Below are 72,089 nucleotides of genomic sequence, written 5' to 3' on the forward strand. Positions count from 1 at the left end.
GAATGAGGTGTCTGATTGGAGTAACTGTGCTGGAAAGATAAAAAGGCATCCCCTGCTGAGACCGAGGGCCACGTTGTTGGTGCAAGCTTAAAAGTGCTGAAACGTCAATAAACCAAAGGTTGCCCTAGGAAGTGAGTGACTTCAAAGTTCTCAGCTAGAAGAGATAGAGAAGCAGTGCATCAGCAGCTGTGCGGGGGGCCTAAAGGGCTAAGTAGAACAGTGTGTACAGAAATGCAGCCATTTATAAAGACGATGGTTTAAAAGTCATTATTCTGGAATGCATAATTGTGGCATCTGAATTACAGCATTGAGACTTAAAACTCCACCAGTCAGATATCCTGCTCAAACATGTGAGGGTGATATCCTGGTTAAATGAATCATCAAACTCCGCCGTCTTTCCCAGAAACCGTAATCATCCACCATTAACATTTGTCCTGGTTGGATATCCTGGTATAAATCCTCAGGATATCCTGATGATTCTTCCTTTCTGGTTCCTGAAGCTCAAGGAACATCTTGTGAACTTTACTCCCCAGCAGCTCTGACGGATTGTGGCGTCCTGGTCGTCTGCTCAGCTGTTATCTTACAACCTTTCTGGCTTTTTGACGGAGAGGATGGACCATCTGTTTCTCAGCTCAGCCTTTCATCTGACAAACGTTAGAACACCTCTGCAATCTCCTCAGACAGGAGAACTTGCGCTTATCTGTTACTTCCAAAGGGGGTTGAAGATAAGGCTTATTTGGGAGGATTCTGTAAGCCTCAGATAATGATGATGATGAGGATGATGATTATTTTCACATGTGTAGCAACAGCCAGTTGAAAGAAATTAGCTTAAGTAACTTATACTAATGAGAAATTGCTATCAATAATTGATTTGTTAGAATTCTGCAAGGTTCCTACACTGGAAAACTCCTTGCATATAAATTGTGAAATGTATATCTCCTCTTCTTTCTATTTAAAACCCAAACATTTGTACTTACCTGTAGAGATAGACATTTACGTTTAAATCGAATACACCACTACTCTGAAAGTTACAGGTCATATCACTAATCGTTATATGATAGGATCCCACAGCGGAGCCACAGATTTAAAAGATTATCTCGGATCCTAATCTTTAATCCTCTGAGATTAACATTGGCATAAGAATTGGGCAGGTTGCTTAAGCCATTTCCTGTGGGGTTCATACTAGGACTGAAAGCAGCTTGAACATCTGCTGGCTATTCAGTGCTTCCTGTCCAGCTCTAAGAGCTTTAGGAAACACTTCCTGAACTTCAGACCTGGGTAGAGCTCAACAAACCAGATGTTGAGTTGAAGGAAGAGTGAGTTCTTTATGGACACATGGGGAAGCAGACAGTTATGAGAGCAATCGCACATTTGCTCAAATCCAAGCTTACAGACAGTATTAATAGAATGTCCTAATAAAATTGAAGAGATTAATAATTGCTTTAAAAACTTTTGCTGTAGTAATAGTTTGCTTTCCAGTCAGATGATACAATAAAATGATACCATCATACAAGCTTGGTTCTGGTCTGATGGAATAAAACGGTCTAATTTCTGATGCATCATAGATTTACTGATGTTTTCTACAATTAGTTTAGCATAGTTTTGGAAGGAGTCTCTAGTATCAATGCTTTGTATCAGCCAGAGGTTGAAGTTTTCCAACACAGGGAAGTTGCTTTTTTTTTTTTTTTGTCTTATTAACTTCAGGTCATAGAGAATAAAGTGTCTGGGATTAAAGGAATTAAGGATTAAAGGAATAGACTTGTATCCAAGACGTTCCACAGCATTAAATATCACAATAAATGAATAAAAACTGATTTTATTTTTATTCGTTATGAATGGAAAAGTTAACTTTCTTTAAACTCAGTTGTTATCAGCTCAGCTTATCAGCTGCCTTTGTGTTGTTGTTTTTTTCCCCTTTTTTTTCTGAAAAGCAGTTCAAAAAACGGACACGCTTTGACGCTGAATTTATCGTGTGGTTTCATGCATGTGATTTCTTAGCCTTGACAACTTGTTTTCCACACTGCACCATCTTCTTGACACGCAAGGCATTCTCTTAATGTGTTTGTGAATGCCAGTGTGTGTGTGTGTGTGTGTGTGTGTGTGCTGTCTGCGTATTTAGACAACCTGACCACAGCATGGAGTAGTTCTGTGGACAATGTGGTGTAAAGAAAGCGTGAAAGAGAGGATTAAGCACCAGCAAGCAGGATGTGTACTGAGATGGGTGATGGGCCTTAGGGTTTCTGCATTTACTGTCCTTCACACACACACACACACTTTCTTCCAAAAAAATCATGCTTTTAGAGTTGACTTTTCTCCTTAAATCTGGTGAAGCTTACTCAAGAGACCTAGCTCCATTCGTATTCATGAGGTTAAGGGTTTCGGCTGTCTCTATTCATATGTACAGTAAGCAGAAGGAGGAAGAGTCCCTTCCCTCCCCATTCACAAGCTGTCTAACCCTCATAGAAGCACAATTAGACAGAAAATCTCACTTCAGTGCTCTGGAGTTAAGTCTCCATAAGCCAATGTCTTCTCAAAAGCACACAAAAGACCTGAAACCAACCCAAAAACTAGTTTGTACTGGAAAAGGTGGATGCATTTGCTGTCTTTTTTTTGCTCATTATTTGCATAGGAAGGAATTTCACAGCGGTACACATGCATTTCTGATTTATCTAAAATTCACCTTTTTAATCATCGCTCGGTTATTTACAGAGGCCGAGAATTGCAAAGCAAAAACAGCAAAACTGAAAAAACAATAACAAAATCTGAAAACAAAATAACAAAACCAAAATCACAATAACAAATCAGAAAACAAAATAAATCATAAAACAAAATAACAAGTCAGAAAACAAAATAAATCAGAAAACAAAATAAATCAGAAAACAAAATAAAACAGAAAACAAAATAAAACAGAAAACAAAATAAATCAGAAAACAAAATAAAACAGAAAACAAAATAAAACAGACAACAAAATAGCAAACCAGAAAACAAAATAAATTGGAAGACAGAATAACAAATTTAAAGAGAGAAGATGCATCATAGTCACTTCCAGCTGCAGTGTCTGGTTTTAACTACACAATAAACACGATGATGCATGGTATTACACATTACTTCACGAAAGAAACAAGAGGGGGGAAATATATATGGAACAGAAAGCCTTTCACTGATGTGAGAAACACTGGAGGTCAACAATCAACAATAGAAGTGTTTTCTTTCAGACAAAAACCTCTAGAGTTTATAGAAAACAGCATTTGTGCCCAATGTAACTGAACGGTACCTTTTTAACCTACCAAATGTTATTTTTTGCATCAAGTCAAGTAGCTCTTTATTGTCATTTCAACCATATATAGCTTATTTCTCCAGGACCACAACATAGAGCTAAGGGCTTAAAGTAAGCCAGCATAAAGTACATAGTGTGCAACCTAGTGCAAACAGACACTACAATACAAAACACTACAGGACAGATACACGAAATAGCTTCGACCAGTATACATTCTGTATATTATACAATGCATTGTGCAAAAATAAGAGGACTGTAAACAAAGAGGGTTCTTGTAAACATATACACTTATGTAGTAGCAGCAGTTGGTGGCAGCGTTGAAGTGTGGTGTGCAAAAACAGCAAATGAATGAATGTGCAAGACAGCGTGTAAACAGGTTTAATATGGGTGGTGCTGTAGACATGGATGATATTGAATGAGTGTTTGAGTGTGTGTTTGAGTTCGGTACAGTTCAGTTCACAGTTTAGTTGAGTGTGTGTGTGTGTGTGTGTGTGTGTGGAGTGAGACATGGCTTTAACCTGATGAAGAGTAAACTCCCAAGAACATCTTTGTCACTCTGATGAGAAAAGCTTTTTACGCAGATGTGCTCTAAAAAAACGGGATGCAGATGAACCAATCCACACACACATACACACACACACACACACAGGACAAAGACTTCATTTTCTTGTTACTTTGATCTTCAGGAACTTCAGATCATGCATTCGAACATGTGACTTAGGCAAAATGTGGTCAATTAACAGGATTTCAGTAAAATACCACGTAACTGAACTGTACCCAACTCACACACACATACATGCACACACACACACACACACACATATTCTTATGAGGACCTTTGGCCCTTTTAAGTTTTTAAATAACATTTTTTTTATTTAAAAAAAGAAAGAAATAAAATACCAGGGTCACCACTAGGTCAAAACTGTCCTACATATCATATGAATCTTATCCTTATAAGGACATTAGTTATGGTTCCCATCGAGATACATTCTTCCATTGTACCCAAACAGACACAATACCATAGACATAACGATGTCTGAGGAGAAAGTGCACCTAATGTAACAGAGTAGAAGATGAGAAAGAGGAAACACAAACACACAGAGAAAGAAGGTGCTGGTATAAAGGGGTATCTCTGTCTGAGCAATAACTCGGTGATTTGTGACACAGCCTAAAGGGCTGCCATTTGGTTGGGGATTACCTCATCCTCAATGGAAACCCTAGAGCATTTCCAACCTCCCCCGATCCCTCCTTACCTACCCCTGGTTCAATTAGCACCACCCCTGGGTAGCTGCTTTCCCTTTCTCTTTCTCCTGTCTTACTATATTACATCTAACAAGAATAATCCTTGAGAAAGGTTTCGAAAAGACCTTCCTGTATGTGTTTAGCCTGCAACCCTGATATAACGGTGTGTCTTGTATGAACTGTATGTGTATATATTTGTGAAGGCTGCTTAGCACCAAACTAATCCGAAATCAGTGCTGCATTGTGGGGTTGATCCATCATATTGTGTGCGTCTGCTATTTGTGTACACACTGCAGTTCATTCCTCCAATTTTTCATTTAGGAATGAATGACACGTCATACTTCGTCTACTTTTATAGCTACATTTAATGTTGCCGAGCATCCACGAGGCAGGTTTCTTGTTACAACTAATATAACAGATGGAAACAAAACTTATTTCACATGCCTTTCTTTTCATTCCTTTTTTGAAATTTAATATTATTTAATTATTTTTTATTTATTTATTTTTATTTAGATACCAGAATGCACAGAAAGTACTAAAAAGGTGGAAATCATGCAGACTATTACTGGATACTCCTTCTATAAATGTTAAATAAAAGAAATTTCTTACATCACTGATTAATTATCCATGATGATCCCAAATTTGAAAAGAACCATGATTATTAGTAGCAAGAAACTTGGTCTCTTGTTTTATTGCCTGACAAATATTTGTACCCAAACAATCTGGTGGCATTCCTGAGGCGAGCTGCATTCTTAATGGGTTTGGAGTTAAAGGCTTAACAGTTTGAGCATTTTGCTGCATCTTAACTAAAAGGTTCGGCTGAACAGACGTGTAGACTTTTGGGCTTGTCATGTGTATTCCTTAGAAATGTTATTCAGGTTTGTTGCATGCATGTCTGTGCATGTGTTAGCAGGCGTCCACTGTCAGTTAACATTCCCACATGTCCTCTCAAGCCCATTTCCTTGTTTATAAGCAGTAATAACCTGCAGACTATTAACATGGGTGTTGCAACCGTTTTGTGTCGCGCTGAAGCAGCGTTAAACCTGCATTTAGTTGCTTGTAAGTAAGAACGCTCCAAGATATTTGGACGACTTTTCATGGTGTGTGGCATGTCTTTGTTTATTACAATACCTCCTCCAGTCCATTCATGTGCTGTCAGTGCAGATGTCAAGCATCTGCAGAGATGAAGAGGTGAATATAATTCATGGGAAAATAATAATCCTGTTTTCTACTCTAGATTTCCTTTTATGAAATCTTGAATTGTTGTATTCTGGTTTATTTTTAGACAGATGAAGTGTTTTGGGGGTTTATTTTGACACTGAATCAGATCAAGGAGTCGGAGAATCATGTAAATGAATCACTCAGGTGAACAAAAGTCCCTCAAACACCGGTCAATAAAAGCCCAAAGCCAGAATAGGAACTCTTATGATTATGGGTATCCTGAATCATTTCCAAGCTCTAAACTCAGAGGACAAAAAATACGATTTAGCATACTACTATAGGAAAATAATCAATCAATGGGATTGCTCAACAGTTACTCTTACCAGCCCAAACAGGATTATTTCCCTTTGGCACACTGACAGCATTCTCATGTTTGATTCCGCTTTATTCTTCAACTACACTGTTTTATTTTCTTAGGAATGACACGTCGTAATTTGTATCCGTTTTTAGTTACGTTTCATGTTGTGGAATGTCTTGCGAATCGAGTTTTTCCAATTATCTCTTCTATTATGGCAGCTGGAAGCGGTCGTTCTCCCTCCAGATTGTTTTGTGTTTGTCCTAAAGGCTCGCCTCCCATAAATGCAAAATTACAGAAAACTTCCTTCCTGTCAATATGCAAACATTTTTCGAATCAGCATAAGAACATTAGAGCAGTGTTCAACAGCGCTGGGAAAGGATACAGCACTAATCAAGAGAGGCGAAAGGGTTCAGAGCGCATCTAATAATGATGTATGTGTGATGATCCAGCCACAAGCAAGGTCAAGTCCACTGGCCTCAACCAGACTTCAAAGAAACACAGCTGGATCCTTCCTCCTCCTCTCTGTGCCCTCATTCTCCTTCATTTTTCTCCTCTTTTCCCTACTAGTCCATTTGTTCTTCCTCACATTCGGCCCATTTCTAAGCCCCTTTCTCAACAGGGTCAAGGGTCGCTGTAGCCAGACAGGGTAGGTCACACCCGAAACTTCATATGACCAATAAAAACGAGCATGTGACTGTGTGGATCGTCTTTGAAGTCTTGTTTTGGTTGTCGCTGATGCACAAAAAGAGCCTGTGTTGTTTTTAGCTTCATTTAAAACCAGAGAATCACAATTCTGAAATCATTATTCTGGCCAAATAAAATTTCCCTTGAAAGGAGTTTGATTCATGTGTTTCCCAGCATCTGGTTCTTCAGAATTACAAGCACTCATTAGTTGTATATAATAAATTGTTCAGCTAATTAATTTGGCAAAATCCCTTCCTGAGATTCGTCATCATTTTGGCTTTCCAAATCGATCCATCCACCTGCAAGCTGACTTAAACTGACATACCAAGTTCATTATATCACACAAACTCTTTCCCACAGCTTTATTTAATTCCTTTTTAGTCATTTTAGTGTTTACAATAATCCTTTATGAGTGGGGAGAGGACTTACTGCACAGTCTGTAGCCATGAGGAGAGGGAGAGGATCATGTAGACCTGTAGCTTGTAAGTAAAAGTTGATGAAATTTAGAGACAGTGTGTCACAGACTTAATCCTCTTAAAGCCCTGTCTGACAGAGATGAAAAGAGGCCCGGGAGATCATGTGGGCTCCATCTGTGTGCATGTGTTTATAGAAAAGGCTCTGATTCAAGTACAATACTTATTAAAAGTGCTGTAATTGTAAACATATTAGCGATTCTCATTCTTTTTTACGCTTATCTCTCTATTCCAAATAAACACCCACACACACCTAGCCAGCATCATGCGCAAATTATGTCTATGTTTTTTACTAATTGACTGAGATGATGCTGCTCTTAATATTCCACGTTTTATAGCTTGGAATCTGCTGATTATTAGTCAGTCATGTGTTCCTGGCTAAATGACTCCCCCAGAGAAAGGAAGTTATGTTGATTAAAGCTGCATGAAGCTGAAGTTAAGCTGAATTTGAATTTGGATCGCGTGGTGCAAGATTAAATAAATCATCACAGAGCGGATGCTGTTTTATAATACTGATGTGTGTAAATCAATTTCTAAGCTTAATGTGTGCAGACGTATTCCTAATAAGCAAAAAAAAAATGCTGTTGTTGAGACATAAATTGTGCACATCTTGTGTTCTACCTGGAAGAAATCACTAGATAGGGCAAGCAGGATTTGTAGATTTTGTACTCAGGTGACTTTATTTATAGTTACCTGGTGGACATGGTATGACAACATCGATGACCTATAAACCCTAGATTCAATTCCAACTTGTAGCTCAAATGCTACAATTTGTTGATGCTGATCACAAGAGGATAAGGAACTGTTCTTTTCCCTTAGTTCAAGTTAACACATTTAACTAGCTCACTGTCTATACGTTGCCTTGCACTTTAGTAAATAGGGCATGTGTCAGCGCTTCCACTTGCTCAGCGAGCTAGGCTTGAATTTATGATTTGTCCACCCCTGCTAATACTCTTCTGTCATTCTGCCAAGGCAAACTTTTACAACGTGGTCTGGTTTGTAATCTCGCTTGTGCACATGTGCTTTATTAGTCTACTCATGTAGTGCAGATAAGGATGATCAGTAAGAGTAGGGATGTCATCTGTGGCACAATGTATGTGGGTTATTTGTCTGCTTAAGTCTTTGGGTAAGGCACTGTAAAAAAAAAATAAAATAAATCAATGATCTCTTATAGAAAGTGTCAAGGAACATAGGAGTTAAACTACATATATGTGATTTACTTATTTATTAACCATTTCTTCTAGGTGGCTTTAACATTGGACGAAAGGGTAAAGAGGGTGCTTGTTAGTATTCCTGGTATTTCAGACATTCTGCACTAAAAAATGTCAGCTTCCTTCTTCTCCGAGAATATGTTAAAGTTAATGCTAGGTTGTCAATATGATTTCAGCCCCATGATGAGCAATATGGCTTGTGTCGTGAAGCATTGTGCCTTCCCATTACACAAAAGGTCACTCATGAGTTTCTGATAGATCAATACCTAATCAGTTCTCCCTCCCAATGAAGAACATCTCAAGTAATTTGAACATTAAATAATGTTTATTTGCAAGGAGATTATGATGCATAGCAAAAAATCAGATGTGAAAAATAATCACACACAAGTGGCTTCCGAGAAATACAAGGTATCTTCTTACTAGGTGACTTTTTTGGTAATTTTAAAGATGGCTAAAAGAAATATCAGCAGAACATTTACAATATACAGAAGAAAAACATGTTTGGTGCTTCATTTTTTTGTATTCATTTGTCAATAAGAGTAGTCTTTGGTGCATGGGCAAATTCTTAAAAGCGGTTACATAAAGCTCAGGCATAAACATTTGAACACTTTGGCTAAATAAATTGTACATGGGAATTTGTTTTAAAATGGAGTGCCTTGCATAAAGATACATAACGTAGCATAGCATAAGATCAGTCTCTTTCCTAAGGACTTGCACAGACAATACAAACATGTAGAGTCTTGGAACTATTTAAAAGATGTGAGAATACTGTAAACTTCTGACCAGTGGAAGGAAGCTTGAGGACTATACGAGGGTCATGACTTTAAGTGAAGCTGGTTGAAAGCGGCGGATCTTCTTCTTCAGTGCTCGGGATGCTTTGATGCGACATGAAGCTGGTTCAGGACGAAGGTGTTGTTGGGCTGTGGGACCCACAGTAGCTTCAGCCCACACCAGACCTCCTTCGTCGTCGTCTTCCTCGTAGAAATCATCTTCGTCCAGCGACAGGCTGCTGTCCGAGTCAGAACCGGTTTGAGATTCCTGGCTTGACTCACTGTCTCCGAAGCGGTTGGTGGTGTAGTCGCTTAGCTCTCCCTCGCTGCTCTCCACAATGGTGGAGTGGAAGAGTGAGGCACACTCGGCCGAGTATTCCGACTCACACCTGGGTGGGTAGTGGGCAGACATAGGTGCCGGGGGATATTTCAAGTTGAGATTGCTAAAGTAAGAAGATGAGGACAGAGAGGGATGGAGTGGACGATGAAGACCACCCCAGTGGCCCGAGCGGGGTCTAGTGCTTAAACTTCGCACCATTCCTGGCTTTTGTGAAACTCTGTGAATAGGCACCTCCCTGGACCTCTGGTGGTGGGTTGGTGGAGCAAGTGGAACCTGCATCTCTGGAGCAAGGGGCCATTTTTGAGAGCTCTGCTTCTTTCGGGGTGGGTTCTCTACATCTGGGAACTGAGCCTTTGGGAGTCTGGTGGATTTGGAGGTATGTTTCTGCTGCCGGTATGAATGAACGTGCATGCCACATTGATTTCCAGACCCCAAAAGACTAGACTCTGAGCAAGAACGAAGTCTGGGCTCCATAAGTGGAGCATCGATCAACTCCCGCTCTGTACTGAATTGCTTTGGATTTCTATCTGCACGTGCTTTACTGTTATATCCTTTATCCTTTTCATGCTCTCGGAATGAGTGCTTTAGATGGTGCTTTTTACCTGCCGGTTTCTCGTGACCCCTCTTCCGCAGTTTTACAGACTTTGTCTTCTTGTCTGCCTGACGCACCTTCATCCTCTGAGATCCTGCGGGCACAAACTGGGCGCAAACAAACTCAGATTTCACATCTCTGCTTTTATTCTGCTCATTAGGGAAAGTAAAGCTAGGTCTCCTCTCAGGAGGCTTTGAAACTGCTGATGCATCTTCAAGGCCACTCCCCTGGTCAAACTGATCCCTAGGTTGATTTTCATCCACTTTCTCTTGATGCATCACTGCGGTAGTTTTTTGATTCCTTGTACTTGTTGAATACTGGACAAGACACATTTGTCTGTATTCTTCTGCTCTAACGCTGTTTAAATTCACTTGCTTTTCGTCAGCAGGTCTCGGCAGCGATTTCATTCCATCCTTCATTGGATTCTTGGTGGACTCCATTTTCCTTTGGAGGGATCCCTGCCCTTCGTCATCATTCACTTGCTTTATTCTGCACCCAAAAAGCCCATGATCCTGAGCAACATTACTTGGAATCAGGCCTTTTTCCACACCCACCTCACTCTGAAGGCTCATCTTACTTGAGCTGCGTTGGAGCAGTTTGACGATATAGCCTTCAGGTTTGGGGCCACTTGGCTCATGTTTGGAAAGCATGTCCTTAGAAAGTTTATCCTGGGCATCTGATGCCACAGATCCTGCCTTCTCTCCACTGAGAGAGAAGATGGGGCTCTGGAGGGCTACAGCATGCAGGGGGCTTGGGTAGCAGTACACTTCAGTACCATTGCGGGACACAAGGTTGCTTTGATATTTGGGATCCACAGTAGGGTCGCAGAACTTAGTGGAGATGGTAGAGGTTTTAACATCAACCGGTTTATAATAGCCAAATCCAGGGTTGATCACTCTGTCAAGATCACCTAGAAAAACAAGATAAACCCAAAATTAGAACCATATAATCAATCTCTGTGGAAACCCTACAACAGAAAAGGGTTTTAGAAATCAATACTGATTAATCATTCAACATTCTTGCTCACCTGTTGAGACAGGCCTTTGTCTGGCTCTCTCTGAGGAGCTGAGTGAACCTGTGCGTATTCCGCTGCTACCCAGACGTACACCCAGGCCTCGTGGAACGTCCGGCTGAGCCGTAGTCTCGTCCGCAGAGCGTCTACGGGACACTTCAGCCTGCAACTGGGCGTTACGGCCATGCGCAGATGAGAATCCTGAGGACAGTGGAAGGAGGCTCGCTTGAGACGAAGCTGAGAGACATTCGCTGTAGACAGAGGTGCAGGAGTTTGATAGAGAGCCCAAACCACCATCACTGAGCTCGAAGAATCCTAAATAAAGAAATGTCCGTTATTAGAAACAGCAAATAAACGGAAAGTTATTAGTTATATGCTTGTAATGAGTTTTTCATGTGAGGATGTACAATCGTAGCCCACTCACCTGAACTGGGCCGGCTGTCGCTCTCCAGGTGTTCAGCAGAAGCTTTACATGCATCCAGTTTAAGCTCACTGATCTGCTGGTCTAACTGCTGCAGGTGTGTTTTTAGTCCAACATCTTGTCTGCGCAGACGGGTCTACAAGCAAAGCGTATGCTGGTTAGCATAGACATTTGTTTAAAAATGCAAAACTCAGAACAGCTCCAACAGATCTTGCATACTAAATGTGCAAAATCTGTTTTTAATTTATTCATGTTCACTAAACACTTTCTTCTGGTCTGAGTCGTGGTGGTTCTGGACCCTGTAGTTTAACACAGAACTGGGTGCAGAGTGGGGAATAGACCCTGAATGGGATACCAATACATCACATACACATGTTATAATTTAGAATATCTACCATAGTTTATTGAGAGGTGGGAGGAAACCAGAGAACCGTAAGGAAACCCACGCAAACACATGGAGAACAAGTGGACAAGAACTCAAACTCAGGATCGAAATAGGGAGACAGTAATGATACTCATTGCACCATCATGCTCTAGTGTTTTTAATTAATGAATTTATTTATTATATATTTTAATTAATGAATTTATAACATTATATATATGTCTAGAACTCAAAGTTAACATTAATTGGAAAAAAGACACTGAGCAAGGCCTCCATATGAAGCAAACAAAGTTCAGCCATGCATGTGACTATACAAAGTCCTGTACATTTAACTACTCTATTGACTAAGGAAGGAATATAAAGAGAAAACAAAAGAGACAGATTCTTAAAGATCTTTAATGAATGACACAGACCTCCTGCAGTTATAAGACATTTGGGGGAAGGAAAGAAGAAAAAAAGAAGAATGAGGGAGTGTAGTTGACCATTAACCGTGCAAGGACAAGGAATGGCCCGGGGGTGCGATGTTGAAGGTTCACTCATCTCTCCCGCAGAGAAACACAGAGCATTGTGTACACACAAACACAAAGCAATACAAGACCAAGACAAATACTAAACCGCAACACTGTATGCCAAATACTGACTCAAAGAATTCCATAATCATCCACTGTAAAGAAAGAGGCTTTAAAAATTGTACTGCACATCAAATATATCAAAATATTGGCATTAACACAAAACACTTAAACTAAACAAACAGGTTCCTGACTTGATTAACATCTCTAAGCAACACATGTTAACATTTATTTACATCACTATGCCTTGTCATTTACAAACAAACAAGTTTCTCCAAGAATAATTTTATACTAAGTACAATACTACTCTCACTGTGTATCCAGAGCTGCCTGTTTGTCAACCTGCCACATGCATGACCAACCAGCTTTTATGTTTTCCCACTTGACTCGCATGTTATTTCCATGCACTTCAATCCTTTTAATTGGGGGCCACTGTTGCATGAAAAAAAGTTCCCCGTTCACTGAGCAGAACCACATCCTCTGGAGGAATTCCACCTTGGGGAGCTACTGTTCCTATGCCAGTCGATAGAGTACACGAGGTCACCGAAAGTGCACATGTTCACCAGAGACGATGCTCCAGCTATATTTATCCATCTCTAGCGCTCATCAGGTCATGCACATTCTATAGAAACTCTATATAGTCGATCCACCTCTGTTAGCCCATGTGTGTTAGGAGCTGGATCAGATAACCTGCAGCAGCCTGGGGTCAAACCGGTGTCACCAAACCGAGGTCATTTGGTTCTCTGTAGCCATTCTAATTAAAGCGGGTTAATGATCAGAGACGGAAACACCCCCCAGCCCCCAGCCCTGTCCCTTGGAATGAACCTTGATTTACGACCACCCCCAACTGCGCAGGCGCACCAATAAGTGGTTAGGGTCTATAGTAAGATGCACACAATATATTCCATTCTGAAGTTAACTCTTGTTAACTTTTAATGGAAGCCTATTAGTTTGCATACAAAGCACACATATCATGTCTTCATAAGTTATACGCCTAGAACAGATCCTAACTCTAATTTACGCACGCGCTCCACCTTTTGTTAATTGATTTATTTATTTTTTCTTACCAGTTGCTGTTTGAGGGCTGTGAGTGTTGCCTCCAGCCGCTGCTGCTCCTCTGCTCTGTTTGTATCATCGTCACTTTGGTGTAAACACACATCACTGCCCACATGTTCACTGTCCCTGTCCGTGTCCATGCGAAGCGCCCGCTGCACCATGTTGCCCTGTTTCTCCCGCAAAACCTGCAGCTCTTGCAGCCCGGCAAACGCCGCTCGCAGCCTCTCCGCCACCCTGCCGCGGTCCACGGCCGCAGGCACCACCGCATTTCCAGACATTTCCGATTTTCTGCTCAACATCTTTGCAGAAGTTTTTTTAAGGCATATCCGGAGGCGAGATTACTGATGCTCTGCTCCTGTGCGTGAAACCAGTTCTGGGTTGCAGGTCAGCTCTGCAGACCGGATACAACAAGCGGCTCTAAAACCACGCCCACAGAAAGGGCGTGGCGTGTTCCATCTCGTTAAGGCAAAACATCTGTCTTATGCACCCCACCCCACCCCACACAGTTCACTGATAATTACTGAACTAAATTTAATTTATGTATTCAAAGGAAGATAATGCAGTAGCAAAAATTTCCCCTAAATGTTAAGTAAATGTCATGTAATTAAATTAAAAAAATAAATAAATACAATAATAATAATAAAAAAAACATTTATGTGCTTGTACTGTTTTGGATCTTGTAACAGTTTCATTCATTCCGACACCGACCAGGCATAACCTTATGACCACCTGCCTAATACTGTGTTGGTCCCCCTTTTGCTGCCAAAACAGCCCTGAAACCCGTCCTGCCCTGTGTATTCTGACACCTTTCTGTCAGGACCAGCATTAACGTCTTCAGCAATTTGACCAACAGTGGCTCGTCTGTTGGATCGGATCACACGGGTCAGCCTTCGCTCCCCACTTGCAACAATGAGCCATGGCCGCCCATGACCCTGTCTCCGGTTCACCACTGTTCCTTCCTTGGACCACTATTGATAGATACTGACCACAGCAGACCGGGAACACCCCACAAGAGCTGCAGTTTTGGAGAGGCTCTGATCCAGTCATACAGCCATCACAATTTGGCCCTTCATCAAACTCACTCAAATCCTTACACTTGCCCATTTTTCCTGCTTCTAACACATCAACTTTGAGGACAAAATGTTGACTTGCTGCCTAATATATCCCACCCACTAACAGGTGCCATGATGAGGAGATCATCAGTCTTATTCACTTCACCTGGCAGAGCTCACAATGTTATGCCTGATCGGTGTACATTATTCTATAGTTTGGACAAAACGTTACGAATAAACAACAAAAATCCAAGAGGAATCATCCAAATTAACAATGAACAGTTCTCTGAGTCTCATATAATAATAATAATAATAAGAATAAGAATAAGAAGAAGAAGAAGAAGGAGAAGAAGCAGAAGGAGAAGAAGGTTCTTCCCCAAAGAATTCTCTAGATTGTCATTGTGTGCTGTATCATTACAGTTTCCCTTTACTGGAACTAAGGGACCCAAACCTGTTCCAGCATGACGATGCCCCTGTGCATAAAGTGAGGTTAATAAAGACATGGTGAAAAACGTGAGAGTCCTGCACAAAGCCCTGACCTCAACCCCCCTAACACTTTTTCAGGATGAATTGTAACTCTCTCACTGTGGTTAAATGAGCACAGATGCCAACAGCCATGCTCCAGAATGTAGTGGAAAGCCTTCCCAGAAGAGTGGAGGTTATTATAACAGCAAAACTTTACTGGGATGTTCAACCAACACATATGGGTGACACTATATATAGTTGAAGCAAACATTTCCAGTTGACTCAATAACTTGTTAGCTGACTGATACTTTTAGAAAGAATGAAATATCTGGTCTTTATGCAAATGTTTGCAAAAAAAAAAAAAAAATCCCATTTCAAATTCACTATTACACTATCAAATTTGTCAGGGAAAAAGTCACGCGCCCTCCGGCTATTATCAATAGCGTTGATTTAGCGCGCCATCTAGCGGCAATGAAACATCGTGGGAAAAATTATGCAAAATAAACAAAGTCTGACAATTTTTTAAATATATTTCGGCCCCACTTTCACCAAAAAAAGTGAATGAAACGTTAACTAAGGCCAATTTCATTCAAGCGTAAGGATTTGAGCGAGTTTGATGAAGGGCCAAATTGTGATGGCTAGACGACTGGGTCAGATCATCTTCAAAACTGCAGCTCTTGTGGGGTGTTCCCGGTCTGCAGTGGTCAGTATCTATCAAAAGTGCTCAGAGGAAGGAACAGCAGTGAACCCACGACAGGGTCATGGGCGGTTGATGCATATTTGGTGCCAGATACCACAGCACACATTCAGGAATCTAGTTGAGTCCATGCCTCGACTGGTCAGGGTTGTTTTGGCAGCAAAAGGGGGACCAACACAATATTAGGCAGGTGGTCATAATGTTATGCCTGGCTGGTGTAGATGAGTAACAATTTATAATTCCATTACCTGGTGTCACTCAGAAGAGAATAGATTCCATTTTTCTCCCTCATGTCATCTTGGGGAGTTTTTCATTCCACTTTGACCACCGACTTGTTTATTAAAGATCTAACTCAACATCTGGATTTCTGTAAATCTGCTTTGTGACAAGATCTATTGTTAAAAGTACCATACATACCACATTTAACTAGTTACTCTGTGCCTTGATATAATCCTATTAGAAATGGCAGATTCAAAATGTTGGTTTAGATTCATAACGATGTTGATCACAAATCATCTCGTGTCCCAAGGGTGTACCTGGAGATCATGGTGTATAGACCTTCGTGTATAAAACCGGTTTCCAAATCCACAAATTTATGTTCATGTAGAACTGGGTAAATATTTGTTTCATGTCTAAGAACTTGCATTATCTTGAGCACTGTGGGTGTTTGCTGTTTTCCATCATACAGATATTGATATAATGGAGTTAAATTAAATCCAGTTTACAGACGAATTCTGGCGTCACTTAGATGAGGATGGGTTTCCTTTTGAGTCTCAAGGTTTCTTCTTCAAACCTCATAGAATTTTTCCTTGCCACTGTTTTCTCTGGCTTGTCCATTAGGAATAAACAAATTTAAATCTAAAAATAACTTATATTCTGAATTTATATATTACTTTAAAGCTACCTTACAACAAAATCCATTGTTAAGAGTGCTATACAAATAAAAGTAAGTTGAATTTTTTCCACCATTAAATTCCTGTAAAATTTTCCAAATCTCAATCATTAAGAACATACATGAAGAGTAGGACAGAGAGAAAAACATATATTCACCACATCAACTTTATTATTTTTTTTTCTCCCAGCGCACAAAAAAAGCCTTAGAATGTCAAAACGGCAAACTGGACGCTGGAGGTCGGAAAATATGAAAGCTGGCACCGTATCTCCACCGCCCGTGAGAAAAGGTAGGCTATTCATCTTTTAGTAAAATTAGCTGGATTAATGCATCTTCTGCTGAAGCTGCAGTGCAACAAGAGGAAAAAAATGTTCAGTGAGTGCTGTTATGATCGCGACGTGGCACTGCTGGAGCTCGTGGTGCCAGATGTGGACATCTTCTTCAGGGTGCGATTCAGCTACACAAACAAGCATAGTCAAGTTAGTACAATATTTCAAAAAAAGAACAATTTCACAAATCCTGATTAGATTAGATCTTCGATTTGATCCTGTGATTATTGAACTGCAATTAATGCACTGTATTTTTGATTTTGAAGCAATTCTACAGACTTACTTAAAATGTACATAGTAAGTAGATTCAAGAGGTTTATTGTCATGTGCACAGTGAAAACAGTGGTTTAGACCATACAAAGGTCACCGATGGTCTAAACTGCACATATGGTGCTCTGTGCATAAATATATTGTAGGCATCTGTGGGGGTAATGGGAATCAATATTACAGATATTAAAATATAGGAATTAAAATTGTGTGTGCAAACTAAACACACAGATTACCCTCCTATTTATATATTATATATATAAAAATATATATAAATCTTATATAATAAAATATAAAAATCTTACTTCCTCAAACTTGTGGATCTGCCGAATAAAGAAGTCTCCATAACGACGAGCTACCTTTGTGTCTGCAATGTGGATCATGTCCTGGAGAGAGACGGAAACGAAAATATATAAACGCTTCCCCCCCAGTTAAAATCCATAGGATAGAGTGAAAGCTTCTACACAAAATGGGCAAAAGTTGTCAGGTCTGCTATCCTTTGCACTCCTTCTCTCTCACACACACACACCTTGTCGATATAGAAGTCAACCTCGGAGGCTGACTGGAACTCTCCGTCCAGTGCTGAGATGCCACTGGTCCACACCAGGTTCTTCATCTTGTGCTTGAACACGAGCAGCTGAATGCGGAACTCCTGCTCAGACATGTCCAAAAATCCTGCCAGCTTTGCCACGGGCATGGTGGTATAGAGCTTCAGGAAACTGCAGGCAACAAAGAAAAAGCATGTGTTGTGGAGAGACATATCTAATGAAACACTGCAACACAAATACCTACAATATGATCAATGTTTTTGTGGGTATTAAAATCATGGGATTATGGCAGCCATCAGCTACCCATTTCTTTCCAGGCCAAAATTAAATGTTTAGACTTACAGTAATATTTGCATTTGTACCTTGCCTGAAGCTAGTCCCTTTTCAAATTTGGCTTGCTAATATTCGTATAAGAAAATAACACCCACAATTCCGAAACCACACACGATCTCATCTCATTAACACATCGACAGAGTTCAGACGAGTTACAGCGATAAAGTAGATGCACTCCTTACGACATGGCATCTACGTTCTGATGTAAAACATTTGGGAATCTCCATGAAGTAAAGACACACACCTGCGGATGGTGGAGAGCTGAGCCTGCTGCTGGACTTCCTCAGCGAACACTTTGAGCTGCTGCTGGAATGGTTCTTTATGATAATTCGGATGCACATTGTCGTAATTGGGGACGACGGGAGACAGGAACTTGGGACATGCGAAGCTGAAAAGCTCCTCAAACACCTGCAGGTCTCTGAAACCATCAACAGAAAACAGTGATCAACAAATTTAGTAATGGATGCTCCATAGCCAGCTTTATTCATGCCACATGCAGTTACGTTATACACTATATTCCTGAAGGTTTTGAGACACCCCAAATTCAAATCCAACAATTCAGGTGTTGTTTTTCAGGGGTTCTTTCCTGTTCCAACATGACTGCACACCAGTGCACAAAGCAAGGTCCTTAAAGACATGGATGAGTGAGTTTGGATGAGTCCTGACCTCAACCTGTCAGAACACCTTTGGGATGAACTAGAGCGGAGACTGCGAGCCGGACCTTCTCGTCCAGCATCAGTGTCTGATCTCACAAATGTGCTTCTAGAGGAATGGTCAAAAATTCCCAAAAACACACTCCTAAACCTTGTGGAAAGTCTGCCCAGTCTTGCTGTTATAGCTGCAAAGCGTGGGCCAACTCCATATTACATTCATGTCCATGTCAAGGCAGACGTCCACGTTTTAAAGTCTCTGCTCTAATTCACCCCAAATGTGTTCTTTCAGGTTGAGGTCAGAACTCTGTGCAGGCCAGTCAAGTTCCTCCACACCAAACTCACTCATCCATGTCAACAAAGTTGGGAGCATGAAATTGTCCAAAATATCTTGGTATGAAGCTGAAGCATTAAGAGTTCCTTTCACTGGAAAGGAGGGGCCGAGCCCAACCCCTGAATTCAATGATTTGGAGGGGTGTCCCAAAACTTTTGCCAATATAGTGTATTTTAACATGTGTGTGTGTGTGTGTGCGCGCCTCACCCTTTCTGCATGCGCAGCATCTTGTCTCCGTATTTCTCTCTGAGCTGTGTGTGGATGCTCTCGTCGATTCTCATGGGGTACATGGTCAGAGCAATGGCCAACAATCCATGCATCTGCTCGTTCTGCTTGTTAATCTGGAGCCAAAAATCAAACACACTTTTAACCTCTTTTAAAAAGCTATAATAAACAACACAACACAAGAACCTGTAAAACATGTAATATTAAAGAATTTCCAAACTGTAAAAACAATCCTTTTCTGTTCATAGTTAACCTCAAAGACACGTTATATATTCAACAAGTCAAAGAGAAGTTTGCTGACCATCTCGTATTTATATGTCGACCTCTGGAACATGTTCCTGGTCCTCTGGATGTAGAGTAAGATGTTGGCAAAGACGCGGATGGCATCCTGGTAGCGGCGCATCATTAGATAGGCGAAACCCACATAGTAATATGTGGTGATCTGGCACTCGGGGACACGCGAGTACATGCTCTGTGTAGAAAATTTAACATGTTAGTTTAAATAAAACAAAAAAACAATGCAGGTAAGATCTGTGTCTTAGACCTTAACAGAAAATAGTTTTTGCTGCTTGTTTTTGCGGTTTTATATAGACATTATTATATAATAATTAGCCACTAGGTCTTTCTGGTATGACAATTGACACACACTGAGAAACTTTTACCTTCTTGTTGAGTTCGATGTTCTCCAGAACTTTGATGGCCTGGTAGTAATCCCCCAGCAAGGAGTGCAGCCTCAGCAAGCCCACTAAGCTGAAGTAGCCCAGCATCTTATAGAGAGAGTGACGGCCATATTCTCCAGCCACGCTCTCTGGGTCTCCTATAACACACAGTTACACAATATATATATATATATATATATATGATACTTAATTGTGCAATAATATTAAGATATTCATTGGGCTTTCAGCTAGATCTTAAAAATGATCGAAGCCACTCCTCCCAACCCTTTTTACAATCTGCTTATCCTACAAGTGGAACATGAAGTCTATGCCAGGAGACTCGGGGGCACAAGGCAGGGGACACCATGGGCAAGGTGCAAACCCATTGAAGGGCACAATAACACACCTGTTAATACACTATAGGGACAGTTTAGAGATGCCTGCAGCACCAAAGATGTGAGGCAAACGTGATAACCACTAAGCATTATCATACCTAAACTAGTTAAGACGACTCAAAGGGGATCTTGCCTTCATCTGAGTGACACCAGAGAGTGGGATTATAAATGGTTACAGTATACAGGTGATTGAAAAAGGGGGCCAGAATGTTGATTTGTAAATCGTGGGATGAAAACAGGACAGTTTTTACACTTACTACAGTTTCTAAGTAACACTGTTTATTGCTATAACCAATTTTATGCTTAATTAACACCAATCATACACCAATCAGCCATAACATTCTGACCAGCACCAGGTGAAGTGAATAAGACTAATGATCTCATCATGGCACCTGTTAGTGGGTGGGATATATTAGGCAGCAAGTCAACATTTTTATCCTCAAAGTTGATGTGTTAGAAGCAGGAAAAATGGACAAGGGTAAGGATTTGAGCGAGTTTGACGAAGGGCCAAATTGTGATGGCTAGACCACTGGATCAGAGCATCTCCAAAACTGCAGCTCTTGTGGGGTGTTCCCGGTCTGCAGTGGTCAGTATCTATCAAAAGTGGTCCAAGGAAGGAACAGGGGTGATCCAGCGACAGGGTCATGTGTGGCCAAGGCTCATTAATGCATGTGGGGAATGAAGGCTGGCCCGTGTGATCCGATCCAACAGACAAGCTAGTGTTCAAATTGTTAAAGAAGTTATGCTGGTTCTGATAGAAAGGTGTCAGAATACACAGTGCACGACCGGTTGGTGTAAGTTCTGTCGCTCTCACCTCCGCTGGTGTAGACCTCTAGCTGGCGGTTGATGTTGCTCTTATCCACCAGGGAGTGCAGCACGTTCAGTACGCTATGTACATTCCAGATCTTTGGGTTGTTCCTCAGGAAGTCGATCTCCTCCTCAGACTTCTTGGCTGTCTTGCAGCGGTACTGGCTGAACGACTGGAACTAGAGAAGGTACAATCATTTTTTACTTAACTTGTTAGAATATCCACATAATCTGCATTCACACCAGCAAGAAAGAAATGTGCTCTCTGCCTGTTTAGTGCTAAGATAATGTTAATTTGACTCATTTTAGCCTTACCTGGTAGATAAACTCATCGATAATATCCCAGAGCCACTGGTTAGGAAGCTCCAGTGGTGCAGGACCATCAGCATCTAATCAACAACAACCAGAATGAATATTTTCTTTATAAAAAATTAATGATCATGCAAAAATATGCAACACATAAGCACAAGACTCGGACTCACTGAGAATGTAGTTGAAGAGGTTGCAATAATTATAGTAGGACTCAAATCTCTGATCCAGTGTTGGGCCTCCCTGAAAGAACCAAACAACACATTTATATATATATATTAAAAAAATCCTATTCGCTATCCAGGATAAAACACAGCAGAATAAACTCCAAAATACTTACGCTGACTTTGGCATAAATGTGTCTGTAGTACAGCTCTTTATAGAGGATCAGGAAAACAGCATCTGTATATAAAAAGATGAACATAGATGCTTTATTAAATCCATAACCTGCACTCAAGAAGCAAAGCCTGCGAGTGTTGCTCACGTGTAGTGTAAATTTATTCAAACTGTCCATGCAACTCTATTAAAATACTTATATGATAAATGACTCACCGTTTCCTACCAAGGAGGCAATAGCTTCTGCCTCTGGCCATGGAGACGTCTTAAAGAAGCGATCGGTCAGCTTATTCCAGCTGTCAATCAAATGATAAGGAATGGTATGATGATCCAAGATACTGAGCAATGTTAGAAACTTGTAAAATGCTGAAAGCTGAAATTAAATGGAATCTGCTTCTACCTGTTCTCATAGACATCCTGGATCTCATAGATCTTCTGCTCGATGCTCTCGCTGGAGACGCGGTTGGCCTGCAGCTCATACACCTTCTGGTCGATCAGGTCCGAGATGGTTTTATGGAAATACTGCAGGAAGTTCTTGATCACCTCGGGGATGACGTGGTACGTCTGCTGGTGCTCGTACTGACGCTCATACGCCAGATCCGCTTTGGGATCACCTGCAGAGATGAGAGGATGTCAGGTATTGCATCTACTCTCATAACTATTGAAATCATTTCCAGTAATGCCTTCATTCTCATCCCTTTTTCTGACAGTCATCAGTGTGTATGAGCTTTTAATGAGAACTGGTTAAGAGTAGCTACTCACCGGTATGAAGATCATAGTCACTGTAGCTGTATGGCTCATACTGAGAGAGAGAGAGAGAGAATAATAATTTTTTATTCTTACATCTTAATGAACAAAAGTCACTGTCCACCCGTATTAACGATTTATCACGGATTGCCTGCGCAGTGCTCAATCAAAAGCCGTTATGACTCTCAGCTTATGCTTAAAGTTAATATTTTTTAATTTAGTAAATTATTTAACATTGACTCTTTTATGCACCGCTTGCACGTTCTCCCCATATTGTTAACGTTATTTACTTTCCCCACCCGTATTCCGCCAACTCCCGCCCCTTAAAATGTAATTGGTTGTTCTGGTATAAAAGCAGCTCTCTGATTGGACAGGAATCACTACACCAAATGAATAAACCAGTCATATTACCGCGGGGGGCGGGAATACAGGATGAGAAAAATACGACTCCCTTGGCTAGCATGCTACCTTTTTTGAGAGAGCTAGCGCACGCGACATGTTTACGTTGCTCATTGAATATGGCTAAAAATGACATATATAAGTAAATAAAATCTCACATCTTCGTCTTCCGCTGGGTAAGACATGACGAAGCCCCTGGGTGTCTTTCGCCGGTTTAAACGCTAATGCATAAATCCGAGGGCTTTACAGCGCGGGCACGCACGAGCCACCGGCAGTAAGAGGAAAGAAAGGAAGCGCGTGAGCGTCACTTCCAGTGATGGCGAGGCGGAATAGCACGCAAAGCATTGTGGGATTCTATGGAGCTAAGAGTGGAGCTAGAAAGTGCTGACACTGAAGACTTTTATTATTTCCAATAAATGTTAAACAAATGTCTCCATAAGTTTTCAACTCTTCAATAACAGCACGTGCATTATTAATCCTTTCACTATTAAACCTCCTGCACTAAGCTATACTGGGGTGTGTAAGCTGTTGCTATAGAAACCATGCTATAGAACGTTCCTGTAGAACGAGTGCATTAATATAAACCAGTGATTTGCCTTGGAGCAGAGATCCAGATGCTGTTATAGCAAATTAATCAACACTTTCTAAATGATGAGACTGAATTTTTAATCAGTTTCTTCACTGATGATCTCCTCATCATGGCCCCTGTTAGTGGGTGGGATATATTAGGCAGCAAGTCGACATTTTGTCAAAGTTGATGTGTTAGGAGCAGGAAAAATGGACAAGCATAAGGATTTGAGCGAGTTTGACGAAGGGCCAAATTGTGATGGATAGATGACTGGATCAGAGCATCTCCAAAACTGCAGCTCTTGTGGGGTGTTCCCAGTCTGCAGTGGTCAGTATCTATCAAAAGTGGTCCAAGGAAGGAACGGTGGTGAACCGGCAACAGGGTCATGGGTGGTCAAGGCTCAGTGATGCACGTGGGGAATGAAGGCTGGCCCGTGTGATCCGATCCAACAGACGAGCTACTGTTGCTCAAATTGCTGAAGAAGTTAATGCTGGTTCTGATAGAAAGGTGTCAGAATATACAGTGCATGATGGGACACTTCTGTTTTGGCAGCAAAAGGGGGACCAGCACCAATATTTGGCAGGTGGTCAAAATGTTATGCCTGATCTGTGTATATTTGATGCAGTATACAGTGAAATGAAACAACATTTCTCCAGGACCCTCGTGCTACATCAAACAACACAGAGCTATATAAAATAACACAGAGCTAAGGACTGAAAAGTAAGTCATCCTAGCTACATAAAGTGCATAGTGCAAGACAAAAGACAGATAATACACTACAGGACCAGTGTGCAGTCTGTAATTGACCATTGTGCAAAATAAAGGATGTAAACAATAAGAGGATTCTGGTAAACATATGGAATCATACAGTAGCAGCAGTTGATGGCAGAATTAAATAGTGATGTGGTTGCAACCCTGACCCAGATAAAAAGTTTTTTTTGTCTTTATTTGTCACATATACATTATTGCACAGTGAAATTCTTTCTTCGCATATTCCATCCTTGTGGGTTGGCTTCAGAGCGGAGGGTCAGCCATGATGCAGCACACCTAGAACAGGGTGGGTTGGGGGCCTTGCTGAAAGGCCAAACAGTGTCAGGTTGGCAGGGTTGAGGTTCAAACCCCGGTATTTTGGTGAACAAGCCAGATCCTTAACAAGAAAGAAAGAAAGAATAACAGCAATATTTTGGCAAAGTAGTTCTTGTGGAATTTTACAGATTACAGAAATGTTTTGGAACAGAAAGCAAGCTGCATCAGAGAAACTGTAACACTACGAGTGTACCACCAGAGGGCGACATTTATTTGTATTTAATTTCGCAGCCTCTCTCTCTCTCTCTCTCTCTCTCTTAATCGCTTCAACATATAGCCAGATGATTGAACATCTGGATTTATAAATCTATGCTAATATGAAATCGTTATCTTTTAAGGCCAGAAGGTCAATTTACTGAACATCATTTACACTTTATCACTAAGAATAATTTTGTTTAAGTGAGTCAGCTGCTTCCTAAACTATTGGGTTTCTAACGACTATCTAAACTATAGATCATTTTTCTTTATTGGGTCTGTGCCGGTAGACACTGAGGTCAGCGGAAGAAGCATATGAAACTCCTCTCTGAATTTACAGGGCCATATTGCCTTATTTTACTTATTTTACTCTAGCAGATGTCATAATTGTCACTTTCAATCCATTTTGCATCACCTAAATAATAAGTATTGAAGATGGCTGTCAGAGTCCATCATCATCATCATCATCATCATCATCATCAGCTGCAGCAGCTTAAGGATGTAATTAGCTGATAAAATGGTTTGTATAGTTATATGTACATCGGTGTTACCCAAATACATGAAATAAAGAGAAAAACAAAAAGTATAACCCATGTACAGCATGTTACCATCAACCATCAGTACGTTATTAGAAAGCAAGAACTCTTCTTTATTTGGTCAGGGGTTCTCTGAATAGCTACAATTATAAAGATTCATATTTGGGACCCACTGATGGAACACTTGCTTCAAGAACCTTCAAGAACAACCAGAGGACCTTTAGGTCTAGATTCAAAACTTTGTTTCCTCAGAGTGCTTGAAACTGTAGTGCAGCTTTTTTAGTGTTTATTGGTGAGAAAAATAAAATAAGACAACCTAAAGAAGCACTCAGTATTCTGCATAGATCCTTGAAGGTAACCGTTGTTACCTTCAAAGGTTCTAGACATAGACTTTTGTTTTTAAAGAGTGCTGGAAGCTGTGGTGTTGCAGTGGTGAAAATAAATAAATAAATAAATAAATAAATAAATGCAAAGTAAAATAAAATTAAATTACATTAAATTAAAATAAAATGAAAATAAATTACATTCAATAAAAATAAATAAATAAATAAAATAAAATAAATGAACAAAGTACATAAGAGAGGAATTGTGTTTGCGTTTAGCTACCAGCATCCAAGAGATTTATAAAAACCAATCCCCCTTCATCCGATAACGACTCACTCAGGGGGAGGGGAGGGAAAGACAGAGAGAGAGAGAGAGAGAGAGAGAGAGGGGAGTGATCGTATCTAAAGGCAGTGTGCAGTCTCCGCTCAGCGCATCTCTCCACTCAGATTCCTGCTGCGCTAAAAGCACTGCGCATTTCTCAAAGCCTGTTAGAAAGCAGCTTCACCTGTAATCACACCGGGAGGAAGAAAAGCGGATTCTGCTTGTTGCTGCAGGAGCGACATTAAGGAAAAAGTGAACTTTAGGAGAGATTTTTTTTTCAGTATCGGGATGCGGAACTCTGTGCTGCTGCTGCTGGTGTTCGGGCTGCTTCAGGAGGCGCGCGCGCAAAAACTCTCCGCGCTCACGGTGAGTCCAGCACGCGCGAGTGGATGGTGATGGTGATGGTGATGATCACCTTTAGGAGAGGAAATGTGATGGTGTGAAACTTTTTTGACTTAGTGCTAACTGTGTCAGAAAACTTCATGGTCATGGTGCTGATTCTGATGGTGAGGCAGGAGAGCACGCGCTCAGAAGAGCAGATCGCTAAATAAATAATTAATGAAATGAATGCATGCTTAAACAATAAGAGCTGGATCGCGTTAGACGGGTGTAGCATTCTTGTCGATGATTGCTTTAGAGACTACTACTATTAGATGAACTACTCACGTGCTTATGTCTCTGCACGTGCAGGTGTAAACATGTTAAAACCAGATATTCCCATAATGTCTGTATGTAAATGTGCATATTTTTTGGACCATGTAGAGAAACACTCCGCTGTAGGAATCAGACATTTTCTTTTCTGTTTCTTTTTTATTTTATTTTGCAAGACAGCACACATGGCGTACATCACTGAATAATTAAGATTTTTACTGTCTAAGAAATATTTAGCCTTCATTTTGATGTTGGTGGTGATGATGGCTTTAAGGACAGCAGACAGTAGTATTACAGTGTGGAAAACTTTAGTAGAGGTTGATGATGATGATGATGAGCCATTCGGAAAAAAACCTTTCTATGAAGTTCGTTCAAGCACATTCATAAGGAAAGTATCTTGATAGTGTTACTACAAAACTGAATAAATTGCATGCTATAAACACTGCTTAGAGTGCATCCTGTCAGCTAATTGTACATTAATGCATTATATACATTGCCATATCATCATCATCATCATCACACTGAAGAAAATGCAAGAAAGTGTTACTATGATGTGCACAGAGCATGAGCAGCCTCCTCTGATCAACCCTTTTCTCTCCTTTTTCACTTTCCCTCTGCTATTTTCTCTCTTCAGCTAATTCTCAAAGTCTGTGGAAGAGTAAAGGAGGTTGAGCATCTCTGTATCATTAGTTTATTTCATATAAAAAGAACATTTCCTAGGTTCTCAGGTGCACAAACATGCACATAGATGGATTGGCTGAAAGATATTGAACTAGGTGTTTGTGGGGGATGGGGGGTGGGGGTCCTGAGATGAACCAGCGTTCCTAATGTAGACACCGTATCCACCACCACCCTGACCAGGATAAAGATGAATGAATGAATGATGGTGTTGCTGCTGCTGATGATGGTGATGCTGATGAAGCCCTCATTCTCCATACATGTTATTTATTTATTTATTAGTCTATATAGTTGTACCGGATTGGTTACAGCTTCTTTCATTCTTTCTTCATTTCTCAGTCAAACATCAAAGCTTTGTTTTTATTGACAGAAATATAGAATAAAAAGGCAGCAGAATTTTTTTTCTACTTATTACAAGTTCTCTTCAGCAGAACCAGTAATGAGAGCACTGCTGAACATTTCCTCAGAGTCTCAGAGTCTCGCTGTATTCTCCAGAAATGTTCATTGTGCAACCCCAGCCCAAGCTTATACTTTGGTCAGCTTGTGTTATTGTGAGGACGTTATTTTTAGGCCACTGAATCTGGCACGCACTTTGAGAACTGCTTGACCGGCCAAGATTTTTATGTAGGTGCCGAAAGTCAGGTTCGCACGGAACGGCAGCTAGCTGGTGAGAAACGCAGAAAGCAGCTATGACATAAAGATTCGTCTTGTTTATAAATAAAGAAAATCTTTAAGTCAAATCTGTGTAATGTAAGACACGCTGAATCACAGGTGCACTATCAGTACACATCCTCCTGACGCCAGGACTTGGCACAGCGTGGAGTACCTGTCCACTGCCTGGAACAGTGTGAGATTCACAGCTCTGCCAAATATGTAACAGCTTCTGTGGCCAGCGGCGTGTGTACACACACACACCCAGCCCGGTGACTGCGGCAAGCCGCTCTTCATTACCCCGTAGCCACCAGAGACAGGCTTAGGGGAGCAAGCAGCAGGAACAGAGCTGGCTTTGATAGAGAAGCTAGCCTGAACCCTTATGGGAAACCAATACTCTGTGCGTGCCAGCAAGCTTAAACATGTCACTGGAGGAATAGGAAATAGCCCACTTTATAATCCATAAATGTTGGTAAGCAGTCAATATTTGTGTCTGTTTGACAGGCTTCGAGACATAATATATGCCTTAGTCTGAATAAAAGCTGCAATTTTAACCTTAGGGTCTTATTTCTGGTCTTTAAACATAATCAGCATTAAAATTTTAGACCACAAAATTGTGTAGATTTCATGTAAGTTTTGGGCTTATCTTTGTTTTCCATCTAGTTTTGGATCTGTATATGTGTGTTGAACGTTCAGAGCGAATCAGCGGTTTTTGGTGTGGTTTTGCATCCAGGGGGATTGGCAGAAGGGGCATTGGTGGTATTGAGTGTGTCTAACTGGCGCTGATGTGGGTTGTTAGCACCATGGCCAGAGATACAGTAGCTGTCAATGTCCCCCCCCTCCGCACGCTCCCCCCCCGGCTGGCATCTGCTTCCCTGCTTGTCTGCGCCAGGCCAGCTATCCATGAATCGAGGGCCTTTGGCAATTTAGTCTCAAGGGCATCTACGGGACTGCGCATATTTGCTGGGGTAAGAGTACAATTCGACCCGAGAGTCGGATAGGAGAGAGGGAGGAAAATAAGCTGCCGAGTTCCCGCAGGTTTTTTTTTTTTTGCTACACGCTTCGCACACTTCACAATCCGTGCCAGGGAAAGCCAATTTCACAGCAATAAAGTAGAATTGGTTTCTTAAGTCGTCCTGTTTTAACAGTACAGATCCTCTTACAGATTGGACTAGAGACAGCACTCTGGAAGAAATATCAACCAAGTTGCTTCGAGCTATCCAAGATTTAGTTCAGAGGAGACACGGAACACAATGCAAATCACCTGACCTGCTTTCAACTTTAACCCACTGGCTTCAGTGCATGCTGATTTACCTTTTTACATTCTCAGCAAAACTAGTTCACTTAACCAGACTTTGTGTCACATCTTTTGTACATTTTGTAAATGGTAAATCTTTAAATCATTTAAAGTGGATGCAAGAGAAAAGAGTTTGAATCTCAAAGAGCCTAAGAGAGCAAAACTGACCATGCACTTTGGATGAGAGGGATGACAGGGATGAATGGAACTGAATGGAAAGTAATGGTATCACCCCAGCAAAAATAAAACCTTGCTAGTGTGATATCAAAAATATGCACGTGTATGAGCATGTGTGTATTTGAGAGTGCTGAGGAATGTGTATTGTCAGCCAGGAAACCATCTGATTTAGGGGTTAGATCCACCGCTGCTGACCCCAGCCTCATTATTTGCTGGCCATGTAGAGATGCCTCACAACCAAATGTTAACAAATAGCTTTGGGTAGTTAACCGTGCTCTGTACTCGCCACCAGGAATGTGGGAGGCAGCGTTGCATTGTGCAGACACACACACACACACACACACACACACACACTGCATTCTTGTATGTGCCTGCACACACTCGCAGACGCTGGTTTTCCCGTTCAGTGCATCTCAGACCTTCAGGTGCAGGTCTATAGTTCTCGCTAATTCCTACTTATGAAAGAAAATAAGAAAATAATCAATGAATCAATGCTTGACTTCTTGTAACATCCATGAAACAATTTCCTTCCTGTTATCACTTATGTTATAGCAGCTATAAACAGTAGTTTCCTTCCTAGTGTTCTTTGTCTTTTGGGAAGAAACTGAAAAGGACTGGCAGCCACACTGGAAGGACTCCTTCCACAAATGCTAAATACTTTAGAAATAAGCATTTCTAACACAAAACTAAGATTTGTGACTGTGGCTGCTGTTAAAACACCTTCTGACCAATCAGAATCAAGGCCTGCTGTGATGTATCCTGCACCTATAGTACTGTAGTAGATGCATTTGAATTAAAATGAAATAAATAAATAGGAATGACGTCGCTGCCAGAATTTGGTCCTAATCTGTCTTTAGACACAATGCCGCTAAATGAACACGTCTCATTATGCGTTATAAGACCGCCCACTTCTCTCGAACCTCCTCCAAGGTGTGAAACCGGTGTTGATAGCTTCCTCTTGGTGAAAGGAACACTCTTTCTGCTGCAGCGTTTCTGCACTTGAAATCCAAGTCCACACATTTCACCACATTTCCACATTGGACTAATATTTTGCGCAGCGTGACTCAAACTTGGGAAGGAGAACGGCTCTAGTATATTTTTCTAACTCCTAGACAGACGTATCAGTGTTATTCTGGTTTCTTAAAAAAAAAAGTCACAGGGAATGGATTTTGTTTTGTTTTGTGGGAATCGTCTGCGTGAGTCACAGTACGTGGCATTGTTTCAATCACTTTTGGTATTTGACAGAGCTTCTAGATCATGAATGTCTTCTTGGTTTGGATTTTAAGAGCAGCTAAAGCATGCAAATGCTTTCGTCCATGTGTGAAATTGTTTTAACCCGTTTTTTTTATCATTTTGCATATAATGTCTGCGTATAGCTAATCAGATTTGTTCAGATTAGAAAAAAACATACTTATAGAAATGCACTCGTGAAATGCACCTGCGCAGACAAAAAAAAAATTCTTTATCGTTAAATCTTTTCACAGCAATTAAACACTTTTCCTCTTTAATAACCTGGTCAAAAGCTGTCACTTTCTCCATTTCCACCAAGCTGGAGACTAATGAGTTCCCAGCCAATCCCAGGAAGCGTGCAATAGAAGTGCTTCACACATCCATACCAGCCTTGTTGCTTTCCACCAGTGGCCCCCATTGACCCCTCACAGCTGGGGTGTTAGGGGCAAAAAGAGCGGGGCCCAGGGCCCCTCTAGGGCAAAAAGAGGAGGGGTACCCGGGACCTCTTGTTCTTACCCGGGCTGTAACACTGCACAATGTGCTCTCTGCTGGAAACTGGCCTCCACAACGCTGCTTTTCAGGCCCACAATGCTGCGCTGCCTTGAGGGGGGTAATAGGATTTGGGGTTTACTTTGCTGGTGGGTCCCTCTGAAAGAAATGTATTTAAAAATTGCCTGCATGCAGCTTTGCTCTCCCACACGTCCCCTGAAAACTGTCCGTTCATAATTTTCAATTCTATAGCCAAGCTGTTGGACAGTTCAGCTGCGGCTTGAAAGAATAGAAGAATGAAGAAACAAGGAGGAATGAAAGGAAACGCAGAAGGCAAGGGGCTACGGAAAGGCACTAATTTCGTAATAAGCGATTCTTTCCGTCTCATTTTGTTCGGCTGTGTGCCGGAGAGGACAATACTAATTCAGCAAATTGTCAGAAGCTATACATCAACGCCAGCTGCCCGTTCCTATGTGACTCAAACACACTAATTCTTGGTGGGATCTCCCGATAGAAGTTGAAAACATTCATCAAGTTGGGTTAACTCACACTCAGGCAAAGACGCAGCCAGGTCTATTCAGACATACTGTTTGATGAGTATGAATCACACTGAGACTATAGCCAACCTTCAATCTATTCACTTAAACACCCCATTCATCTGCTCTTCCTGTGCTCTTATTCGCTGTGAATGCATTGTGTTTGTCTCGCGGAAAATCTCTGGCCTTTCAGAGCCGCAGAGCTAACCGCAAACGATCCACGTTGTATTACCTCTCTTCTTCGGACGAGTTTGGTGTCATCTGTTTGCTATTCTCTTCGTCTGTGGCCCGTCTGTTTGCTATGATAGCCAGCTTGTCCATGCTGGGAGGTAGCAGCAGTTGTCCATTCGTCCTCTTTTTTTTCCATTCGGGACACTCGCGACCAGCTGTTAAAACTGGAAAATGACAGTGTTTGACAGTCATAGTGGGTGGCTGGAGAATCCCACAGGGCTTGTGAATGGTTTCACGTCGTAGTCTTGGGTTGGACTTCACTGTCCCCTTTTGTTCCCTAGTTTCAATTGGCTGAACTCTGCGGTGGCCGAAACTGTGAGTTTTATTATCGTGGCTTTAAAAAACATAGCAGTCGGTCCTGGCTGAGATTCCCTCCTCGATCAGCTGTTGATCCGATTTGACGATCTGGAGACAGCGAACTCTCGTGTCCTGGGGCGGCCTGAGAAAACGCTTGGCACGTGAAGATTTGTCATATTATATAAAGTTCTCAACTCTACAGACAATGCTGAAGCCCAAATCTTTTTTTTTTTTATATCTCATATGTGCAGGTGCATAATGGATGCTCTGACACTTTTGTATCCGATTACAAAATGAACTGATTAGACTGCAGCTTGAATGAAGTGTGATATTCACATGTAAATGCAGTTAGCAAGGTTAGACGTGTGTTTTTTGTCCTTTTGAGTCCTGACCAATGTGATCTTTGAGTAAAATTCTACAAAAAATATCACTTGAGAAAACCAATTTTTGGATCCTTTGAACGTTTGCCAGAATTCCATCACAGCAAAAGGCATTTGTTTGTTCAATTTCTTTTGTTTCGTAATCTGGATCGATTGCACACCTGAAGGCTGCTGGTTTAGAAAAAAAGGATAAAAAAATCATAATGTTCCTCACAGCTCCTCCGTCCTGGGTTTTGTCAGTAGGAGGTTTGGCCCTAGGTGTGGTTTACATACCCTGTAGTGTGTGTGTGATATATGAGTACAATTTATAGACAACATAGTGACATACACAAATGTGGCATGATCACATTTAAATTTTAATTTAATTTAATAAGAAATCATATATTACTGGATCATATATATATATATGCATTTAAAGTTAATATTTAAATATACTTATTTATTGTAGTTGTAAAATCAAATGTCACAATGAAGGTAAAAATATCATAATATTTATATATTATATAATCACTGTTTGATTATTTCATCTCATTATTATTAATGTAAGTCCATAAAAGTAAATGAACCGTTTAGTCTTTCGGTAATAAATTAAAGACGATCATTTCATCCAGAATCTATGGACCTTGTCCCAAATTTCGCACCGGCAAAAACTCAAGCTGGTGCCTGACAACTCCTTCCAGCCTCCCGCCGAGACATCTGACAGCACAGCCACGAAAGACGGAGTGAACAGGGCACGAGGGCACAGCTGCAGAGAGATAGACGGGGGGGAGGACGAGAGAGGAAGACAGGACGAGTGCAAACGGGGGAGCAGGGTGAGGGGCCTCGGTGACCTCAGACAGTGGGACACTGTCAGTCAGGAGCTGGAAACACACAGACCCCAAACAGCACTCGCAAAAAAGGAGACGCTTTCATGCACGAGTTAATATTCATTCGTTCTGAAATGGATGAAATAAAGCGCAAAAAAAGGATAAGACCAGAGGGGGCAGAGGGGTGATTGAATTGAGAAGAACTATTGTTCTTTTATTGCCTGGTTTATATTCGGATGAAGCGGAAAAAGTGAAAGAAAGGACGGAGAGTTCACGCCGGCCACTTAGACACATGAAAGTGAGGCTTTTTTTTTTTTTTTTAAATCTCTGGTTTTCAGTAATTCATAGATTGATCACACACACACTCATGATCATCCTGACTTACATACACATACACATACACACACACACACACACACACACACACTCTTATTCTTTTCTCTTATATAAATCCATGTGAGATTTATGGTCAGAGATGACAGAGGAGCTGACGCCCTTCACCGTGGGGCAACTATTCCCTAAAACCCTCTTAGTCACCCCTCTGCCAGGTGCACAACTCTTTAAACACACACATACACTTTCTCACATACACACACACACACACACTCATTTGTAAGCTGTCACGTAGAGCTAATTTTCTGGACGGGCAATGATTTACCCGACAAAGTGTCTGTTTCCTTTCCTCTTTACTGATTTACGACTGAGGCGTGGTCCTGCGGCCTTTGAGGCCTTTCGAGGCTCTGAGGCTTTGTGGTGAAAAATTAGCGGTAAAGAGTGAGTCATTTATTTTACAAAAAAAGAGAGAAAGGGAGATATTGAAAAGCTCGGCTTGCGGTTTCTTTTTTCCCCGTGTATAATCACAAATCCCTCTCACATAAACCCCACACCTGTTGACTCAACGGAGCGTGAGCAACTTCATGCCCACTCTTGAATATTTTTTGCATGAAATGTTACACTGGCTAAACAAAGAGCAGACACGTTTAAAGCGGAGAGAGAGAGAGAGAGAGAGAGAACAAGAGCAAGACAAATGAGAATGAAATGAAAGATCTTCCACAAATGTCAACAGAAAGGCTTCCCTTTTCATCTCACATATACACAGATATATAAACATGCTTTGTGTGTGTGTGGGTGTGTGTGTGTGAGGCAATGCACAGGTGTGAGACTGACAGACAGACAAAAGCATCACATGTGACCCTCTTTGAACGTCTCGTCTAGGCTTTCCAGGCAAAACAAGGCAGGGAACGGAGCTGTGAGTGGCAGCGCACACTGTGTAGATGTTACTTTTATTCAGGATTTGAATAAACGCTTCACCGCATGAAAAGGTCGAACCCAAGGTCGCTAGTGAAAACGCAACAATCGCGGGGACACCTGCAGTTTGACGAGGGCTTAAAAAAAAATTAGCCGTTGCTATTATCAAACCATTAGTGTTGAGCCTTAAAGAATGGGGTATCATTACAGGCACAAAAGTCTCCCAGTCGCTGAAAATAAAAAAGTAAACACCGCCATCCGTGATAGCTGGATCCCTACGTCAGGTCTGTAATCATGCTCCGATTCGACTGCAGATCTTTGACACTTTCTTCCTTTTGTGTGATTTGTGCTTCAATGAGCCTCATTTATATCTTTCAGTAAAGCTCATCTTTCCTAAAATGACCAGGTGTGCGCGCGCTACAGTTGATTTGCATTTGTTGACGCCCACAAATCTCCATAATCTGCAAAATGACATGGGGGAAAAAAGCCCTTTCTTAGAGGAAGTTATTTTGACTTGCATCTATACCAGTAAATACATCGGTTATTTAAGAGCTGCACAAAAAGGCCCAGAATTACAGAAAATATGATCGTGGACATAAAAGCTTTTATCATTCATATTTTAGACATTTTTTAGACATAAATACACCCTTAGAAACACCATAAAAGAAAAGCAATTCAGCCTCTTCATGAATGTCAATACGTAGCATGACGTAGCGAGCGCTGCTCTCGTGTCATTTTGTTGTGTGCTCACTCCATGTGCTTTTGTTTTTGTTTGGTCATGTGACTTGGCCCCTGACAGCTCCTGTCATTGGGTGATTATCCTGTTGTGTTCACCTCTCCTGTGTTTCAGTTTGCCCTGCTGTTTCCAAGCCGCTAGCATGGGTTTTTTGCTATTTTATTGATTTTTTGGCAGGTTTTTTCTGATTTCTGGTGTATAAATGATCCCTGTTTGATGCTCTCTGTCTATGATTTTACCCATAAAATAAACACTGACTTTATTGATGTTGTTCTTTGTTCCAGAAAAGTTAAAAATGATCCACTTGGGAACTTAACATTATTTTGATGTGGTATTTGTTTTCTTTGAAACAGAGTGCCTCTGACGTTACTCTTGTACCTATCACGATTTTTTTCTGTAATTTCTATAAAGCGTTACGAAAATAAAATCATCCATACTGTCCTTACGTGCGTCTTAAAGCGGCCATGTACTATATATTTATACACATGCCTGTTTGGCTCGTATTCAAACCTGGGTACATTGAGAACACATGGTGAAAAAGGAAGGGCCGTAACACATGTTTAATAAGACAAGTCTTAACACATGCTAAGGACATACAGTATCTGGAACCAATTTTGTGCTGACAATGCAGCGAAAAGGCAAAAAACCACAAAAATTTGCATGCCAAACCAGGCCTTACGTGCCTTATTTACTGCCACAATAGATCTCTTTGTCCTTTTGTTAGTACCACTGATGTTTTCAGATACCCTGCCAGCTCGGATTTTCATTTACATTTATTTACTTGGCTGACGCTTTTGTCCTGCGAGTGAAGCAGAAGAGAATAAGAGCTGGTAAAAGAGCTGACAGTGATGTAAGCACCACAAGGATGAGTGACCAGAAACAAGTGCAGGACGTAAGGAAGAACAAAGAGAGAACCACAACACCACAGTGCTGTAACTTACTCGCATAATAAAGAGCCACAAAACTCAAAATAATTACATGCATTGCACATATAATAACTAATACATTTTATTCAATAAAATAATGTCAGTTTTATGTTACGATATGAAGCATATTCACAGTAAATTAAACTATTTTACTAAAGTATTGCCAAAAGTTTGGGGACACTCCTCCAAATCATTGAATTCAGGTGTTGTTTTTCAGGCCCCTTAGTTCCAGTGAAAGGAACTCTTAATGCTTCAGCATACCAAGACATTTTGAACAATTACATCCTCCCAACTTTCTGGGAACAGTTTGGAGATGGCCCCTTCCTGTTCCAACATGACTGTGCACCAGTTCTATCAGGTTGAGGGCAGGACTCCTCCGAACTCCTCCAAACTCTCTCATCCATGTCCTTATGGACCTTGCTTTGTGCACTGGTGTGCAGTCATGTTGGAACAGGAAGGGGTCATCCCCAAACTGTTCCCACAAAGTTGGGAGCATGAACTTGTCCAAAATGTCTTGGTATGTAGCTGAAGCATGAAGAGTTCTTTTCCCTGGAACTAAGGGGCTGAGCCCAATCTCTAAAAAACAACACCTGAATTCACTGATTTAGAGAGGTGTCCCAAAACTTTTGGCAACATAGTGTATTAAAACCTTGAGAATTTGAGATTTAGTTTCGTCTCAAAGGATTCATAGATTTCTGAATTTCCAATAGTTTCTTAATTCTGACTCACTCCAAATATTTATTCTGTCACTCTATATTATTGACTTCAGGTTTTTCCTTCCTGTTGTGGCTTCAGTGTGCTGTTTTAGCTCTTTTAGGTTTGGGCAGTTTTCCAGAGAAGCTCAGCAAGACTAGATTCATTATGTCGTCTTTACTGAACGAGTTGTCACTCCAAGTGATTTTCCAAAGGGTTAAATCGACTGGATAGCTGTTCTAATTGTAATGAAATTCATTTGCAGGTTTGTGAAACAGTGTCTGTCTTTTTTTCCCTGCTGCAGTTTCTGCGAGTTGACCAGGATAAGGAGTGTAACATGGATTGCTCCAGCGCTCAACGCAAGCCTCTGTGCGCGTCTGATGGACGAACCTTCGCCTCGCGCTGCGAGTTCCAGCGTGCTAAGTGCCGCGACCCCCAGCTGGAAGTCATGCGAGGCTCATGCAAAGGTCAGAACTCATCAGCTATGCTTAGACTATATATAAGGGAGAGAAAAGTAAATTTATAATTTCTATTTAAATAAATTGAGAATTTCTTGATCTTGATATTTAAAAAAAAAGACGACCTTATTGTTATCCGGGCGTAACGGATTGGTTTTCATTACCAGGCAAGGTCAAAGGTCAAATGAACTACACAAACCCCCTTATTGTGTTGGGATCACTAGGGAGGATTTTGTCAACCCCTAAACCGTCCTTAAGTCTTTTCACTCTTCTCAATGACCTCTTTCACTCCTCTGTTCTCCTCACGTCTGTCTCTCGGTCACCTCTTGCCCCTTGCCACCCCGTGTAAGAGTATAAAAGTGAGTAGAAACACAAAAAAACACAAAAGGAATGGAAAAAACAGAGCTCACAAGCACTAAGGTCATGAAGTGTCCCAAAAATAATCATTATTTATAGCCGTTGTCATGGCTACACTACATGTTTAATCAGCTCTGTTTCCTTAGAACGTCTTCCAGTCTTGTAGAGAAAACGGGTGCAATTTTATTCATCCCTTGAGATGCCCATCAGGATATGTTTATAAGTCAAATAACAACAGTATTCCAAAGGGAAGACAGTTTTAGAAGCAAGACGGTCCCTTTTCTAGAGTAAAAAAAAAAAATCCATGCATTAACGATCACAACATCCTTCAGACTCTCCAAAATATGTGGATAGCCATAAAAATCATATTGTGTGGAGCTCCTGTGCTGGGACATTTTAATCTTCCGTAGCCAGACTGTATGATTCAGGCCTCCCATCCGTCACTCTTTCCAGCCCCTTCTCATCCTTGGTGAAGACATTATTTGTGTTTTTTCCATACAGGAAAAACTTTGTAGCGTCCTTCTTTTCTTCTCATCCTGCTCAACCTTTCCCACTGTCCCTCTGTTCATCCATCCATCCATCTGGAACAAGTGGCAGAATTTCCTGTCTTGTCTTTTCTTGGTGGTTTTTTATTTGCTTATCTCAGGTATGTACACGTTTTTAAAGCCACCTCCATCTATCCATCCATCTATCCATCCATCTATCTATTCAGAAATACAGGACACACTCAACATGCCTTGTCACCTTGTAGTGTATGAGGATGAGTGATGCTGTAGCTTTCCTACCCTTTTTTTCATTAGCAGGTAAAGGATCAGAGTTATATGAGGAATAAAACATGTCAGGTGTGCTCTAATAGGAAAGTAATCAATGACAGTCCACAGTTGATTATTTTCCAATAAAAGCACAGAGATTTATTCTATTGTCCATTTCTAGCTCAGTTTAATGCTGTGCTGTTCTCCTTAAATCATACTCAGAAGTTTCTCAAGTGTTTCATTCTTCATCTCCTCTCCTCTGGCACTATCCGTCTTTCTCTTTTTCCCTCCATCTGTCTTTTTTTCTCATTCTTTTGGTCTAGCAGACTGGCCAGTGTGTCCTTCGGTGGCAGGAGGTGCCACCTCACCCGTCTGGGGCAGTGGGATTGCTCAGTGGAGAAAGTGAGCGTGTGTCATTGCTGAAACCGAATTCTGAGGCACGTTGGTGGAGCTTCAGTTTGTGGCTTCATGTGTCGCTGCCAGTATTGAGAGAGAGAGAGAGAGAGTCCACTCACATGGTCCAGGGGGAGCATGATGAAGAAGTGTGTGTGTGTGTGTTGGGGGTGCATGGATACTCTGTTGATGAGTCTGGTAAAAGAAGGCTGCTGTTACTCTTCCCAGTCACGCATGCATCTCCTACGTCTGTAACCTCTCTCTCTCACACACACACACACTTGCACACTTCATTACATACTGAATATGAATCGTCCATTTTTTCCCCCTATATTCATATCCATAATTTCCCTAACGTCCAGGAAATTAAAAAAAAAAAAAGCTTCTACCACATTAGTGGCACTGGCAAACCTAAAGAATGTATCCGGCTTCTTAAATACCCCGTCCCCCCCTCTTTCGCCTGATTGCTGCAAAAAGGATCAGACTAATAGCATTTGCAGGATCTCATTTTACTGTGTCGAGATTTAGATGAATGATGAAGTGAACTTGGAGAAGTGGACTCTGCGGGTGCTCTCATTTCCCTTGTGAAATACGACGTACAGCAAGCGGCTTAGCCACAATGTCAAATAAACCATCAGGATGAGGTGCAACGACACTATCTATCTATATATCAGATAGAACTGTTCATCAGGATTTCAATCCATAGTGGGTGTGGTCTAATTTCTCCTTACAATATTTTCTTGCCAAACTTGCCAAATTCCCACTCACGAGTCAGCACTCCCAAATCGCATGGGAGGGATGAAAGGAGGATCGAGTGCTTCTTTCTGAGACACCTCATTTTTTTAAACTATCATCACATGGAAGCCGAACACACTCAGGGGAAATCTGTCCTGTGGTGTGAACGATGCCATATTTTCTGCTAATTGGCGCTATTAACTACCACCGTGACCCCAATCAGGCAGCTACTAAGGATGAACGAATGAATACGTCACATCTTTATTCTCAACTAGATGCCCTGAAATGATTGCGATCTGTATTTGTGTAAGTAGGTCTAACATTATCTGCTGAATCTAAATGATGTATTGGGTTACACTCACACACATTCCCATATGAAATATTTAAAGAGTTCATTTGGTTAAACTGTGATGGAGTCTGTGTGAACGGCGGAAAATCTGGAAATATAAATCACGGATGATGAAACATACGCGGTCATAATGCTATGATGACAGAATACAGCAGAATTAAGTGTCCAATCCAATCCACTGTGTGAGTTTTTCTTGTTTTTCTGTATCCTAGTTTATTTTTTTCCCCTCTACTCAGAGCTCTTAACGTAATTGCACGTGATTTACGTCTACACCTCCTTTACAAGCATTTTTCTGCCGATTAAATACACCTGTGTTGTTGCTTTAGAAACATCGAGGTGTGCGGCCGAGAAGAAGTACACAGAGCAGCAGGCCAAGAAGCTTTTCCCGCAGGTGTTCGTTCCCGTGTGCAACCCGGACGGCACTTACAGCGAGGTGAGAGAAGCCACGTTGATGAGTCGAAGCTTCATCAGCACTTGCACGTGAAAAAAATAATAAAAATGACGTAAGGAATAAAACACGATGGTTGTGCACTGTTTTGAACATCGACTCGAGAGCACTGACCGGCTCTGTGGTCGAGAAATTGTTCGTATTATAAATAACAGGTTCATGTAACAGCACTACTCCTGCCAGTAATTACATATCCGAACGGGTTTATTGGTGAGCGCGCTGATGTGTCTGTGTTACGGCCTTTTCTCCGTGGTCTGATTTTCAGTTTCAGTTCATGTCATAACACTCTGACTACCTCAGAGACCATAATAACTGCATGACTGTGAAAAATGCTGAATGCAACCCTCTTGAGCTTTTGCGGGGCCAAAAAATTTGAAAAGCCAGAGAACGGGTCCAACAATAAGAAAAATGATCTTGTTAGCTTCCGAGTTAACAAGCTCAGCTTTCTCAGCTAAGTTGTTTTCTTAGCTAAGTCTTTCTCTCTTTATTTTCTCTCTTTCTCTCTCTCTCTGTCTCTTTCAGGTCCAGTGCCACAGCTACACTGGCTACTGCTGGTGTGTAACGCCCAATGGCAGGCCCATCAGTGGCACAGCAGTAGCCAATAAGAAGCCTCGGTGCCAGGGTAAGGCTCATTAGCTTAATTTATTTTTTTTAATTACAAAATACATTTTTCACTTCATCTGAAAATTGCTTAGAGGCATACAGACATTGCAGAAATTGAAATTAAGCTATACACCTGTCTAGCTGCACTGCATCAACTAATATTATATGAATATATCATTATAAAAAGTTAGCAGCAGTTGGGATTATGAATATCTTGACAACGTGCGAACTGAATTTCACGTCCAGCTCTAAATAATCAGCTTTGACAACTTAACAAGCATGAGACAGCACTGCCAGAGCTGCCAACTGGACAGACGTCTGAACGCTCCGACACACCAAGCCAGTTTTGAAGGATTACAGCCAACTTAAAATGGCTAGCGACGCTGTAGAAAACGACAGAAAGCGAAGACGACAGCTGATGTTATACGTGATGTCATGAAGGCAAAAATGGAAATAACTCCAGCAGGAGCCGTCGTCTGTATTCTTAATCAAAAATAGCAACTGGAAGACCCAGTATTATGGAAAAATGGCAGTGTTCCCTACATCCTAAATTGCATATTACTATACTAAATAGTCTGAATATTACAGCACCTACTATTATCTGTCGTCCTGTTTAGACGCTCGGGTAAAAATATAAATGAACTTGATAACACATCAAAAAAAATATCAGGATCTTGAGTCCTTAAAGGAAAAGGCACCCTGAAACACATTAAATAAGTTATTTATTATAAGACACCGAAATATTTCAGATGTCGTTAGTGATTTTGGTACAAGTTTGTCAGCTGGTTGTGCATTATTATTATTATTATTATTATTATTATTATTATTATTATTATTATTATTATTATTATTATTTCTGAGAAAAGTTAGCGTTGGTCATTTTTTCAGCAACTTATAACCTGAACCCCAGTACCAAAAGTGACTCAAAATTCCCAGAATGCAGTGCAGCTATATGATGTAGCTGAGTTACAGGAGAGAGATGTGACCTGTGTGATGGTGCTGATGACGATATGAAGCTTTGATCCATTTGAGCACAGAGTACAGCTGAAGTGCTGGACAGACTAAAGGATTAAAGCAGCACGCTGTTTAGTTAGAGATGACGTGAGGGCTAATTGAACATTAGTGGGTCATGTCAGAAAGCATTAAGGAAAAAACAACAACGTGGAGGTGAAAGAATTTTATTCCAAGGTGGTTAAGGCTGTGGGTTGTTGAGCGGGGTTCAAGTCCCAGCACCGGCAAGTTTCCACCATTGGGGCCTTGAGCAAGGTCCTCAACCCTTCCTGATCATGGCTAACCCTGCGCTCTGACCCCAACCCTTGAAGGATGGGATATGCGAAGAAAGAATTTCACTGTGCAGTAATGTATATGTGACAAATAGAGGCTACTTAAAATCCTCAGAATTTATTATAAGATAAATTTAATGATAAAAATGCAAATATACATCTCATTTAGGGTGGATTTTTTCCTTCAATATTAGTAATAATCAAACTGTCAGGCCACAAATCAAGGGAGATATGCTGCTAGGCGAATATGTACAGATATATAATAGTACAGGAAGGTAAACATGATCAACGATCACAGAGAGACATAAACACATTTAGAAACATAAGCGTAAATGCACATGGTTGCAAAAGCAATGCAAATGCACACAGACCCAGTGCCCCAGAACCTGCTGTGAATAACCGCAGTACGTTCGGTGATGTCGATCGCTGACAGGTTCTGAGTCGTGCCCGCTGGTGCGACACATTAAAGTTTCAACAGGAGTCAGCTATTCGCTTTGGTCTTGCAGCCACGAGCCACGTGGGAACCAACACAGGCGTCTTGAATCTCTCAGCGTTAAAGCAGCCTTTCGAACACGGTTAGAAAAAAAAAAACGCGTTTAATCCTCCCGAGGTCTAGCCTCACGCAGCCTGCCAAAACTATCACATAACCAAAGCCACCTGCCTTCCTCTCAGCTTCCTGCTCCAGAGCCGAATCATTCGGGAACTCGGTGTCCCCCGATGACTGCTAGAACAGTCCGCGTGCTTTGCTTTACCCGACTGTGGCGGCCAATTAGATAACTATTTTAATTGCACATGCAAGGATTTTAATCTATACAACATTGCCGAGCTTTTGAGGGGGGAAAAAAACAACAGCTTGTTTGGGGAAAAGAGCAGGACGCTTTCCAACACCAGGATGGTGTCATTATGTTGTCCTGCAGACTTCAAAACAAGCCTGTATGTCACACAGGGGCTTGAGACATGATTTGGAAGACGGACTTTTCTGATTATTAAACGCAACCAGGCCTGGTGTGAATTTGATCATGCTGTGTTCGGAGTGCTGTTTTTTATTAGAGCTCATCGTGCACATTTGCGTCAGAATTTTAATTCTCTTGTTCTTGTATGGCACGCTGACGTCAAGACCGTAACGTGTTGACATGTTTTCAGGCTCCAAGCATGAGAAGGTCACGCCTCGAGATCCAGGAAAAGCAGGTACATTCCTACAGAACGCATGTGTGCATGCAGACATAATGTTTTCGACTTGTACTGTATGTGTATCCGTTTTCTGTCTTTCGTCTTTCTCTCAAGTGTCCACTATTCAATCACGACATTTATTAATGCATCTCATTTTACAGCAGACTGAAATAGCAGCATTTAAATCATCTACCTCAGGCTGCCTTTTCAGCCACATCACCATTTTTTCCCCCTCCAGATTAAGAGCCGTTAAATGTTCTTTACTAAACGAACCGACTTTCCTTCCAGTCCTTTTCAGAGGCAGAGATGCCGTCTTGGCCCATTTCACAGTTTCCCTTTTCTGTTTCGGTTTCTTTCCCTCACAGTCGGATTAATAATTTATTTTAGCTGCGGAGTTATACTTTCCTACATGAGATGACACTTATTATACCCAGGAGGGAAATTTATTTGTTATGGCAGCTTGGATTTAAAATAGAGTCTACATACTGAGACGAGAAAAAAAAAAAAAACAGGGCCATATTCAGAGTTCTGAGTTCTGCACACATCATGAGGGTTTAATTCTGAAATTCAGACTTAACTACAGACTTAAGCACTAATCAGAGACTTGTGTGAAAGTTACACACATGTAGTGTGTCTTGGCTACTCTCAATTCTAACCATGAATCAATCCTCAATACATTTTTCTTCTGTGATATTGACTGGACTGAGCATCAGTCATTATATCAGACTGATATGCTTTGGGCTGTTAACCTCACCTCAGGCATGTTTATTAAAGAAACATCTGGCAACCTCAGAGATGTAAACTGCACATAGGTTATTGGGTAGCCCTGGAAATTGACTGACGGACTCATCTACACACTTTCCCTGTGAAAATATTGTAAATTTCTAAGTATTAGAGTCCTAGACTTTAAATCCAGCCCAAACTGTAGCTAGAATACTCAAAATAATAAGAATTGAGACTGTCTAGCTATCAGGTTACTCTCTGGTTATTATACTGATATATTGCATATGTTTGGGCAGTAATTATTTTCCGGCTCACCTACACGTGACCTCTGCAGACAGGATATATGTATATATATGTATATAAGATCAAGTACATGCAGCCATTGTGCTGTTGTACTTAAAACTAACGCTCAGCTGGTTTTCTTACCGAAGCAGAATGAATGCAGAGCGAGCGTGAGATGGACACTCATCAATGAATTCCTGTAAGACCTTCCAGACCAACAATAATAAGACAACAATGGATCATGGGTCATTTTGCAAGAGTTTTGCAATTCTCTTATACTTGGTAAACAGTATTATCCAAGAAGACAAAAAGAGCGAGAGAGTGTAATATGCACTCCATGACCAAAGATTGCTTCAGCGATCTTTCTTGGCCTGGCTGAAGTGACCAACTGTTAGTGTTTCATCATTTATTGAATATTAAAATGGATTTGGTTGGTATGTAAGGAATATAACACGTCGGTGTTTGCTCAAGCTGTTCCAGGAAAGTGATCAATGCTCAATCAGTTGCCCAAAAAGGCAGTTAAAAACTGTTGTGTTCTCTATTTGCTTCAAATTATAATGATTGCCGAAGTTTTTTCATCATGCAATATTATCATTACTGCTTTCAGACAATAAGAGTGAACTGTTTTTTGACTTATATTACAAATGAATGAGGAAATCCTGTTTAATAAAATGTATCTGGCCCAAAGTGCATTAGTTTTTAATAACAGATTGAATAAAAAACAGACTTTTGGATCTTCTAATAAGGATATGACCTCATCTCACCAGGCGTCGATGCAGCTCTGTGACTTGAGTGCTTTTTCCTCAGACTTGAGCTTTTTTCTATTCTCAGCGCAGAAACTTCAGTCTGAATTCTGCATCAGCATTCTCCTTGGACTGTGTATGCATTTATACACAGTTACAGACGAAACATGCCTAGAACCACTATTCACTACTCTTCATTTCTCTCTATTCTTTCCTCCATCCAGTCCTCTCTTCTTCTGGCCGGGCCATGTGCAAATAGTTTTTCATCTATAACAAGTTTTGAATGTTTAGCTTACTCTCGTAATTGTAGTCTCCTTGCAAATCTTTTCCATTCTAAACGCAGATGAGTCTGTCGTTCTCGCAGAGGAGACGCAGCCACCACCCGACGAGGAAGGTTCGTGATGAACATCTTTTTAAATCATTTAATGTTCGTATTCATAGACTTCGGATTTCTTGAGGTCTTACAAGCAGCCTGGTTCAGTGAGGGCTGAAGATTTCTTGATACTCGCCTGATATGTTTCATCAAGCAGAAACAGCATGTGTTATTTTTACTCTCCGGTATTGAATAGAAGGTATACACACAAATCTGAGTAGCTAGGGGTTTTGTTCATCTGGGTATATCATAATAGGCCGGTGAAACCATGGCAACCAACAATTACTTAAAGACAGCTTTGCTTACTATCTGAGTAATGAGCAGATTTTTGAAGAACCTCGATTTTAAGTAGTTTATGACAAAAAATTTTCAGTACAATTCACTGACTTTGTCATTTTCCTCTAGACAAGATCACACAGTACCCGACTCTCTGGACTGAGCAGGTGCGCAGCAGACAGAACAGGACAAGGACACAAAGTGAGTTTGAGACCCATGCTTCATTCCCTTTCCCCTGAGCTCTTTAGGTTTCGGGATTTCTTTTTAATAAAACTTGTGGATTAAGTGTCGAAAATCAGATCCAGAGCTGTGAACCTGCTAGTGCTAATGTGTGTTTATGTGAGTTCATGCTGCATGTGTTTTTATGGGAAGCGCTGGTTTATGATGTATTTATGGGGAGCGCTGTTTTTATGGGTGTTGCATCATTCGGTTGTTTTTAAGTCACTGTTTTCTAGTTATTAATTCATGCATTGTTCGAGTTAAGCTCGTTCCTTAGTCGGATTCCTTTGTACCTTACTGGCCAAAATTGGCTGCAAGGAATTTACTCAGAAAAAAAACTGGATGATGTCATTTAGGTATTAAAAACCTTTTGCCCAGCCTCACCTGCTGTTTGTTACTGTCATGCACTGTGTATAACCAATCAGCATCTAGGAGTGCTGCTAGCTCCGCCCACTAAGCACTATTAGCTGTAACCATTAGTAATAGAAAAGAGGCTGGCTTTTTGGTTATTGAAGCATTTATTAAAGAAATAATTGACAGATTAATAGAAAACTGGCTCCACACCCACACACACACACACACACAGCATTCAGCATATGCATCTCCAAGTTATAAACAAGGTTTTTTGTCCATTAACAGCAGTTTTACATGCAGTAGACTTGCACTGATTGACACACTGACCAGTTATATGTCGACATGAACAGATTTGAAAAGCATAATTCTTCAGACAGCTTTTTTCCCCCTCGTTCTTAACACTTGTAGAGTCCAAAATCCAACACAAATCCCAAATACTGTGCTGCCATGTGGATGTAACGGCATGGAGCAGCAAAGCCTGTGCTAAATCCCTCTTGGAAATAGGCGACCTCATACACCAAGGTGGCATGCGCACAAAAAAAGTGTGCATGAGCGGTTCGATTATGATGTCCGGATGATTTATGATCAATAAAAACCCGTGTGAAAGCAGTTTGGACGGAGCCGCATGTGAGGGTGTGCAAATAGTTTGATTGTGACATCTTCATGATTTATGATCAATAAAAAGCCGGCGTGTGGATGGTTTTCATTAGTTAGTTGTTCTGTGGGTAAAGCGCTGATTATGTCTTTACCAGCTGCTCAGAGCAGAAAGGAGAAAAATATGTGTGGGATATTGTGAAAGAAAGAAAAGATAATAAGGTACAGTGGGAACAGAGGGAAGAAGAGAGTTACTAGAGAGATGGGTGTCTCTATCGGTTATAGTTTGCTTGTCTGTTTTTAGAGTAAAAAAGTCAAGCCTCTCATTTGGGTTTATTTTTTAAAATTCATTTATTCTTTTCTGGATGGGTTTAAAACATTGCTGGAGATCAGTAATGATGGTTTGGTATGGCATTAGGCTTCTAAAGAGAGGACAGACGTGATTGAATCCTGATGTAGCACTTGTAGCAAAATCTAATCTTTTCAAGTCCAGAATGCATTCCCCATATGGACCTTTTATTCATTCAGGGCTGGGGTAATGTGCATCATGCATGTCAGGGTTGTGTGTGTGTGTGTGTGTGTATCACTTTGAATTGTGTTTGAAGTTGAAATAGCTGAGATTTAATGTCTTTTCAAGACTGAAGTGAAATAGGGTGTGTGTGTGTGTTCCTTTCCTTTTCCCTTTTACCCATCCATTCATTCAATATATACAGCGATTTGCAAAAGATTTCACCCCCCCCTTTTCCACGAACCACCTTTTTCATGTTTTCTATCATTACACCTGACCCCTTGACTGTGTCTTAACTAATTTCTTCTTTACCTGCTCAGTTTTTTGGTCAATGGTCTGGTCAGTGATGTGCCATATTCTTTCCACATTCTGAGTCATACTTTTCCAGAACTTTGTCCCGGACTTGTTATGATAGCTTCTTGATCTTCATGATGCTGCTCTTGAGGTTTTGTTTCATCTTCACCACATTTAATCTTGAAGGTCATCAGAAAATAACACGGATGGCAGCAAAGGGCAACGTCTTTCATATTTCTTTTTTAACAAGGCTAGATGACAAGAAATATCTCTCTCTGTTCACACTCACTCCTCACATCATTAATCTTCCACTGAATCTATATTTCTTTCTGTCCGCTTCAATGACTTTAAAACACTGTTTGTGTGATAATAAATGCCACTTATCTGTTCTCTTGTAGCCTCTTCTTGTGATCAAGAGCAGCTGACAGCACAAGAGGAGGCAAGGCAACATAAGAACGAGGCTGTATTCATCCCTGACTGTGCCCAAGGTGGTCTTTATAAGCCAGTCCAGTGTCACCCTTCTACTGGCTACTGCTGGTGCGTTTTAATAGACACAGGACGGCCCATACCCGGCACCTCCACCAGGTGAGTTAAAGCATTTTAATTCCGTTTGATTTTAATTGCAGAGATGAGATAAAGAAAATAATGGATATTAGAAATGATTCTTTTACAGAAATATCAAAGAGGATTAAGTATGAGAGTCTTTATGATTACATCAGCAGTTCTTGGTCAACAGTATAGAATTGAGTGCCCCTGAAACCCAAATTGGTGTTTTTGGTGTATTGGTTCTCCAATTCAATGCCTCCTAGACTGTATATGTCACACCAGGGAGGGAGAGGCGGCTCTTTCCCTCCATCAGGAGGTCATTAATATGCTACTTCCTCTGACTGAGTGAGAATGTGATTCCTTCTTTCTACAGTGCCAGAGTGTTTCCAGCAATAAGAATGAACAAAAAGCTCTCATTAATCTCTCTGCTGTTCATTGTGGTGGTTGAGCTGTATCTTAAACGCTATTGGCCGTGTATCAGAAGGATGTATGTCAACATCCAGGATCAAATTACAGCTAAGAAGCCATGATTTTAATGCAAGTTTCTTCAATCGCTCATCTCGAGATGAAAAACTGTGAACTGTGTGATAGTTTTACACAAAGAAGATTTTTAACCTTCTAGTTTCCAATTTTGAATTTCTCCACTTTCAGCTGCTTTTGATGCCTTGAAACCTCCTTCAGAGATTTCTGGACAACAGACAGATGACAAATGGCTTATATCCTCTTCAAAAGGCATCACTGAGAGCTTCCAGAGCTGACATTTCCCTAGTGAATTGAAGGGGTACCACCTGGGTCACTGCTTGGCCCAATTCAGTTTTAATACACATGGAGATGCTTAGCTGATGTTGTACAGACTTGGAGTATGGTTAAAATAGACATGGTGTGTACACAAAATGTACACAATAGTCCAAGAATGCCTTGGGTTTAAAATGGAAGATTGTTGGAAGACGGTTAGCGGTATTGCAATGGAAAGCTATACTTTTTTTTCCTGTTTCTCTGCTAGCATAGTTTCTCCCATTGACCTGGATTAATAAAAAGTAATACAAACCTTTACACAACGCTACATAGGGCTACTGCATGCATTGAGCTGACATATTGTTTCTAGAGAATCAGTTTACAGAGATGTTTGAAGCACTGGAATTATCCTTATGGTAGAAAATAATTCTTCCACAGTTTACTGCATGGCGTCGTAAAGGAGCACTTCCTACGTGTTGAAAGAGGAAACCCCTTTTCGTTCCATTTGGTGCATTCCAGTTGACCCTATAGTACATTTAATATACTCTTGGGGGCAGGGTCCATTATTCAGCTTACAGTGAGGTCCAAAAATGGGTTACGGGGTCCCTCAGGGTTCTATACTAGGCCAAATCTGATTTGGTCTCCTTTCACTTATACGTCGGTCCGAGAAAACAGCAAAGGCAACATTTAGCTTTGAATCGATTCAGCTAAAAAATCTGTGTGAAATGTGTAGCATGTGGAGCAATACTACTTACCGGCTACTACGATTGGTGGCCAGAGCTACTGATTTAGTGTCAGAATCACTCTATGAGCCTTATAGGATCCCTTTTCAGCGGAGTATTGTTGCGAATTGCAACGTATTGCTCACTGCAGTATCGTGTTAACAAAGCTCAGGGCAGAATGCCAGAATGCACATTAGTGCACCTACAAGGGTCCTAGCCTTTTCCTTCTTTCTATCTATCTTTCTCTCTTTCTTTCTCTCCTTTTCTCTTGTTCATGGTCTTACTTGGCCATGTACCCATGCACGCAGTGACTGGAACTTGTTCATTTTCCAAGCCGACTCATGAATACTTCTCTGTGTCCCGTCTCACTGTTTTCCTCCTTCGTTTCAGTCTTCCTCCGGCAATTTCTGCTTCACACTGTTGATCATGCTTCAGTTTCATTTATCGCTCTCCAGCTGATCTCACTGACTGTTCTTGGGTCCCTTTCTTTTATTCTTCTGTTATCACACTCTTGCTGCGCTTGCTCTTATGCGCTCATACAGACCAGTAGACCATGACCAGTGGATTACATGCTTTCCTCCAGGCCCAAAATCCCAAATGGAACTGATTTCAAATCAGTAGGCGGCTTTTCAAAATTTCAATATGCCATAGATTTCGCCCGAGGTTTGTGGTGTTTTGTTATTTTACCATGTGAAAGAAGAGCCCGGACCACAGTATTTTATTTCCAGAATGTTTGGATTTCGATTATTGTGCCATCATTTATTTATACAAAGAAAACAATTGAGCTTTGTCTGCCTCTTTCACCACAGATACGAACAGCCAAAATGTGACGGCAACGCGAGAGCACATCCCAACAAACCCAAAGATCTTTACAGGAGCAGACATCTTCAGGGTAAGAGCATGTGCGTTTGTAAATCTCCACCGGCCGCATTGGCTCGGCAGTAATGCCGCTAATTTGTGAATAATGCAAACCATTTGTGTTTCCCCGATATATTCCATTTCTGATACGGGGACATGATTTGGAAAGCGATGCATAAAACAAATCCGAAAATGCAAAAAGCAAAACTAGAACCATAACAAAACAAAACAAAACAAAAAATATAATTTGGAAACATGACAACAAAACAAACAAACCTAAAAAACAGCAAAGAGAACAATAAAAAAACGCACATTTGGAAACATGAGAACAAAATCAACAACACTGCATAAACAAAAACATAAGACATAACATAAGTGTTTTATTGATGTTGCTGTGTTTTTGGTTTTGCTGTTGTCCTTTTTTTGTCGTTTTGTTTTGTTTTTTTGTTTGTGTTTTGCTTTTGTTGTTGCAGTTTGCTTTGTTAATGTGTTTTGCACTTCTGCACCACCCCACTGTCTCAACACAAGCTTGTGCCTGTGTGGGTATGCGGGTTCCCAAGAGTTGTGTGTGTGTGTGTGTGTGTGTGTGTGTGTGTGTGTGTAGCCTTTATTGCACTTCATGGTGTGATGCCTCGAGTGTGGTTAGTTTTGACAAATTGTTGAATTTATATCAACCCTGTTGAAAAGAAAAAGTACCAGGATGCTTATCACCTCATTACACACAGCCATCCAGGTGTGTCTGTGCGGTTGTGTTTTTCTGTAAAGTGTCCCAGCGTCCAGGTAAAGTTAGATAAGTTGATAACGGGGGTGGGGGGGGGGAGAATCATGTTAGAGGGAGGACAAGGATGGGTGAATGGATATGTATTAGGGATAAAAAGGATGGAAAGAATGCACGAGATGGGTGGATAGAGAGAAAGGAAGAGAGGGAATGACCACAGGAAAATAACATAAAACAGACAGCTAATTTATCTAGGTCTGACTTTGATTAAGAACATCACAGAAGGGTTTCTTTTTTTTCCCCCTTTCTCTTTAAACAAATGCAAAGTGAAATGTTCACGCTATCACACAAATTCCCTCAATTGCCCACAAAATCCAACTGGCATTTCACATTTCCCAGACACTAATGGGATTAACTATACCACAGTTAAGTGGGATGAGAAAAAACAGGCTTTTGAAACATGAAGAGTGTGTGTGTGTGTGTGTGTGTGTGTGTGTGATCATAACCGCATGCATGTGCTCTTCATCACTGGTGTGAATACTGTGACATTTCAAGTGCTTAGAGAGCTTTAATGCAAAAGGTCAAAACCGCATAATCGTGCTTATCCTCAGTCCTAGGAGAGGTCATTAAAATGCCTTTTGACATAAACTTCACTTTTTCACAAATCAATTAAAGCACAATAAAAAAAATTCTGAATTCCTTTACACCTTCCAGAGACAAACCACTGACTGGAACTGTGTTTCCTTGGCCTTGGGTTTCCCTTCTGCGCGCTCTTTGGCGAGCGTAATACACATGCACGCTTTTTCAAACCCGCTATTAATGCGGAGTGTTAATGAACAGAGCTCTCTCTGTGTTCAGGACGTGTGTGTAAGTTTACTCAGCCGTTTCTCTTGCCAGCAGCTTGTCCGCAGGTGCCACGCGAGAGCCGATCTAATGGTCATGGTTGGTTGATTATGGGGCATGAAGGTCTCTGTATGTCTTTGCTAGTTCAGGCATTTTCGATAGTTGATTTCTAATCTCGGGTTGGGTTTCTGAAAGTTATTACATTTTGATAGAAATTTTTCACACACCACCTAAAGCCTCCTTTTGTATCTGTTTCTATCCTGAAGCTAGAAACATATCCATAGCCTATTTCCTATGTGCCAGTGTTTAGTGAAAGTGAAAGCCAGTATGTTTGCCGAGCGTTCATCATACATAAAGACATTCCTACACACATCTAGACAGACACAAAATAGTCTTTTTGCCCCCTCCGCCCCCGATTCAGACAGCATCCTGCCTCATTTGGCTGGACTGCCTGTTTCGCTAAGATGGTTATAAATGTGCTTCTCACAGTCCAGCAGTGTGTGCGTATTGCTGAAGGAATGGTGATGAGAGCTTTACGGGGTGAAGAAGGAAAACGGGGGCAGTCATGTTGAAAGCACAGCTGCGGTGAGAGGAGGTGTATTTGCCCGCTGCCGTCCCTGGAGACAGAAAGAGCAGACCTGGGGAAGGAGGCTTGGCTTTCGCTTCTGACTGCTGGCATGGCCTCGCTCTGGTCGTGTTAATGAAATAACACACACACACTACATGTACACACCACAAGTACACATCATCTGCACTAGACAGGTCGTCTAAAGCCTTCTGCAGTAACCTTTGCGGAGGAAAAGTAGCAAATGCCTCTATTACTCTGAGAAATAGCCAAATTAGAAATATTTTAAATAACAATTGTTAATTTCCTGATGTGCTTCTAAATCCTGGTCTTGGCGTGTCATATTTTAAACTATCTGTTTAACTGTCTTGAAACTTCCCCATGGTCGAAAACTTTCTGTTACAAAGCACTTACACTGGAGACTCCTTCCATAAAAGTGAACGTCTCCTTATAGAAAACTGTTATATATTTTTCTTGGTTATATAACAACACTTTTTTTTAAAACCTTTTACATAGCACCTCATCATACATGTTAATTTAAGAATGATAGAAGAGAATTTATTAAAAAAGAGTGCTTTAATGTAATTTATGGTCAGTCAGAGCTGCTGTTCTAGATTCTGACCAATCAGAATTCTGGCATTCAAATCTTATATTTGTGAATCAACTTATGCATTCAGGTCCCTCAGGAACTTGGAGGAACAGCAAAAATAACAACAATCAAAAAGTTTTCTTAAATTCTATACATTCCAGCACTCAAGATATTTCATAAAATGGCTGACGTTCCAGTACAACATGAATTTTTATGGTTTTCGGACCAAACCCTCAACTCTCCCGGCTCCATCACCACTACTGCAAACGGACAAAGCTGGGTTTTTTGAGGATTTGAATCAGGAATATTAGAGCTGGAAGACAGCATATAATATAGTGCTGAAAGATCCAGGAACACGATTCAGTCCCGACATTGTGTTACACAGAAGTTTTATTAATGTTAGAAAGAGTTGTTCAACCTCTAACAAAAATCTGGGGCTAGTTCGGAATGATAAATGGATAACTATACTTTACTATATAATGAGAAATTGTTTAAATCCCAGTGCAGATTTCAGAAAAATTTTGGATACAATCCATTCATTAAATAATTATTTTTGTCCACTTTGTCTTCTATGTAGAGTAGAAGTGGAAGGAAAGGAAAGGAGAAAGGGAAGGGAAGGGAAGGGAAAGGAAAGGAAATAAAAGGAAAGGAAAGGAAAAGAATAGCCTCGATATAGAGACAGGATATACCCATCATTTTACAACAAACTGTTTTAACCTCATATGATTATAATCATAAGCAGATCGCCCTCTCATCTTTTTAAACCTCTATATTTTATTGTTCTTTCTTGTCAAATACTTGGTTTCATTTCGATTTATCATGTCATTTCAGAGAATTACAAAGAAATTTTAAACTGAACATGTCAATTTCAATGGGTTATATAACCTGGGGTTATATTTCTATGCCATGATCCTTCCTCAAGACTCATGGAAAAATTAAAGAAGTGTTGGATTCAGATGGGACTGAACTTGCAGAGATAGTCCTGTAATAAGTATACTTTGCAACATGAAAGAAATCCAGCCGAAATCCAGCTCTTGCGAGCTGATTTTTGAGACATACGTACATAGAGTAGATAATTAGCATGAACATTGCTCATGATACTGATTCAACATGATAATGACGATCTTGCCGAATGAGCTAATTACACACTACAGTATTTAATATATTATATATATATAAGATGTATTATAAACCCTATAAATTTGAGTCAATTCAAAGACATAAGAATTAATGAACATTTCGTGACAGATCAGAGCTTTGATATGCTGCTTTTAAAGCAACCCTTTCTATTGAAAATTTATGAGTCAAGGCTTGCGGTTGCCAGTTCCATAAATCCCTAGTGATTTGAGAGATGGTTTTCATGGTGTGGGAGTGACTAGATGTTTTTCAAAGCGGAGAAAGAAGAATGCAGCTCCGCTCTCCCACACGAACAGGTGGGTGAGATCTTTTATTGGATCTCGGCCCGTAAGAGCCAACTAAAAGCCGAGCTCGAGCCCTATAAAGCCTTGCAGCATCTCTGTAACAGCAGAGAAGCATGTGAGGCCTGCACTCCCCTGGTTTCTAAAGCCACGTTTTGCCATTCTCTGGATCTGTAGACGGGTCTCAGGGCTGTGTGTTTACTGCAGACTGGGCTTCACACACCTGTTGGAGAGATCTGTACCATGCAATTATCTCTGGTGTAAGGGAATCTGTAGCCGTGGGGACTAGTCATAAACGCTCCAGCCTTCACACCTCCCCTCCACACGCCGTCTGAGAAGGCTGGACTGAAAGCGGAGAGAGTGATGGATATGTAAACGGATGTAGAAAAGGAAGAAAAAGGGTGGTTGAGAGAGAAAAAAGGAAAAGCCCCAGGAGGAATCCACCTCTCTCCACACCCTCTTAAAAGCAGCTTGGGCTTACTGAAATGATACCACCTTCCACTACGTTACGATAATGAGGATCATTGCGCTTGACGTTTCTTAACCCTGTGGTGAAATAATATGTCTAGAAATAATGTTAGATGCAGCTGATAACCTCGCGTTAAAACTTTACGAGGAAAATACATAAAGACTATTTATGTCTCCGGAAGATTTATTGACCTGTGATGATCGTCAAGCCTTCTAAAGTTCTCTTGCTACAAATCTGCTTTATTAATCGACAAATATGAAAATAAAGAGCTAGCAAATCTTCTTTAAAGGCTCTTTAAAGTGATTCCATAGAAGTTGTAGTTTTCTCTAGAACCCTTGGACTGATCATTGATATTTTTTTTTTTTACTGGTGCCACTGAGAAATAAATAAATTGAATAAAATTCACAGCTCCAGGGTCCCCAGTCTTCTGGTTTCCTCTGAAAACAAACAAGTAGGTGGATTGGCTTCTCTAACTTGCCCCTAGGTGTGTATGTGTGTGTGTGATTCTTTGTAGTGGCCTGGCATCCTATGTTAGGTGGAAAATCTTGTGTTGAAATTTTTTTTAGTTCATAGTTGAACAATTGTTGGACAAAAGCTCTGGATGGAACCTTTTCTGGTATCTTTTGCATCATCAGGGACGAAACCTGATTAATTCCATTTTGAAAAACCCTCAGGTGCTAGAATCAAGGTCCTTTTCATTGCAGCTGCTAAATTTAATCTGTCCATGGGAATTTGCATGTTGTATACATTTGAGTAAAGCTACTTATAGGTACTTATAAAGGTCAAGTCATTCATATTTGTAGGTAAATGATACATACTAAAGGTACAAAAGCACCACCATTTTTTTTCTCACAACATCTCCGCCTCTGTGCATGATTTTCCCAGACATGCTAAGCTGTTCTTACTTGTACCTATAAACTCCTCAGCCTGACTGACTCTTCTTATGAAGGGGTGGTCTAGCCTTTATGGCAGCCTCTAAACCTTTCCACTCTGCTAAGGGTCACGTTGCTGTTAAAGCCGTACGGCGTCTGTTATTTTTACACCCCTCACACTGGGTTTATTGTTCAGCCCATGACCAGGACATGAAGCAACTTGTACACTTCATATATATCATGACGTCACTCATTTGCATTCTATGACAAAGCGGGTGTTTTTGCTTTTTCAGGATGCCCGGGAAATAAGAAGAACGAATTTCTGACGAGCGTTTTGGACGCGCTGTCTACGGACATGGTGCACGCTGTTACTGATCCAGCTGCTGCTGGCAGGTAAGCAAACATCTGTACATTCTTGAAAAAGGGATTGCACATAAAGCACTTGGAGTGGAATAGTGCTACGCTTTTTAACCAAGGACACCAGATATTATGCCATTTGTTTTCCACTGCAATACAATACAGATTCCTGTTTTTAGTACACTTTTAGATAACAAATATTATTCCAAAGCTCTTAAGGATAGATAAGGGTTTTGTAAAAGGGGCAGTTTGTATATAGGGATTTATATGGGTTGCCTCAATAGGAGAAACATGCAAATTTGAATTTTTTTGCATCCAATTTTTACATGCTAATGATGCTTTCATTACTACTCAATCCAAGAGGGAAAAGCCGCATGGTTTCTTCTAGATGATGAGATTTTGAAGATTCATGTGCTATAACTGGTTAACTGATTTACACTCAGAGAACAGGGTTAGTTCTGCTCTCTTGGGCTCCTGTGGGATTTGAAATTTCAACACTTTTGTAGAAATAACTCCACCACAACCACTGTTGGTCCACTAAAGAACACCAGAGAAGACAAATCCAAGACTCAAATCGCTCTAATATTGTTCTGTATTTACTCTTCCCCCAGAATGCCAGAACCAGACCCTAACCACACTCTGGAAGAGCGAGTAGTACACTGGTACTTCAGTCAGCTGGACAAGAACCTGAGCGGTGACATCGGCAAAAAGGAGATCAAGCCTTTCAGACGTTTACTGCGCAAGAAATCCAAACCAAAGAAGTGTGTGAAGAAGTTTGTGGAGTACTGCGACATCAGTAATGACAAGGCCCTCTCGCTCCAGGAGCTGATAGGCTGCCTTGGGGTCATGAAGGAAGAAGGTAGGCAGCCATGACGATGACAGAATTGCTTAGACACTAAGACAAATAGAGAGAAATAACCTTAATACCGGTTTTCCGAGTGATCCTGACAGATACGACAGATTCCTAAGTGTTTGGTTCCACCAAATAAATTTGTAATTGTGTAATTGCATGTAATTATAGACTTTCTCAGGATTGTTTGTCGAGCTAATGGTTGTAAAACATTCTCATTGCTTTTTCCTCAGGGGCCAAAACAAGCGAAGGCACAACCTCCAGTAAACTAGTGAGTAAAAAGCTGTTTCTGTTTCACACACACTACTACACACTTCCCTGCATGCTTAATAGGGCAACTCGCAGTTTATAACACAACATACAAGCAAGCAGACATGGATAGAGGGGAAGGGAAGGGAAGGGAAGGGAAGGCTGTTGATCTCCTGAGATTTTTACACAAGTAGTCTCTAAAGTATTCACAAAATCATGCGAAAAACAAAAGACTAAAACACCTTGTGAGAGCTCGGAGGAGAATAACCAGCCTGGTCTGAGCTGACAGGAAGTCTATAATAACTCAACAAATCACTCTTTACACCTGTGATGAAAAACCCAAAAAACCATTACTAAGATAGTTGTGTGTGAAAATCCCAGGAGATCAGCAGTCTCTGAAACACTCAAAGCAGCCCATATGTCATTTTATTGCAATTCTGATGTTTAATGTGAACATTAACTGAAGCTCTTGACCTGCGTCTGTATGATTTCCTACACTGTTCTGCTGCCACATGATTGGCTTATTAGATATCATCAGATAGATGATCCTAAATAAATATTCTTATTAAACTGAACACTTTGGTAAATAATACCCTATGTATTTATGCTTGAACATTACCATACTTTGTGTTAAAGCACCAATAATCATCAAAAAAAAAAAAAACTTATTCAATAATATGTTTAAAAAATTACAGCAACAAAGCTTTTATACAGTAAAATTCTCACAACTGAAAATATGATAAGGATCTGTAAACAACTCATACATTCAGTTACAGTCAGCTCGGAGTTATGAGGCCTAGCCGTCTTTACGACTTCGTTTGTATGAAATCCCACACCTCTTGTGTGAAATTGAGTATTATATTTTACTTCGGGATCGTATAAAAACTCACAGCGCGTAACGAACTCGTAAACCACGCTCATAACCTTCGCAAACCATCTATAGATTGTTTACGTTTCTTGTAAACACTGCATTATTAACGTCTTCGAAATTTCCTTTCTCTTTCCAGAACATGGTGAAAAAGCAAGGCTGAGATTTCTGCCCCCTCCCCTGCCCCCTTGCGATCCTGCCCCCACCAAACGGCGATGGACCCCCATAGTATTTGCACTTTGTACTTTAAAAAAAAAAAATGATGTAAATTCACTTTGTAGAAAGAAGGTATTTAAACAGACTGCTGAACATGTGAATGATGTTAGTTAGCTTTTTTTTTATATATATATATATAAATATATATATTAATGCCCTTACAAAAAAAAAAAACGTTAATACTTTAACACATACAATGTATGTGTCCTTTGTGAGTCTGCATTTCTGAGATTGTATGAATTGTATTACTTTTTTAAATTTTATTTTAATTCATGTCCTGTTGATGTGTTTCTTGTTTTGTTTTGTATATGACACCAGATTTACACACAGCTGGTGAAGAAAATAATACCTTAGTGCTTCGGTTACTTCCTGGGTTTTTTTTTTTACCTATGTATCAAGTCAGGCTTCGTCTTGATTAGGAATAAAGATCTTATACACTTTTTCATTTTTCTATCAATACACTGTATATATCGAGTTGTCTGTGAAACGTTTTTTCTTTTTTTTGCTCGTAATAAAGAGTCTCTCCTAACTGAACCGCAGTGTTTTATCATGATCATCATGATCGGACCGAGCCGGCAAAGACGTTTCATCATTTTCAGGTCACTGCTTGGAAAACCAGGTCAAGGACCGAGGTTCAGGTGTCCTCGGGGACACGCAGAGACCTGCGCTCGCTCGTTGTTTAAGCTGTGAACTGGATTTACTCGAGCTGATAAAGCATTATTGGTGTCTTCATGATGCATATCAGTTGTTACAGAGTGCTTTAAGGGCTTGTCTGTGTCTTGAGAGTGGATATGTTCCCAATTTAAAAGGTACAATGAAACTAATTCCTGTTAGCAGATCCTTTATTTAGCGGTCAGACGTTAACAGGACGCGCGACTGATACCTCGTGGCTAAGACTCGTTCAAAACGGTGCCATGTGATGGAGCAACTCGGTTACATGGAGCGTTTTGTGTCTGCTTAAGAGCTTAAGGCTAAATTCTTTCCTTACGACAATCTTACACTTGTTTCTGGTTAAGTGGAGACTAAGTTTGAGGTCAATTTGTCCAAATGTTTAGAACAGATAACGTAAGGGAATTTGCTAAATTTTTAGGATTATTTAATCCTTCCAAAATCTTTTTCATGGGTAGTTTATATTTATAATGTTTATTACACTTACAGAATGTGTCCTATTGAAAGTCAGCAGCTTAAATTTCAATAATTACACAGAGAAAGTTCCTTGTATTCAGCTGCTTAAGTTGATTTTCAGGGCCCTTGCCGATTATTCCATGGCTCCAGGGTTGCCAGGTTTTTCCTCTTGTTTTCAACTTTCAGTTTCAGTAGTAAGCTTTCACATCCTGGTCCTAACATTAAATACATCATATTCTACAGTATACATGTGTCCACCTCAGACATCAAGCGATAGGATGCATTTGTTGATTCACACTTATTGACGATCAATAAGACGGGGCAGTGGTGGTTCAAGTGGTTAAGGCTCTAGGATGTTGCTCAGAGGATCAGGGTTCAAGCCCCAGCACCGCCAAAGCTCCACTGGTGGGCAACTGAGCAACCCTCCCTGCTCCAGGGGTGCTGTATCATAGCTGACCCTGACTCCCTCAGCTGGTATATGTGAAGAAAAGGATTCCACTGTGCTGTAATGTATGTGGGGTGATAATAAAGGCTTCATGCCCTCTCTTCTTCTTCTTCTTCTTCTTCTATCAACTAAAGACAATTTGATTTCACTTGCATGTTATTTGAACCATTTTCAGCTGAATTATTTTATTTCCTAAACCTTTTAATACTGATGGTAGATTTTGTCTTATACACTTAAACAATAAACTGTAATAAATAGACATTGTAAATAAACAGCTTTAAGGATAAAGTACAGCACTTAAGCAAGAGTTTATTAGCAAAATGTTTAAAAAAAACCTCCAAGGAAAAAAAAGATTACAACTTTAGCGATCTGGCTGTAATCCAACAGCATTTTTTCCCCCTCCTTCTTCTCATCACCTTCACTCTCTTGGGAGCCTGTTGACCCGACTGTGACCCCGGTCATCACGCTTGGTGTGCTATTGGTGATCAGCAGAAATGTCCTGGAGCAGTGAGATTAGCCAGAACTAGGCCTGGTCTTGACACCCTGCCGAACATGAAGGGGGAGATTATCCACTGATGGCTCAAAAGCCTGCCAGATTCCCTGGTGTGATCTCGAGAGAGAAAGAGAGAGAGAGAGAGAGAGAGAGAGAGAGAGAGAGAGAGAGAGAGAGAGAGAGAGAGAGAGAGAGAGAGAGATGACTCTAGGTAGTAGTCATATATGACTAGCAAGGGAGGAAACCCCTATTTCTATACTGACTCACCAATTATTAAAAGTAACACGGATTATCATTGGGATCATGAAAAATATGAGAAAAGTAATCAGATAACTCCAAGCAAGAGGACTTTGTGTATCTAGTTAGCACAAGATGGACCTAAGGTCATTTTATTTTTAAATTTTGTCAATTGGAAGCCATGAACATTAAGAAATGCAGAGTATTAAAGATTAAAAAGTGTTCATGTTAATGAGTCATGAAAAGAAAGAATGTGATTCTAGAAAGAAAAAAAACAAAACAAAACGGTGTACTAAATAAAATACTAAAGTTTTCCACCTGAAAGATCATTAAAGATTAGAAAAATCACATTACGGAAATAAAGAGATTCACCTCAGACAATTTAAGGAAACAAAATGGTCAGACGAATTAAAAGCGTAATTGTATCTTCAGACTTCTTTCTTATGTAACAGTGGGTGTGTTTCTATGCAGCTATTTCGAAAAAAAGGACGAATTGCAGATCCCGAAAATGCTTTTTTTTTGTTTATATGCAGCCAGCCTGATTAAAAAAAAATTTACATAACATACAGTCTGAATAAAATCTAGACCATGTTCATGTCACTGCACTGTGCATGTTATTTTTAAAAAAAAATCTGATTGATTGATTTCCTGTTTTATAAGATTATTCAGATCCACACCATGGTCTGATCAATCCATAGATTGGAATATTTGTTCACACAATGACCCTGTTTAATGAACAGTCTGTAAAAGAGTTCGTAGCTCACTCGAGAAACAATGCTCGTACCTTAAAACCCCAGTTTTTTCCCCTGAGAGATTTCAGCGGCAAAGAACAAAGACTCGAATGCCAAAGAGTAAGAAATTCAGAAAGAGAGATTCACACGCAGTGGTATAACGATTCATTTCTCATGGTATCAGCTCAGCGTCTGCTTCATTCGGTGAGGGTGGTCAGGAAAAAAAATGACAGAAATGTGATGAGTCACCAGACATGCTTATTAGCTGCCTTAAACAGCTCAAATTAGATGCAGGTCCAGGAAAAGGAACAAAACACACAGTAAGCCGGTTGCTTGAAGAAACAGAACCCAAAGTCGCCTTCGGGGAAATTCCTCAATATTGTGCCCAAACAATAATCAAGCTCAGAGGAGAATCTGACAATATGCTAAGCATTAGTCATGAGTGTGTGTGTGTGTGTTTCTTATTTCTGGTCACACCTGAGCGCAGATTTCTGTGATCTCTGAATGTATTTGATGAGGTGCTCCTGGGACACCAAGCAGAACCTTTTGTCTCGTTCTCAAAAAGCTGGAGGCTTGTGAACATTTACAGTAAGTAATGCTGAACAGAAACATTAGCATGCAGTGCTTATATTATACACAAGCCCTAGCCTGAATATTCAGAATTTCTGACACAGGAAGAAAGGTCAGTGGATCTGAAGCCTGGCCTGTGAACTTAGGCTGGAATCACACACATTTATTCACATTTAGGCACAATTTATCCCAAGTCATGTCTTTGGATTGAGGGAGGAAACCGAAGTACCCAGAGGAAACCCCTGGACTTTACAACTTTTCAGTTACATTTAATGTTGTAGAATGTTCACAAACATTTACCTGTTGTCAGTTATATTATAGCAGCTATAAATAAATCCTTCCTTATCTGTTTCTTTTCTCTCTATTGGAGTTAATAACACACACACACACACACACACACAAATGAGATGTTGAATGTTACAGAGAACCCACAAAAGAAAAAACGTCTCTGTTCTGAAGACTTTCTCATGGTGGATATAAATCAGATCTTCTGTTAGAGAAAATTCATCACTAACTTCTGACCAATCAGATTCAAGAATTCTCTCTCTCTCTCTCTCTCTCTCTCTCTCTCTCGCTCTCTTAGAGCTTAAGAGTTTAGAGTTTGAAGTCCTTGACCCCATCTTCTCAATCGCTTATGTGTTTTATTCGCTCTGACCATAATAAATTATTATCAGTCATAAACACTTAAGATTTGTATATTTGAACTTGGGTAAAAATTTACACCAAAACCTGAAGCGTCGTTCATCAAGAGATTTGTGGTGTTAAAAACATCTTGCCAATACACATACAGTCGAGGCATACATTACCTTCTCTCTCTCTCTCTCTCTCTCTCTCTTTCTCTGACCCTATTACATATAAACATATACACACACTCTTTCTTATACACACATATTACACAGAGATACTATTGATAACATGTTCTTTGGGCATGGCGTTTGACATTCCCTGGGCACAGGAGAGTGTGTGTGTGTGTTAATAGGCACTAGCGGTTAGCATTCAGACCCAGCTTTGGCATGCTGTGCGGATAAATTACTGTCAAACCCATCACCCATTTTAATGGCTGCTGGCTTGCCATAGCTCGATTTACAGCCAACTTAGGAGCAATGCACCCTGGGTAAACATGGCTAGGAGGACAGTCGGGGCCTGGGGACTCACTGATATATTAACCCTTATGTTCTGATCAGGTCAATAGTCTTAACCTTCTCTGAAAGTAGAGCAATGCAGAAACAACACTGAAACATAAGTTACCTTCATCATTTTTTAAGTGTTTAGCACTGTTGTGTTTTTATTTTGCTAACACTTTACAATGAGTACCGAGTATTTAACAGGTAAACATGCAGCAATTAAAGTCATTTCTGTTGTATACTTTTCATTTCATATCATTTTAACACGTGTGAACTACTAGGTTTGTACAGCAGTACTCATGAAGGAGGAGCGGGTGATTCCATTAAAGGGGTGCACCGATAATACAATGATTAAAATGTATGTAAATTAAAAGTATGACATTTTAAACAAGATATTTTAAAGTCTTTCACAACAAACTATGTGCATGTTTCTGATTAAGACATTAACTAAATTTTCAAAACCTGCTAACTGACAACAGTCACCCCTATGAAGTATTTGGAATATTCCATGTGATGAGGTTTTGCCTGAGTTTCAGTGATAGTGTGAAACTGACTGACTGAAACTAACTGAAAGGGTCAATCTTATAGTATAAACCTGTCACCTAAATACTAGCTAGAAATTAAATTAATAAAAATAATATTTAGAATCATAGATGCTAGTTGCTAGTCACGGATGCTAGTTGATTTGCTAATTGCTATGCTATGACAACTTTTTCTTTCAACCTTGTTAGTTAAGAGCAGAAGTTTTTAAGCTTATTTATTTATTTATTTTTTCAATTTGTCAAATCGATCCACAGTTTTTCAACAAAAAAAGGTTTTCATGTACTGAATCTCAGTAATACACTTAAAATATTTATGTCTGCAATTTGAAAACAAAATGGCCACCACAAGCCAATCAACTCAACAAAATGGCCGACATGAAAGACTAAATGGATTTGGACAAAATCAATTTTTTTCCTTCAATAACTGTTGAAATTTTGTTTATTTCATCTTTGTGCTAATCTTTGAGTGGATTGTTAAGGATGACTGACTTCCTTTAAAAGCTTTCAGAAGACATTTCACATAGTTAGCATTGAGCTACAATGACAAAATGTATGCTCATCTAGGTCTTTTTTTATGTAACCTCTCAGGAACTAAGGGCGTTTTATAGTTTAGCTGCAATATTACTGTTTTATGTTAAATACTTTTGGATACTATATTATATTATTTAAATTGCTGAGTAGGTCTCATTGCTTTTGAACCTTTTTTTTTTTTTTAAATGAATGATTATTTACATGGGGATTTGAGTAATTATTGATTTGTTGCATCAAGTACTACGAGTAAAAACCTGGCACTTATCTAAATTAGTATCTTCTGTAATTTCAGTATATAATGCATTCATTATTATTTTAAACCAATAGAAGATTCCTAGTTTTTCCTTTAATATGTCACATGTTTAACCTTGCTAATTTATGACCGTATTGCCGTATTAAATCTACCAAGATAGACTGGTTTAGTGGAAAGTCCATCAGTAAGTAGTGAACAGAGCATTTAATCGGGTTAAGAGGTGTGAGGGAGTTCACTGAGGGGCAGGAAGGCAAGTGGGGGTGTTAAGGGTGAGACTTGACTCTAACAAGGCTTCTATTGACCGAAACAGAGAAGGCTCTACGCTTCAGTGCACTTTTAGTGCTGCCTCTGCTCGCCGTCTTTACAGACTAGTACATCAGCTCCTTCTCACACACTTGTACTATTAGAGGAATGTTGTTTCAACCAATTTGCGATCGCTGGGACTAGCCAAAGTAATTAAAACATCCAGGAACGAGCTTGCTAAAAGTTCTCTTTATCGTCTATCAAGGTGAGAGGGTTTACACAGATAAGGAAGAGAAGACTGTGTAAAATTCTCAACAAAAAAAAAGACTGTATTTAAAATGGATATAAAAATAACCCTGTTAAACGACAAGTGTTATTTTTTACTAATTGAAGGACATTAATAAAAAAAAGTCTGTTGCTCCAAAGATATTTTAATGTTCAAGTGTCAGTAAGCAAAAACACAATTTTACATGTTGGAAAACTTCCAGCTTTATCTGACTGTTTTAACGTGCTGACACTGGAGACTCCTTCCAAAAATCTCCTTACTTAAAACATAATCATTTTAATGAAGCCACACAGTTTGTTCAGCAGAACATTTCTATTGTTTATTTGATTACATGGTGCATCAGGTATACAAAATATTAGATTTTTACTATGACGAATTAACTGTTGCAATAGGAACGATAACTGCCAGAGTGGCTACACTTTTTTGGCCAATCAGATGTGAGAATTTAACAGCACTGTGTTTATAAAGTTTTATTTTTAAAAAATCGAAATAAAAATATGGGTCTGTTTACAAACGTCAGTTCCGCGTGTGCTAAAGGGTTAACATTATCCGAGTTTATCAGAGTAGTGTGTCTACAGCTCAGACACAGCAGGGTTTGAGGGATCCTCAGGCATGCCTGGAATGCGTCTATTTAATTTTTTTTTGCTCCTGAAGCTACGTTGAGGTCATGTGAGGCCAACACACACCTGCATGCTCTCCACAGGTCCAGGGTTTTGTTGTGACAGACCGGATCATCATCACGTTTTCTCTGTCGCTGGAGCTCGCATTGCTGTGTCATCACCATGGATCAGGTTGCTCACAGGTGCATCACCTTCACCTTCAGATCTAACCATTAATAGTGTAACAATACTGAAAGGGATGTTTAGAAACTGAACTGAAATGATGAGGTGGTTTGGAGCTGAAAGTGACTGATCTATGTAAATATTTCTCCAAAAAAAGTTATTTTAATCACTTCTCTTCTCTTATTTGTACTCGCTCGTGTTCTTGATAAGGTTCATTTGTGCCAAGTGACTTGCTTCTTATTAAAACTGGGAAAAGTTTTCTCTATGCTCAGGCAAAATAAACTGAAAAAATGTCAAAAGTGATGCTTGTCACCTGAACTGCACTTTTCTTTTTTTTTTTTATCACAATTTATTTTTGAGTTTTACTCGACTCTTTATGCATCTGAATTTTACATGTGATTTGTTTAACATCTAATCCTGGCATATGATCTGTTTACTTTTACTCCCAGTTTGTGTTTTTTTTTTTCATTTATTTTCATGATTTTCATTTTTTTTTTTTACACTTTATTTATTTATTTATTTATTTATTTATTTATTTATTTATTTATTTATTTATTTATTTATTTATTTATTTATTTATTTTTACACAATATCCATTTATTTTAATATCTATTTTTACAAGTATTTGTTGATTTTACATGATTTATTTTCACTTGGGATTTTTCAACACTTGCTTTTATTTATCAGATTTATTTAGTTTCATTTGTTTTTTTCCATTTATTTGTCCCACATGATTTCTTACTTATTTTATTGTATTCATTTTTCTCATATAGGATGTATGGTTTTATTGTTCAGATAATATTGATCACATGAATAATTCTATTCAGAACGTGTTTAAGGAGATCGGGGCAATTTTTCCCCTGTGGGCTGTTGGGCCCACTCTGTTTGTTTGTTCTGCCACCTGTTCCTACACACCTGCCATCAGGAGGCTTTCTAAGCACTTGAAGAGATTTCACATGTCTTTAGATCTACACTGTGTGTACTGCTAGTCACTGAGCTCATGGTGGGACATCCTGCATATTTAATTCGTTTTCATATCTGAATTGCTTTATGGTGCGTTTCTGGTAGTGACCAATGCAGCAGGGTAAATTTTTGTAATATTCTTACGGTCTTTGAATATTCTGTTTCATCTGCTGTTATGAACCTGGATTTATTTTTCACCCCTTTTTCATATTTTTCTTTTCTGTGTGTGTGTTGCAGCTCGTGTGGAATTAATAACACAGTAGTCCTTTTGTCGTCCTGTGAGCTGGACACAGCTGCCGATGCCCGGCCATTCTTCGTCGCCTCACACTTCGCTGACTTTACCGCATTTTTCCTTTTCATTTCTCTCCCTCTCTCTTCTTTTCCAAATCACATTTTCTGCATAGTCTGCAAATCAGGCTAAGCCTTTGATAAAAGTAAAAGGGGCGGGGGTGTTTCTGGGGCATTGTGCCAGAGCTAGAGCCAATTTCAAAGGACAGGAGCGATTGTACAGCGTTTGCAAGGGATAAAAAGCGTCCTTGTGATTGAGATTTGATGCTTGATAGTATTTCTCATTCGTACATTTTCCAAAAGTTTCATGTTGTGCTTCAGGATAGAGCTTCGATATCAAGGGTCTTTTGGTGCTGTCTGGCAAATCTAAGATGATCAATCAACCTTTAATGCAGACATTCGAACCTAATGCCATTAAAGCAGCGCACACACATTCTCAAACTTTTAAGATGGCCACAGGACGGGGTGCCCACAACAAGAAGGCCTTTCAGGCTCTTTCAGCGGGGATTAGAGCAGCCGCTGCTCTCCACGGCTCAGTAATGGACTGTAATTCCTCTGTGATTTGTAGCCTTGCAGCAGCCTGCCAATCTAATAATTCTACAAATTTGAAAGAAAAAGCGAATCAAACAGGCATGAAAGCAGCAAACGCACTTTACTGCGTCTCAGAGGGAGACGTTTCATAATACTATGACCGTATCGCTGTAAAGCCAGTGCAGACTTTTCTCATTGGAGACAAAGAACCCCTGAGAGCATAAAACAAATATACATATTATTGTAGCTTTTAACAGCACTGGGCCGCATTAATGGTGTAAAATTTTGGTGACTCTTTTTGAAGACAAGGCTCTACTTTTAAATCCGTCAAATTTGCTGCTACAGCACTGCCACGTGGGTAATTTCCCCCATTTGTGGTTGCTGTTTTTCATGGTGAGAAATTAAAGCACCTGTCCGTCCAAGGGTGGAGCAGCACAACATGGCCTGTGACATTTAAAATCTGCCGATGCAGCGGCTGCTCAGAAAAATCATGCAGTTACCACTCGTCAAGAGACTCTTATGCTGCATTTACCTGAACAGTTCAGGCTGTTTACTCCCAGCCAATGTTCCCTTAATTTATTTATTTATATTCTTACCCAGAAATTTCTACTGGGCAGACTTCTGAGCGGCCATTTGAGCAGAAATACCCCATGAGCTGTACAGATTGCAGATGGGTAACATTTGTCTGGCTTTAACAGACGTGTAATGAGTGAATGCAAAAGGTCACAACTGAGATCAATTGAGATGGCTAGCTAAGATCACAGCTCACATAGCTAGTTAGGGGGTTTTTTGGGTCTAAGGATTTAAAGCCATTTCTTCCTCACAACCGTTTCATTGGAAAAAGAGGCAAATCTCAAATATTTTCAAATGCTACTACTTAGGTTTTTGTTTGCAAGACAGAATTATGTGAAGGACCAATTTTTGGACACATATTTTGTGTTTGCATTCTGCCCGGATTTTATTTTTTCTGCACAGGAAGATCATCAGAAGTGCAGGGCCATACACATTATATAGGAACAACCAACTGTTCATTCTTATTCACCCAGGTTATAAAAATGTGCTTTACAGGGCATTTATTTCTACCACCGAAACGTTGGCAAGGAATATACAAGTAAAATCCCATAAATTTACTGTTGTGAAAATTCCAATGTACACCGTTTTGGCTAAAGTTATTGAGTTAAGTTCAAAGGATGATAATATTCTCCCTTGTGTTTTTTTAATCAGTGTAAACAAATGAATAATTTTGTATATCTGCCAGTCTGTTATGAGATTAGTCTGGACACTGTTGGGTTTCTGTGAGAAGAGTATCGTGGCGCAGTGTTTAGCTGCTGGTGAGTAGGGTGATGGGAAAGGGAGGGGTGTGAGCCCCCTGCTGGGAAGAAATTCACACCTCTCCATAGTAACTCTGATACTGAGTTTAAACCTACTCATTTTTTATGAAGCATTGTGACCTCACAAGCCATGTTCCTGGAAAGAGATGCAAAAATGGTCTCTGATGGTGTCTGGACAAGTGGGAGTGCACATAACAGACAGGTCATGTGACAGTGACAATGTTCACTGTAGTTATTGTTCCTCTTTAATCCAAATACAGCATAAGGTTCAAAATATAAAGGTGGAAGGCAATGCGATTAACAAAAACGGCAATGAAATAAAGAGTCAGTGTGGGAGTGAGTTCGGTAAATAGAGAGCTGTTTTGGAAATGAAACAATCCAGCATTGCGCAGCTAACCCTTTGAAAATCAGCCACCTCCCAAGCATCGGTACATTCCTGGCTGTAGGGTCGAGTTGTTTATAGACGACGTGTTTCTCAAGAAGCATTTGTCAGACAGACATCTCTTGTTGCCCCAGTGTGATGCAGGGTAATTAAAGGAGAGGAGATTCTCCGAGGAAGGAACAAAGCCTAGCATGGTGGTCCTGAGGCATGCTGCCTGATCCCACCCTAAACACTCTCCGATATCACACACACACACACACACACCTGCCTGTAGTCCACAGCAACAGTAAAACAGCAGATCCTGTCAGGAACATTCTTGTTTCATTTTTAATTTTGACCTTGACCAGCTAAAAAAACGGTTGTTGACGCTTTCTTTCCTCCTTTTCTGTGAATGAGGTAAATATTTACAGATAAAAAAAAAATGACCCATGTTTTTTTTTATGCATGTAAAACACAAAGTTTTGCACAAATGTTCAAAACTTCATGACCAAATGAAGACAGAGAAGTTGACCATGTGTGCTGTTAGAGCAAAATAATCATTGAGTGAGTGGTTATGATGATAATCCTGGACTAAGAGCACATGAAGAGCTGAAGAGCTTCAATCCTCATATACATTTTTATTTATTAAAGATCCCACTGACAATGGTGCTTAAAGATTATAGAAATGTTTGACTACATTTAGAAACATTGTTGAACATCCGCAAAAGCAGTTCCTGTTACTAGAGATGCCAAAGTAAATTATTGGCAGAAATATTCATTTTGTTTAAAACAAGTTCTTTTTGGCTGTTTTCTGAGATTCAGTCACAGCATGCTTTGAAGGATAAAGTATAGTGTTTTGCTGAAAAAAAGTAACCAGAGATCCAGGGAAATTGATTAGCATAAGACAGAAAAACCCAAAACATGGGAATGTGTCTCAACAGTTTAATAAGCATATAGCTAAAGGGCAGAGATCCAATGATGAGTCACTTCTGACCCCAATGTGGTGATTGATCAGGATCAAGTCATGCCTCAAGGCTCAGAATGGAAACTGATCGATCTGATGGAGATGCGAGGTGCTGGAACAGATAACAGAGTTCACGCTCAGGAGTGCTTTGAGAGCCTCTGGTCCTTTCTCTAATCTGCAGCTCCTCACATTGTGGTGTGTGTTTGCATTATCAACACACTCTGCTTTACCGCAACGGGCTATATAAGAAGTCAGTTAATATTCATCAGGACCCCTCCTCTTTCAAAGCAAAGGGGTATAACAGGACAATTGACATGAAAGAAAAGAGGAGAAAAGAAGCCTGTTTTGCAGGTCTCTTATCAAATCTGCTATCTTAGCCATCTCATTAAATCAGACATCACACAAGAGTGGAGTCCTGATCCGTAAAAGACCAGGAGTTTGGGGAAACATGGGCTCCCGGTTGCAGAAGAAAACATGTAACAATATTATTCTTGCCTGTTAAAATTTTTGGCAGTGCTTTAGATTAAGATTTACTTAACTAACCTGCTCGTCTTCCAAAGTAAATCAACACGGACTAGTTTTGGCTTAAATACAACAGCAGTGACTGTTTATTCGAACCATGGCTAAATATAACATAATTTGACATGTTAAAAAATGGCTCTAGGAATGAACATACTCACAACTGTGTTTATTTAAGGTGTTTGCTCATTATTGGCGAATTTTTCTCGTAATAGTTTACTATTAGACAAAAAACATGAGCAATGCCTGAGCAGACCTGGGAATTCTACAGCTCTTTGAATGTGTAAAGACATAGTTTAAAATAATAGTAATAATAATAATACCCCCTTCTTTTGGGATCTGTTGGCAAAATATCCAAATACTCATTAAACTATGAGGCAAATATGCAATGTTTATGCTTGGATTTTTATAGATGAGAGAAAAGTTGTTTTTGCTGTAAAAGGTAGCCTTAAAAAACACCATGTATGTTCGCCACACGAACTATAAAAAAAATCAAATTATGTCCAGCAGATTCGAAAGAGAAAATATTACTCACAATCATAAAATGAATAGAGCAATAAAATTTATGCATGGTTCGGATATAACAGGGCTCTTGGCAGCTTTTCAGAGGACTGCTCTAATCTCATTTGGCCTTTGATGAGAAGTGATTATGTTGCCAAATTATTACACAATGTGTATTTATGGTATAAATAATAAAGAAGTAAAATGCCCTTCTGAGCTAAATCAAACTTCATGCTTCTGAAGACCAGTCATTTTTAACGCTTTTAATTCCACCTTGGTCAGAACAGGTTGTAAGAGCCATCATTTTAAACCAATATTTTTTTTATCCTCAGCGGAGAAATTGAGCCAACTGAGCAAACACACATCTGTATCACGTCAGTTCACACACTAGTCTCTATGTCTAACATCTGAACATCTGGCTAGGATGTGGTT

General features: G+C 40.2%; 3 protein-coding genes across 5 annotated transcripts; 1 reads left to right on the plus strand and 2 right to left on the minus strand.

Moving 5' to 3' along the window:
* Positions 1-8,739: 8,739 nt before the first annotated feature.
* dact2 (dishevelled-binding antagonist of beta-catenin 2) lies at positions 8,740-13,931 on the minus strand. The gene is made up of 4 exons (XM_058378423.1): positions 13,560-13,931; positions 11,545-11,677; positions 11,136-11,435; positions 8,740-11,018 (listed from the first exon to the last, which is right to left on the minus strand). The coding sequence occupies exons 1-4, from the start codon at positions 13,845-13,847 to the stop codon at positions 9,211-9,213; spliced, it is 2,529 nt and encodes an 842-aa protein (XP_058234406.1). The 5' UTR covers positions 13,848-13,931; the 3' UTR covers positions 8,740-9,210.
* Positions 13,932-16,803: 2,872 nt separating this feature from the next.
* On the minus strand, positions 16,804-23,304 carry eif3s6ip (eukaryotic translation initiation factor 3, subunit 6 interacting protein). 2 transcript variants are annotated; one of them, XM_058386583.1, is made up of 15 exons: positions 23,151-23,304; positions 22,609-22,648; positions 22,247-22,460; positions 22,063-22,142; positions 21,851-21,912; positions 21,684-21,753; positions 21,517-21,590; positions 21,209-21,380; positions 20,003-20,157; positions 19,642-19,812; positions 19,323-19,456; positions 18,376-18,549; positions 17,780-17,969; positions 17,556-17,636; positions 16,804-17,111 (listed from the first exon to the last, which is right to left on the minus strand). In XM_058386583.1, the coding sequence occupies exons 1-15, from the start codon at positions 23,175-23,177 to the stop codon at positions 17,040-17,042; spliced, it is 1,716 nt and encodes a 571-aa protein (XP_058242566.1). In that variant the 5' UTR covers positions 23,178-23,304; the 3' UTR covers positions 16,804-17,039. The 2 variants fall into 2 exon arrangements, with proteins under 2 accessions (XP_058242566.1, XP_058242567.1); XM_058386584.1 differs by lacking the exons at positions 22,063-22,142; positions 22,609-22,648; positions 23,151-23,304 and having other exon boundaries at positions 22,247-22,325.
* A 2,790-nt stretch (positions 23,305-26,094) lies between these two features.
* smoc2 (SPARC related modular calcium binding 2) lies at positions 26,095-59,371 on the plus strand. Of its 2 annotated transcripts, none has more exons than XM_058385534.1 (13): positions 26,095-26,388; positions 37,353-37,515; positions 40,419-40,525; positions 41,063-41,162; positions 43,570-43,614; positions 45,655-45,738; positions 46,123-46,194; positions 48,361-48,547; positions 50,775-50,857; positions 56,591-56,690; positions 57,266-57,513; positions 57,738-57,775; positions 58,761-59,371. In XM_058385534.1, exons 1-13 carry the CDS (start codon positions 26,311-26,313, stop codon positions 58,782-58,784), a joined length of 1,329 nt encoding a protein of 442 aa, XP_058241517.1. In that variant the 5' UTR covers positions 26,095-26,310; the 3' UTR covers positions 58,785-59,371. The 2 variants fall into 2 exon arrangements, with proteins under 2 accessions (XP_058241517.1, XP_058241518.1); XM_058385535.1 differs by having other exon boundaries at positions 26,096-26,388; positions 45,688-45,738.
* Positions 59,372-72,089: the final 12,718 nt, after the last annotated feature.

Source organism: Hemibagrus wyckioides, linkage group LG03 (genome assembly GCF_019097595.1).
Source record: "Hemibagrus wyckioides isolate EC202008001 linkage group LG03, SWU_Hwy_1.0, whole genome shotgun sequence".
NCBI classification, from domain to species: domain Eukaryota; kingdom Metazoa; phylum Chordata; class Actinopteri; order Siluriformes; family Bagridae; genus Hemibagrus; species Hemibagrus wyckioides.

Excerpts from the sequence above, each read along its gene's own strand:
- dact2 (XM_058378423.1), bottom strand. The coding sequence starts at position 13,847 with ATGTTGAGCAGAAAATCGGAAATGTCTGGAAATGCGGTGGTGCCTGCG. Across the intron at positions 11,678-13,559 it reads CAGCCCTCAAACAGCAACTG|ACCCGTCTGCGCAGACAAGA; the intron begins GTAAGAAAAAAT and ends CTTTGCTTGTAG. Across the intron at positions 11,019-11,135 it reads ACAAAGGCCTGTCTCAACAG|GTGATCTTGACAGAGTGATC; the intron begins GTGAGCAAGAAT and ends TTGTTTTTCTAG.
- eif3s6ip (XM_058386583.1), bottom strand. The coding sequence starts at position 23,177 with ATGTCTTACCCAGCGGAAGACGAAGAT. Across the intron at positions 22,461-22,608 it reads TGACTATGATCTTCATACCG|GTGATCCCAAAGCGGATCTG; the intron begins GTGAGTAGCTAC and ends TCATCTCTGCAG. Across the intron at positions 21,754-21,850 it reads ACATTTATGCCAAAGTCAGC|GGAGGCCCAACACTGGATCA; the intron begins GTAAGTATTTTG and ends TGGTTCTTTCAG.
- smoc2 (XM_058385534.1), top strand. The coding sequence starts at position 26,311 with ATGCGGAACTCTGTGCTGCTGCTGCTGGTGTTCGGGCTGCTTCAGGAG. Across the intron at positions 41,163-43,569 it reads TAAGAAGCCTCGGTGCCAGG|GCTCCAAGCATGAGAAGGTC; the intron begins GTAAGGCTCATT and ends ACATGTTTTCAG. Across the intron at positions 43,615-45,654 it reads TCGAGATCCAGGAAAAGCAG|TCTCCTTGCAAATCTTTTCC; the intron begins GTACATTCCTAC and ends TCGTAATTGTAG.